The following is a 72,089-nucleotide window of genomic DNA, read 5'->3' on the forward strand; positions in this document are numbered from 1 at the left end:
GCATCTATCAATCTGTCACTGAGATGAAATATCAGTGCATGAGTGTTCACAGATGTTATTAATATAATATATAAAAAAGACGTGTTGCAAATGATGAAACGTGAACTGAAATTAACGTAAGAGTCGATAAAAAAACATTCTTTACCAATTCATAGATTAATAATGTTCCATTACTATATATTATTGACCTCTATTAAACTGTCACATGGTGTTGGGTTAATGCACTGCAACACACACACACACACACACACACACACATTCTTATACACGCTCCAATCAATACAGCTTCAAGGCCACAAGAAAGAAAAAGGATTATTTTCTTTTAAGAATCGCAGATAAAATGGAGAAGGAAATGAGAGACTTCCTCAGAAACACACCCAAACAACACACACAGTCACAAACATGAACATGTATACAAGCCTGCATATATACATACTAACACACACACACACACAAACTTTACAGTTTGGGTGGAGGAGTCAATGTCCTTAAAAACCCACATTCACTCACTCCAGCCCTGATCTGTAGAGAAAGATAAAAGTGTGCAGTCATTTCGGGAGCATTAGTGCTGCTTTGGTTGAGTTTCTGCCGGCTCACTGATAAAGCCAGAACACTTACAACAACATCCTCCCCTCCCTCCACCTCCTGGTCCCCAGCTCCAAACACTCTATTTATTCCTGCCATTCTTCTTCGTCCAGTAGTAATAAATACCCACGCCTCGCTGAAGAACCACTCCGTAACCACAGACAGATATGTCTGTAGTTACGGAGTGGTTATGTAGGAAGAAATTGGAAAGAAAAGATGATTTGAAATTGTGAATGATGGGGAATTATTAGAGGAGATTGTAAGAACACACAGGTCTACACCCCCCAGAAGAAGAGAATGGAGAATTACATCGACCGGCCAGGGCAATAAGACCTATTGATTTGTCTTAAATAGAAGTAAAAGAATCGATTCAGGTGAAGGTTCTCCTGGGATCGACCCTGTTATGGAGTTCAATTGAATGTAACAGGGCTAGAGACAGCCTTGAGCAAGCGCTTAATCGCTACAGGGGGCTGGACTTCACGGAAAAATTTTCCCTCCCAATATCAGTAATGACCAGTCATTAAATGCTTCCAAAAAGGCTTATCTTTTTGCAATATTCAGTGTTAAACCGACCCACTGGACGGTCACTGAACTCATCCCTTTTCATGTTGTGTTCATGTCAGTGGAGACAACAGCTGTGCATGCGGCTCGCGAGTGTGTGCCAAAGTTTTTGGCTGTTTGTTTCCTCCGTGCACCAAGCAGAGATGATCGCTCACACACTGCAAAAAAGCCAACTTGTATTTTTTTGGCTTAAAACAGTGATTTAAGTTGGTAAAACTTGGAAATATAAATTATTGACATTTAGGGCAATAATGTAAGTTAGCACAACAAAGGAAGCCAGTTGTCTGCTCAAAAACAAGTTGGAGAGTTGTTGTTACTTATATCTTTAAGTTGGGGTTCACAACAAGGGACAATAGTTCTGCTAACTCTTATTTCTTTGTTGTGAAATGCGGGAAAGGGGTGAAATTCGGTCATTAGCGAAAGCTAGCGGCTAACTGATGCTAGCGGCTAACTGATGCTAGCGGTTAACTGATGGTAGCAGCTAACTGATGCTAGCGGCTAACTGATGCTAGCGGCGCTCCTTGTTACAGCTACAAGAGTAGCCATTAGCGTATCAATGCTAACTCAAAATTGTGGTCACAACATTAGCTGACATTTCATAGCGGCGTTACAATCGTGCCAATTCAGCACATTGTAGATGTAAGGATTAAAAGTTATTGAAATGTAAAATTATAAGTTCAAAAATCTGAATTCAGAGTTGAGCAAACTCAAAAACAAAACTTAAAATATTTAGTTTAATTGTCCAACTTAAAATTTTATCGAAGTTTGTTGCCTTGAAATTTTGAGTTCACCCAGCTTTTCTTTTTTTTGCAGTGCAGGTCTACCGCTCAGGTAGAACACAGCGTGTTTAAACCATGTTAAAAATAAACCAGTGTGCTACTTCTGCTGAGCAAAATTTGGTCGGGTGTTTGTCAATGTAGCAGACGAGAGGAAGACCTGGGTCGCTTGTCTTAGCCAGTTACCCAACTCAGTGTCTGAATGAAGAGCTTGCCCTTGGCTTCCAGGCGCTATGTTGAGAGCACGACGCCCACGGAGAGAAAAGCATAAGTCTGCAGATCACCCTGAACATACATCAGCAAAACAATCATTTCGAAACAACAACAACAATCCCAGCAATGAGTGGGATTCCTTTTGTAAGGGTATTTCATAAAAACACAAAAGCAGGACTTGAGAAACAATAGCTTGTGTTCGTGGTTGAGTGTTTGTGTCCAAAACAACACTTTTCACTTGACAAAAGCACCAACACCTACACAGCTGCGAACCAACTCTCATCCCGCTCTTGATCCACTCTGCAAACACGGCGTTGCGATTTAAAGTGCCGCTTCACGGCCTCTTATGTTGTCACACATAATCACACACATGCACATCAGCCTCCCGGTCTCATTCAGTCTCGTGCAACCCAAAACTCTTCGTTTATTCCAACACACTTCAGTTATGCTAACAAGAGGGCTTCTATCTGAAGTGGGATAATAGCTTGTAGCCATTCAGAACCTGTTTATTAAATCAAAAATACATATACATGTATATAATATTCTGACAATATAAAATGCATTTAAGCATTTTGATTATTACAGTTCATTATGAAAAGAAATTTTAAGGTACAGTTCATCTCTGTTGATCAATCTAGATAGTGTTGGTGTGAGTTGCTGAGTGCTGGAGACACCACACATAAAGACCTCGTTGTGAGCAGATTCAAGTAGGAACTATTTATTTTCCTTCATGAGAAGCTTCACAACAAGGTCTGTGGATTATGTTGAGTACCCAGGTCAGGATTTCTGGAAAGTTGAGTTTTTCAAATGTATTTTTTGTCAAGCGAAGTGCCATCTAGATCCATTATATTCAAGAGGAGGCAACATCTATCTCATATCTCCAACTCTGTAACTCACAGCACTACTACACTACAGCAGCTATTCTCAACCTTGGGGTCGGGACCCCAAATGGGGTCGCGAGATGATTTCTGGGGGTCGCCAAATCATTTTGTAAGTCAGCTCTGTCTCCACTGTGTTAAAGTGTTCATGTGTTAATGTGTTTTACTCTTTTTGGTCACTTAATGTCTTTTTTTTTGTCATTTTGTGTGTGTTTTTGTGTCTTTTTTTGATAATTTTGTGGTCAATTTGTGTCTTTTTTGATCATTTTGTTTCCTTTTTTGGTAATTTTGTGTCTTTTTTTAGTCATTTGTGTCTTTTTTTTTGTCATTCTGTTTCTTCTTTTGGGTCATTTTGTGTCTTTTTTGGTCATTTTGTGTCTTTTTTTTATCATTTTGTGGTCAATTTGTCTTTTTTGGTCATTTTGTTTCCTTTTTTGGTCATTTTGTGTCTTTTTTTAGTCATTTGTGTCTTTTTTTGGTCATTTTGTTTCTTCTTTTTGGTCATTTTGTGTCTTATTTTATCATTTTGTGGTCAATTTGTGTCTTTTTTGGTAATTTTGTTTCCTTTTTTTGGTAATTTTGTGTCTTTTTTTGGGTGATCTGAACTGTGCGTGTGAGATTCTGTTCAGTGAGCGGGGGTCGCGGGCAACATGCATGTTAAATTGGGGGTTGCGACTCAAAAAGGTTGAGAACTACTGCACTACAGGACTACAGGTAAATGTGTGTTTCTGATTTTGGGGTGACTGCCAGAGAGAAGCACCAGTGGAATGAGGTAAGGGAGGAAGGTTTTGAGTGAAAGGCCTGAATAAAATAATTAATGTGCTATGCTAGAATTTTTAAGATGACATGTATAATTCAAAACACTCATGTTTGCACTAAAGTTCTCCTCAATGTTTGCAGAACTATCATTTTCTTTTGTCTGATTTTTCTGTTTGTGCTGGCTGTTGCAACTCATGTTTGTTCACTATGTTGAGAAAAACATCACACTTATTATTATTATTATTATTATTATTATTATTATTATTATTAAACAATAAATATGTCTATATCTTAGCTAAGCATAAAGACTGGAAACAGAGCTGGCCAAAAAATTGTTTAGTTCATTACCAGCCTATAAAATATCTCATTTTAATTAGTTATTAGTTATTATTTAAAAGTTTTTTGTATTTTGGATTGAACAAAGCAGATGTAATGTGTTCATTAGTTCGCTTTAGAAGTGCTCCTAAGCTGATTTTTCTTCCTTTAAACAGAGCCAGGCCAGCGGTTTCTCCTGGTTTTCAGCCTGTATGCTAAGCTAACAGTCTCTGGGCTCAAGTTTCCAGTTAGACCAAAAATATTTTTATTTTTTTGGACTGATGTAGTTTTGGTTGTGTTTTAGCCACATGCTAAACAAGCCCAACTGCAGAAACTAGAAGATGTTACATTTTAAATTAAGTCTCATACACATTTTGGATAGAGTTTTCCTATTAACTTGGGCTAAAACAATTTTTTTGTCTAATCCTAACCCTAAATTTATCCCTAATCCTGTCTGAACAGGTGGGCTTTGAGAGGTTAAAATTTAAAACTTAAAAAAAAAAAAAAAAAAGAACTATGAATTCTGAATTTGTTGCATATTTTATTTACATTTTATAGTGCCTCAACTTTTGAAATTGTACCATGTTCTTTTTTAAAATTAATTTAAAAAAAACAACCTCCTGCCGCCTCTTTATTATATACAAATTAAAGTACACTATACACTGTTTTCTGGATGGACTTACCCACATCTCTAAAGACCTGTCTAAACACTTACCTTTGCACACACACACACACACACACACACACTCACCAGTCCTGAAGCAAAGAACACTGCCAGCAGTGCGAGGCAGGTTCCCATGACGATCAGCAGCAGGAACACGATCAGCGGATGCTGCTGGCTCATTCTGTAGTAGGACTCGTACAGCCAGTCCTGGGGCTTCTCAACCTCCACACACACCTCTGTACCCTGGAACCCCGGGCAGCCGTCTCCCAGGCTCTCGGGCAACTCGGCACCTTCGCCGCCATCGTTCTTCTCCAGCAGGTAGCGTCCGCGGGTCCACAGAGCCTCCTGCCACATGGGTAGCTGCCTCTGGAAGCTTTGGTCCTGCTTTCCTGCTGACCAAAACACAAAAACGGCAAAAATAGCTGGAGTAAGGGGTGCTTTCGCTCCCCTTCCTCCTCCCCCCTCAAAAGTCCACCTCCTCCTCCTCTTTGTTTAAAAAAGTTTGGTCAGCTGTGAGGAATGGATGGACAGCTGAGTGAAACCAAGCCAACTTTTCAGCTCTGCTTTCCCTTCTTGCATCCCTTGCCGCTCCTTCTGCTTGAGGTGACAAACTGAGTCAGGACAGTGTGAAAGCCAATCTTCCTTCTTTCTTTCTTCCACCTCCTCTTCTTCCTCTCAGAGAAGGTTGTCGGACACCGAAGGCAAGAGATGAGACTGCAGCTCCCTTTTGCTCCTGCTTCTCCTTCTTGTTGTCTGGTCAGTCAGATAGAGAGCCAGCAGCCTCTGCTCAGTGCACGGCGCTGCAGCTCAGACGAGGCAACATGTTACTCTGCTGAGGTGCAGATGAGGAATGAGGGAGAGAGAGAGAGAGAGAGAGAGAGAGAGAAAGACAAGGGAGGGAGAGAGAGAATGTGTATAACTGGGAGGGAAGAAAAGAGAGTGAAAGGACAGAGGGTGTGTACCAGTGTGTGTGTGTGTGTGTGTGGTGGGGAGAGCTAGTGGGTAAAAGTGTGTGTGTGCTGTACCTATCATAGCGGATGCAAAAGTGAGAATGGTGATGTGTGAGATTGGCTAATGTGGAGAGAACTGGTATATGACTCAAGACTGTGGTTTGTGTGTGTGTGTGTCTGTGTCTGTGTCTGTGTGTGTGTGTGTGTGTGTGTGTGTGTGTGTGTGTGTGTGTGTGTGTGTGTTTGCAAGGTACAGAAAAAAGAAGAGACTCAGAAATTTACATAAGAGAGAAACAGAAGTTGGCAGAAGAGAAGAGAGGAAGAAGAAGAACTGTGTGTTTGCCAGTATGTGTGTGTGTGTGTGTGTGTGTGTGTGTGTGAGTGAAAAGCAGAGCAAAAGTGAGTGAGCGAGAAGGGTTCTAACAGCTGTGCTAAACCAAGAAAAGCAGCGGAGTGTGGAGGGAAAAGTGACGAAAATGCCATCCAGCAGCCGGCGACGAGATAAAAAGACAGGCAGGAAAAACACACGGGGAAGGGGGGAAGGACGGGGAGGAAGAGGAAGAAGAAACAAAGTCAGGAAGGAAAGACCTCGGGAGACAGAGAGAGTGTGGGAGGAAGAGAGATCGGCGCATCAAACGAGGGGGAAGGAGAGGGAAGAGAGGGCTGGTAATGAGTGAAAGTTTGAGAGCGACACTGACTGTGTGTGTCGGCGGTTGAAGTAAAATAAGATCTGATGAAGCACACTCCCAGTATTCCTCTCCTCCTCCTCCTCCTCCCAGCTTTCATTTCTCTCTCTTTCTTTCTCCACTCCTGCTCCGCCACAGCGAGCTCCCTCTCACCCCTCTTGCCATGCTACATGTGATGCTCTGTCAAGTGTGAAAATGGCCGTGCCACTTGAATGTGTTAAATCCACATAGTCCTTTTAGCACCAGACAGAGAGAAACTGTATGCATGCAGCATACCTAATAATGATAATAACTGTGCAAAGAACTGAAGGTCATTTTAGAAAGTATAGCTGTACATCTTCAGCTAGCTATGTGTTGGCTTTACCCAAACAGTATGAGGCTCTGTCCCAGAGCACCAAAACTAACAAGCAGCTATAAGCAAAGTGACAAACACACATATCCCCAGTGGTATACACCCACCCTGTGGGCAATCTGGTAACAACCTATACAAATTGAACAGACTGTACAGACTGTCAGTGCTGGCGGCTCTGTGAAGCTGTACAAAAGACAAATTGATCCTCTGAGATAAATTCTCACATCAGCATGCTAAAATGCTCAGTGCTAAGAGATCAAATGTTCCTAGTTTAGTGTGTTAGCATGCTAATGTTTGACAATAAGCACTAAACACAAAGTCGAGCTGATGGGAGTGTCATGACTATTGCTGGGATTTGGTTATAAAGCAGAAATTGGAAAACATTTTAAGATGGCTTTAAGAGGGTTTGTATTTCCCCAACGGGTAGTGATAATTTGTAAGCTATTTTTTATTGCCTTAGCCAAGGAGGATATGTTTACAGTGTTATTTGTCTGTTTGTTTGTTTGTTTGTTTGTCTGCAGGATTATAGAAAAAGCACTGGATGAAGGATCATAAAACTTAGTGGAGGAGTCCAGGAAGAACCTATTATTTTTTTTGAGTGGATCCAAATCATGGGACAGATATACAGTTGAAACCAGAACTTTACATACACTATATAAAATGACACATATGCTATTTTTCTCACTGTCTGACATGAAATCAGACAATCACTTTTCCTGTTTTAGGTCTGTTAGTATTTCCAAAATTATTTCTATTTGTTTCAAGGCATAGTAATGTTAGTGTATGTAAACTTCTGACTTTGAAGAAAGAAAAAAAAAAATGTCTGAAAAAAATCCTTTACTCTTTATTTTAATCCCTTTAATCTCTCATTATTCTGGCATTTAGCAAATAGAAATAATTTTGGTAATCCTAATGGACCTAAAACAGGAAAAATGATATGTGAATGTGAGAAAAAAAAGCTTATGTGTCTTTTTATATAGTGTATGTAAACTTCTAGTTTCAACTGTATGAATATATTTTTTCTCATTAAATTTGTGAGATAAGACATTTGTGGTGCATTCATGTGCTGTTGGAATAATCTGAAAAATGAGTTCCTGGCTGGGAAAATTCACACAAACACCACTCTAGTTTAGTGATAATCCCCTGTCAAATGTAAAAAAAATCGTGCTAGTTTTTATTGTATTCAGTTAAGCTCATCCTGTTTATATAGTGAAGTTGTTTTCACTAAAAGTCTGGGAATTTTAGTCTGATCTTTAGAATAATTTTATAATTGGTAACATTTAGGTCCTGATAAATCAGTCACAGTCGAGTCTTGCCAAAGACACAAAACATGTAATAAATTATTAAAATTGCAGTTTTGAAGGAATGCTGGTGCTGCAGTGGTCTGATTGTATGAATTAAAGGAATATATCCAGACATGGGAGACGTTCTTATTTGCGTATCTATTTTTAACCAACACAATTAATTGGCCACAGAGCTTTCCTTCTGATAAAGCAATGCGTCTGGGGTTTTCCCAGCCTCGTTGTAACAACAATGGGCCCAAATATTTACTCCTTTCCTTCTACCAAGCCTCGTTGTTGTAATTGTTAATGTCTACTTGAAAAATACTTCATCCACAAATCATAATTTTATCAATGTTTCATTTGTTATGCTTAATTCTTGAAGAGAAAATTGAAGCTCCCAAAAAAGAATTTAAAATATCAGAGAAAAACATTCTTAATGAATTGAATGTGTTCATCCATTAACAAACTCATGCAGTATGATCCAAGCCAATCCAATTTTTGTTTTCACATAACACTTCCACATAAAAATGCGGTAACACTTTACAATAACCATCTAAGTAATGTTTATAGATGGTTTATAAACCAGTTATTAACCATTTACAAAGTGCTATACATATTTAATCTTTAAATGGTTTCAACCAATTTCTTAAAGGTATATGAATCATTTCAAAATCATTAACATACTAAAGTGTAATAATGAGTGAAACTAAAACTATTAATTATAATTTAATTATTTGTTAATTGTAAATTAATTATACATTTACATTAATATACCATCTATTAGCCATTTATACATTATTTACTTAGTTAAACAGTAATAAATTATCTATTTACCATTCTAAATGGCCTATAAACTGTTTATAAATGATGATTAAACATTAATAAACTATCTGTTTACCATTTATAAATGATGGTTATTGTAAAGTGTTACCAAAAATGCTTCTCTTCCAGACTTACAAGTATATAAACAGATGTTTTGATATAGTTTTGCTGTTGTGAGAACACAACCCCCATTTTCTTGAGTTCATGTAAGGAAAATAGCAATACTGTATTGTTTGTTTGTTCTTTTCCTCAGGGCAAACAATTTGACATGCCGAAGCAGGAAATACACAGCTAGGGGTCCAACTTTATTTATTTTCATTTAGTTGTCTGACTCAGTTAACTAGTTACACCTGTAAATGCATGCTATGTGTGCTGTTGTCCCACAAACACTCTACATAGAAATATAAGCAGCTAACAGGTGTAAGTTATTAGAACTAATTGTTACCTTTTTGTTTTTATTAGTAGTAATGTTAGCATGCTTCTGTCATTATTATTTACAACCTTCTGTTCAAGTTTTGTATTTGTATGCTAGCTAGGTGTACTTCCAAAGCCAGTATAACATAAAAGATATTTATAGAGAGATACAGAGCTAACATGTTTGCTAACATGCTAGCAGTTGGCTGTACTTATAAACCCAATTAACACAAAGCAATATTAGCATTCAGCATTAGCATTAGCTGAGAAAAGCAACACACACCTCTCAACTCTCTGTGTTCGTCTGAATCAATTCCTCAGAGAAATATCTGACTTGATGGGTTTCCAACATTATTCGCCACATTTCAAGTTGTTATCTATTTTATCATCTGTTTTGGAAGGTAGTTTAGAAGGAGTAGTAGAAGGAAGTTTTTCAGGAAGGTGAGCTTGTTTGAAAAAAAGGTGAGAGCCGCAACACTCAGGTGTGCAACTGTTATTTTTCCATGGTTTATATATCTATCTATCTATCTATCTATCTATCTATCTATATATATATATATATATATATATATATATATATATATATATATATATAAAAATATACACACACACATGGTTTTAAGGTATATATATATATATATATATATATATATATATATATATATATATATATATATATACACACCTTAAAACCATGTGTGTGTATATATCTTTTTCTTTCATTAATTTTCTGAAGTTCAGTTTCAGTTAGATTGAATATAGTAGGCCTATATGTGTGTGTGTGTGTGTGTATATATATATATATATATATATATATATATATATATATATATATATATATCCATCATTCTTAGAAAATCCATCATTCTTAGAAAGAAGGGATGTGAACTTTTTTGAAGTTATGCTATGTTATATTTGTAGTCACTCTGGACTGTAGGTTCTTTGAATAACCGTTAAACACGTCTAACTTTGCTATCTTGGGATAAACAAAATACTCTCTGTTACAGTAACAACCCCATTAAATTTAAGGCATGAGCAAAATAGGCAAATTAAGTGTTACACCGCTACTTTGATAATAATCAGTCAGTGGCTCTTTTGAATGTGTTTTTTGTAAGATGTCCCCAAAAAGCCCTGTGGTTAAACAACCAAAACCATAACCATTGTGTAGTCCATTTGAAAACTAACATTAGCTTTTAAATAATGATGATTGCATCTACGCTTTATATATCATCAAAGTGGTATTCATTTTTTAAGTATCATATAACTTTTGTTTGCCACCGGGTACATTTTCTGAAAAGTACATACAATCACATAAAATACATGTAAGTAATAGAGTAAATGTTCAAAAGGTACTGTTAGGTTTCAGCTAATCCGCTTAACACCGTTTACTGTACTATCAAAAAAATGAGATTTGAACAGTGGGGCCAGCTGTTCCAGTGATTGGTCCGAAGAGGATCAAGTTCTCAGTGTCAGTAACCTCCTGAATGTTAAGCAGGCCGCTGCTGTAAGAGATGAGACCTTCTGGAACAGCAGAAGCCCAAATATTTATTTTAGTAACAGGAAAGACGGCAGAGAGATAGGAGGGATGACTGACGCCAGGAGTCACGCATCGCAATAACCCAGATTCCCCCTGACAAGCCGATAGCTTTATGACATGAAGTGTGATGTATTTACAGCCGTTCACTGCTGCTCATTCTGCCTCCTGTGAGTCCGCGCCGCCCCGGAGGCTTTCTGACCCCGTGGAAAAGAGTGTGAATCTGTGTTTCATTGTCACATCAAATCTTCTCTTCTGGTGGCAACAGAGGCATTTGACAAACACATGATGTGGTCTTTATCTGCAGTCTATGGTGTCTGTGTCTATGTTTTTCCCCTGTCAGTCTGTCTGTCTGTCTGTCTGTGCGTGCATATGTGTGTCTGTGTGTGTGTGTGTGTGTGTGTGTGTGTGTGTGTGTGTCTGTGTGTGTGTGCTAATACCATATTGCAACACATTATATGCTTCCTGCTTGGTTGCCTTGAATAAGCGTGTGTATTGTAATCTAATTAGGTCTGCCTTGACACAACAAAGACAAAATTAATGAACTGTGCTGAGCTTCTTGCACGCAAACACACACACACACACACACACACACACAACCCCTATAACAGCTTAGGAGTGCATGTGTATGTGTGTGTGTTTGTGCTTGTAATTGTGCAAGTGAGAGACAGCTTGAACTGTGAGCTGTTATCCTTCATTAAAGTTCTCCTTCTCTCAGCGTGATAAATGTTGTTTTTTTATGAGCCCTTGAGCAATGTTATCCAAATTAGGGGAATCCCATTTTTTACCACCAAAACAGAGAGAGAGAGAGAGAGAGAGAGAGAGAGAGAGAGACACACACACACACACTCCCCCAAGTGGCAGAAGCATCATTGTGGAACTAATCTGTGAAGTGTAATTTAGACTGTGAGAGGAGAAAGAGGAGGTTGGGAGAGATAAAACTTTTTGTGACACAACCCCAAAATTAACTCCAACACACACACACACACACACACACACGCACACACACTTACACTGACTGAGTGTGAGACACACACACACACCTACAATATACTATAACGCCTGTTTTTGACATGTTGTCAGACCACATCCCATCCATCTATATGTGTGTGTTCATTGTGATATAAATGGGGCATTCTATATAAGCTCTTGTACTCGCTCACATTGACAACAGGTGCGGTTGTGTTGACCACCTGCTACCCACCCCTCTAACACACACACACACACACACACACACACACACACACACACACACACAGAGCGATAAAGGGGGTGACAGAATGAGAGCACACTGAGGAAGAGCGGCCTTACGCACTAATTTTTGCATCAACACCCTCCCACCTCCAGCGTCAGGATGGAGGACGAGGCAATAAGCAGATGGAGAGAGGACGACGGCGCCATGCTGCCTTCAGGGGCTGTGGGAAATACTGCAACTATGACAGAAAGCATAAATAACCCCTAATAAATTGATAAATGCTAATGTAAAAGCTCATGTCTGTTTCATCTGTATTATTATTATTATTATTGTTGTTGTTGTGTTTTGATTCATTATTTCTTTCTATTATAATTGCTATTGTTTTCAAGTATTTATTTATTGATTGTATCTATTGTTTTTTTATTTAGTTGATGTGTGTTCTTCCCACATCTTTTTGACATTATGTTTGTTTATATGAAAAAGAAGCAACATCATGTTTTGTCATCTTTTAAAATAAATTCTGTTGCTACTTTTACTATTTCTACTATTTCTGAGGATTACTCACCTTGACAGGAATGCATATCTATGCATAAACTTTTCTCTTTTTTAAAACAATTGGGACAGTTGAAGAAACTGATTCATAAAACACGGGTGATGGTAGATTGGTTGATGTTGAGAGTGGGAGCTGACAGAAGAGATGTAAATTTAGCTACAGGTGTGTCCCATGCCCAATCATTCATATTTCCTAGTTGTTAAAATGGAAAACATAATCTGGCATATTATAACATTACACAGTTTTGTACTTAGAAATTCAAACAAATAAGTTGTGAAATCTTCAGACAGTTTCCAGACTGTAATGATTGTAACATTTTACTATTTCCCGTTAACAGTAAAGAACATATTTCCTGTTTGCAAGCTGTAAACTGTCGGAACAAAATACTATACATAATTGAGGGAGGGTATTTCCCCGAGGGAGACATATGACCTTTAGCTGCTAAATGGTCCACAATGTTCACCAGTGAGCTCAGAGCAGGTAGTGTACAGTACACACACACACACACACACACACACACTGTCACGTCCCAAATTGAGGTTGGGAAGTAACCATTGATGTTTTATATTAAAAAAAAACAAGGGAAAACCAGGCAAGCTGAGTTATAGGAAAATATTATATCCAAGGGACAGCGACAATAACCTAAATAACACTCTGAGGACACAAACCAAAAATACAAGGACCAACTGGGCCTGGAAACACAGCAACTGCACTGCAAAAAAGCCAACTTGTATTTTTTGGCTTAAAACAGTGATTTAAGTTGGTAAAACTTGGAAATATAAATTATTGACATTTAGGGCAATAATGTAAGTTAGCACAACAAAGGAAGCCAGTTGTCTGCTCAAAAACAAGTTGGTGAGTTGTTGTTACTTATATCTTTAAGTTGGGGTTCACAACAAGGGACAATAGTTCTGATAACTCTTATTTATTTGTTGTGAAATGCAGGAAAGCGGTGAAATTCGGTAATTAACGAAAGCTAGCGGCTAACAGATGCTAGTGGCTAACTGATGCTAGCGGCGCTGCTTGTTACAGCTACAAGAGTAGCCATTAGCGTATCAATGCTAACTCAAATTTGTGGTCGCAACATTAGCTGACATTTCATAGCGGCGTTTCAATCGTGCCAATTCAGCACATTGCAGAAGTTAGCAGAAGTAAGGATTAAAAGTTATTACAATGTAAAATTATAAATTAGTACAACTTACAGTTGAGTTGACAAAAATCTGAATTCAGAGTTGAGAAAACTCAAAAATAAAACTTAAAATATTTAGTTTAATTGTCCAACTTAAAATTTTATCGAAGTTTGCTGCCTTGAAATTTTGAGTTCACCCAACTTTTCTTTTTTTGCAAGAAAACAAAAGAAAAAACAAACACAACACACCTCCAACCGTAACACACACACACACACACACACACACACACACACACACACTCTCAGAAAAACACTTGTCTCCTGCTGCTTGAAATCAGACTTGAATGACTTGACTTGACTTTTTCCTCGCTCCCATACATGTGGGTTCAACTTTAAAGTAAAGGAAATAAAAACCACCACCAAAGATAAAAAGATTGACTGCAACAGGGTCTTTTTTTAAACAACACGGTCTATTGGTCATGCTCCTTTTGAGGCTCAAAGTGAGGGCAACATGACCCGCACAGAGGCTCTGTGGAGATAAAGGCTCTTTGTGTGTTCTGCTATAACACACGTGTGCAGTTATAATGTGTGGCTCCAAGACTTCTCCACTGTTTAAGAATCAGGTTTTTTTTTCCTTAGCTTGTCTTGGGTAATCAAATGAATAATTATAATGCATGATGCTGGCAGGCCTGCTGAGAAAAATCTGCAGCTTGTCACTTTTTAAAAGAGATAGCAGCATGAGCTCAGGAGGAACAGAGAGAATTACAATTTGATTCCAGCATGGTTTCCTCCATGTCTACTAGTTAGAGCAAAACACAGTCATATACTCACCAGGATCGTCAGCAATCAGTGTAAAGACTGTAGCGCTTGTACATGCTGATTGTCACACAATTACTTTACTCACATGGGAAATCGACAGTGAGGGGGATCCATCCTGTCATATTGATTCAAAGTTCAAAACAGATCCTGCTCTATTATATCGGTAACATGTTTGAGGATATTGAGGGCAAAAGATGATCTGGGTTTAAAAGCACCTTGTGAATATTGAATAATTGACACAATTGGATTTGATCCCAGCTGCAGCTGAGCACGAACAATGATTATAACGCTAGGACCAAGCTAGAATTTAAGCTGATTTCCCACCTTGATGAGAGAAAAGAGGGCTTCATCACCTAACTGGGTCTCTTTCAACCCAGCGGTGATTAAAACCCACCAAGATGACCTAGATAAGCAGCAATCAAGGTGGGAAGGTGGGAAACAGCGAGAGAGTGAGAGAGAGAGAGAGTGATGGAGAGAGAGAGAGATATACCACCCACACTGAGAACTCCTGATACCTCATTAAGATGAACACCGTGGGATTCATTAAGTACAAGGCGCAATGTTTTTCTCAATCAAATGTAGTGATTTAACCGTGCCGTACACTCAGTCTGTTTTGCATCTGATCCCTTGACAAAAATGCCTTATTTGCAAGATACACAAAGTATCTGGGAACTGACAAAATGCTGAACTAATCAGGCTTTTAATTGCCTTTGATTGCTTTTGTTCAGGGGATCTTTACAAGGCTTGTTAAAATGCTGTTTGGCTTCGTTTCCTGCGGCGTAAAGTCTTGAAAAGTGGATGATTGTTGAGTTGGAAGACTCCCTGGAGCTTTACAACATCATTAAATACTCAAAAGATCAATCTGAGAGGTGTAAGATAATTCACTCTAGAGTAAGATAGAAAAATATCTCCTCCAAACTCTCCTTTTTTAAACTCATTCATTAGCTGGTTTTTTTGGCCACTAGGTGGCAGCAGAAACAAGCTGGAGACACAACGCTGATATTTTATCAGATTTAAGTTGATTTAGTGAACTTGATAGCAGAAAGTGAACACATGGAGCAGACATCAAGCAACATCAACTTTCATTTGGAGTTTCTAGTCCCCCAGCCAAAGTCCAGTTAACTTTTCTTTTAGCTAAAAAAAAAACCCCAATCCATCTCTGTAGTTGCTAAAAGTTCTGTTATGTCCCCGAGCTGATTGCTGTCTGGTGCTGGGCAATTAATGTACAGGGAGTTTTAAAGTAGGTTGAAATGGGTAACCAAAAATATTAACGCTGCAGAACCTAAAAACCAAAACAATAATTCCATTAATGGTGAAATGCTTCATAGAGCTGCAGGGAGCTGTTACTATAAAGGATACCTTTCACATTCACATATTGATCCATGGTTTGTATATAAATACTGTTCATAGAAGCTTTAAACTTCTCACAGCTTGTTTTGCAAACTGTGGAGATGGTTGTCATAAGTACAAATACACTATTTTTAAAAGGTCCCATAGAAGTGTCGTTTTTCATTATAAGCAGGTTGAGGTGGTATATATATACATATATATACATATATATGTATATACACACACATATATATACACATATATATACACACACATATATATACATATATATACACACACACATATATATACACATATATACACACATATATATACACATATATATACACACACATATATATATACACACATATATATACATATATACACACACATATATATACATATATATACACACATATACATATATACACACATATACATATATATACACATATATACAAATATATACATACATATACATACATACATACATATACATATATATACACACACACACACACACACACACACACACACATATATACATATATATATATATATATATATACACACACACATATATATATACATATATACTGTTACAATCATTCCCTAGCTGCAATGATGGTGCAGAAAATCAGAAACACAGTCCAATCAGAGCAGACAGCTTTTTATATGAGGGGGCCTTAAAGAGACAGGCGCTAAAATGAAGAGGGGAATACAGGCATGAAAATTAGCATAACATGCCCCCTTTAAATTTCATAACCCAAAAGATTGTGATTTACATTAACAAAATGTAGTATTCTTGCCAAAATTCAGTATAAACCTGCCTCTTTTTACAAGCAGAATTATGGTGAGACCGGAGAAGTCTGTCTCTGTGCACCAATCTAACTAAGCGAGGATGCAGCTCATCACAGACTTGTGAGAGAGAGACTTGATCATTCAGCCGAGGCATCAGGCCTTTCCACTCACAGTTATTTAATTCAGCTTTGGCTGAGGACAGACTGCCGGCCTGGGTCATCAGGTTGTACTGCTGGCACTGCTCAGACAAACCCAAGCCAGCAATCTGTTTGCTGGACAGATTCTTGGGTTATTCATTTCACACATTGCACATAGTCTTCATACTGTGTATACTTCTATAGTCAATATTTTGCCCATTCCACCATCTCTCATTTAAAGACTGTACATATCAGTTAATTTTAAACAGATGTACAGTACAGGCCAAAAGTTTGGACACACCTTCTCATTCAATGCGTTTCCTTTATTTTCATGACTATTTACATTGTAGATTCATCAAAACTATTAATGAACACATGTGGAATTATGTACTTAACAAAAAAGTGTGAAATAACTGAAAACATGTCTTATATTCTAGTAAGCAAAGGGTGGTTACTTTGAGGAATCTAAAATACAAGACATTTCAGTTATTTCACACTTTTTTTGTTAAGTACATAATTCCATATGTGTTCATTCATAGTTTTGATGCCTTCAGTGAGAATCTACAATGTAAATAGTCATGAAAATAAAGAAAATGCATTGAATGAGATGGTGTGCGTCCAAACTTTTGGCCTGTACTGTACATATTTTCTATTGTTGCTATTTCATATTTTGTCTCTTTGCTGTGAAAGTAGAGCACAGATTCAATATGTTGATACAGAGATAGGCTTGTCACTTGTCCCTGTTTTCAACTTTCTTATTGGAGTTTGTCACCTGAGAGCAGCCAGACTCCTCTGAGAAACCTTTGATTCTCATCTCTTCATCTGCTTCCTGTCATCCCTCTCTATGTCGTTCAGCCTCTCTTGCTCTGAACACTAATCCATATGTCTCACCTCTGAACAGGTAGCTGCTTTATAATTCGAATGCACTCACTTTTTGGGCACTTTCACCTCATTCAACCAAAGCTTTAGGCCTAATCTTCTTAAGCTTCCTCTGCAGTTCAGATTTATTACTGTTCAGAGGTCACATCAGCCAGGTTAAGACAAGTGGATCAGGATTGTCCTCAATATACCGGGGCAGGTGCTTCAGAGTTGATGCTTTCCTCCTATGAGAAACACGACTGCCAGCTCAGACAGTACACATAATCCTGAACAAAACCAAACATATACAAACACCTGACATCCACTGCTGCCTGGGACTGAATGTGAAGCTAGGGAACAAAGTCTGGCAATGTGGAGTTAACACTTCTATATTTGGTTTAGGGTTTAAGCTACTGAAGACACCAGAGAGCTCAGCAACCTTGTGTTGGAGAGGTTCTCCTAATTCAGCACCAACAGCAGTACATGTGCACCACCCAGTGTTGGTGGGAGGAATCACATGTTGACTGAAGTTGATATCATCCCCTGAGTAGATTGTTATCAGCAAAACAAGACCAACGGTATGGTGTCTAAGTTATACATGTTTATTTTAGGATCCTCATACCCTGACTTACCTTTAGACAGATTATGGAGACAAGACTATCCTGCTCTTGACCCAGAATTTGACTGGGAAGATGTGTGGGATAGTATAAAGCAGGCATCACGTAACCCTAATCATCAACAGATTCATTTTAACCCTATAAAGCCAAGTGTATCATATTAGATACAGTAATTTTTGAGACCTCTACATCATCAAAAACCTGATGTATACATGTGTTGAAGATAAACAAACTGAGCAACAAATTGCACAAAAATACCGGATGTAGCAAAAATGATATGCAGGTTCCACGAGTGGATCAGTCATTGCTGCATTAAAAAACTTCATATCAGCAGATGTATGATGTTGTGTTATATGGAAAAAAATATGTATTTTGCATGTTTGAGGAAAAAGGAAAAGTTAAAAATGTTGTTGTTTGATGTTTTTGTTAGTTCAAGAAAAACAAACTGTGAGCAACAAATTGCACAAAAAGACCTGATGTATCAAATATGATACAAATTAGAATTCATATATGCAATTTATTTATTTTTAAAAATTCGTCAGCAAGTTAATAAGCACTCGGTTTTTAAAAAAATTGAATTTTCTGGCAATTATTTCATGGTTCAGGCTTTATAGGGTTAATTTCATACATAGAACTTATCTAACCCCTCGCAAACTTTTTTGCATGAAACTGATAGACTCTCCCCGGTTTTCCTCTTGTACTCTAAAGTCCAGGATCCTTTTTAAAGATTTTTTTTTTTGGCATTTTTATGCTTTATTGAAAGTGATAGAGTGAAAGGGGGTGATAGAGGGGAAGACATGCGGCAAAGGGAGCTCAGGCCGGATTATTTTTACCTTCTTGTGTTGTATACTTGGAATTATCAACGGCCCGTATCCATGGAGCTACTGAAAAAACTCCCATCTTATATCCTTGTGGCAGACAACAGCTGAAACTTTGAAAGGCTTATTGAGGTAACCCTATGACCTTGATTATCATCACCCCTTAAACAACTTAATCTCATAATATTTTTGATGTGGTCTGAAATGAATTAACCCTTAATAGGGCACTCATTGAAATACTTGCAAATTCCAAATTTCAACCCTAGAGAATATTGGAGGATATTACATACTGCCAGAATGTGGACTGTGGAATGTGTAGAGGGGGGTAATATTTTGAGCAAAAAGTTTACGAGATTGAAGTGGCAAATCTACGAGAAAAAATGCGCAGATTTATGAGATTTAATGTGGTAAATCTGCGAGAAAAAAGTATCTTTTTCCCCCCACTTTTTTCTCGTAAATCTCACTTTTTTTGTGCAGATTTGCCACTTTAATCTAGTAAATTTGCAACTTTTTTCTCGAAATATTACCATTTTGGATAGCCACTGAAGTTACCAAATATGGTTCTTCGCCTGATAAAGGGTTAATGCAGCTTTAAAGGTCCAGTGTGTAGGATTTAGTGGCATCTATTGGTGAGTCAACAAAGTGAATACCTTTCCAAGCATGTAGAGGAATCTTCAGGCGTGGCTTCCAGGTGACGTAACAATGTGAAGGACCTTCTCTAGAGCCAGCGCGTTGTTTGTCCGTTCTGGGCTTCTGTAGAAACACTGCAGACTCTGTGGAAAAGGTCCCACTCCCTATGTAGATATGCAGGGCTCATTATAAGCATAAATAAGTACATTTACTCAAGTACTGTACTTAAGTAAAAAATTTTGAGGTATTTATACTTTACTTGAGTATTTCCATTTTATGTAAGTTTATACTTCTACTCCACTACATTTTGAGGGAAATATTGTACTTTTCACTCCACTACATTTAGCTGACAGCTCTAGTTACTTTTGACATGAAAATCATGATAAATTTAAAGTGATTTTTTACCTTTTAATTCAACATCGTAACAGTATATTAAGTAGTAAAAATGACCCCTATCTTGAGAAAATTAAAAGTCTGCTTACATAAATGCTCCAACAATAATAACCTAATAATATATTTAGAATATATAAAACAATCTGAATGGTTCCATTTTGCATTAGGAGTACTTTTACTTTTGATACTTTAAGTACATGTTGATACTGATGTTTGTGTACTTTTACTTAAGTAAGTTTTAAATACAGGATTTTTACTTGTAGTGGAGTATCTCTGCAGTGTGGTATTAGTACTTTTACTTAAGTAATGGACCTGAATACTTCTTCCACCACTGATTATAAGCCAACAAAACAACCAATCCTTGTTTTCTGGTAGTGAAAACATACTAATGAATACTATATTGAATTTCTGCCAAACTTAACTTTAACATACATCAGCTTTCTTTAGCAGATATCTATGACAGACACGTTTTGCGGAGGGCATGGCCCACCCACTCTTGGAGGAATTTGTTGTTCTCCCTTCTGGGTGGAGATACAGGCCCCCCAGGGTAAAAACCAATAGGTTTAAATTTTCCTTTGTTCCAAGTGCAATAAATGCATTTAAGTTGCACTCTAGATTGCACTGCTCATCAGCACTTTACTTTACTGTGACTACTATTTCAATGGCTTGATACGTTTACTTTTAATTTTTTGGTTGGTTGTTTGCTGTAACTGTGATTTATGTCCCATGTCCTCTTTATGTTGTGTTTTTCTTCTTGCTCTCGACTGTAAATCAAATTTCCCCTCAAGGGACAATAAAGACCTGAACCTGAACCTGTCCATCTCATTTGACAGTTACTACAAACACACACACGCACACACTGAGTGGCAGTTTTAAAATGTTTATTAAAAAATAAAATAGAAAAAAATATATTTACATAAAAATGTCAAAAAAAAAAAAAAAAAAACAACCGAAAAAGTACAACCAAAGGCTGGGCAGTGGTTCCCTCTGGCCACTGGTTGCTCAGTGTCCATTTAGAGGGCCTCTGCTCACATGAATCAGCCAGGAGGGGCTGCCACTTTTCTCTAAACAGCAGCCGCCAGTTTAAAATCCCTCATTGTATTGCAATGTAGGGGGTAATTGCATCTACATGTACATGTGTACGCCAAAATCTCAGCGGTCCTGGCCACTCTCTCCTCTTGCTTCCCTTTTCCCGCAAATTACACCAACCTGGAAAAATGAAAGCGGAGCGCGAGCTGCATCGGGCCGCTGAGATTCAAATCCATACAGACTTCCTAAGATACTGCATGTCAAGTCTTTGCTGTGAAGATGCAGGCAACTCTAACCCAGTCAACAACCATCCATTACCAATTCCATTTTCAGCCTCTCATCAATGCTGGTTCTGATCTCTAAAAGCAGACATGGCTGACAGGGACGCAGTTAGAAACTACATCCACCTTGTGATCCAATTTATAACGGGGCTAGGATTGCATGTAACTGAGTATTTCATGCACCGATGTGATCACATCCCTATGTCAAGAACAAATAGGGAAGAATAGGGTGAAAGGGAATGAAGACTGTGGCGTCCATAATGATTTTTTTTTGTCAAATCATTGAAAGTGATTTCTTTAGCTGGAGATGATGCTTAGCTCATAATCTGCTTTGCCCGTGAGCCACTGGTCAAAACAGAAACCCTTCATCTGAGGTTGAATTGATGCCAGGTGCAGTTGTTTTGACTGAGGGATCGGAGTTGCCATGGTTTAAAAGAAAAAAGTAAACACAAGTAGCATTACAGTTCTGAACAGAGTCTCAGTAAAAGGTAAAGAATTGTTTGTGGACACGTTGGCCCCTTTTGAAGTGCACCTGCAGAGTGCAAGTCGCGCTCTGGGTGCACCTGCTCATGAACCGTTGGGCGTCTGATTAAAAACATCTGTGGTGGCAAGTCATGAGTCTCAATTACTTTCTCACACACGTTTCACTATGTCACACACTACACAGACCCAAGCATTGACATTAACATCCCCCATTCCTTTACGTTTGATAGATGTAGAAAACTAGACTTTGAAACATATCAGGACCTTCATACAAATACAAGAGTCAGGGGCTTGTAGTTCACCAGTTGGCTTGACAGTCAGTAACGTTACTCTAATCCAACAAGCAGTGTTTGTCCTCTGAAACAAAAATAACAACAACAAAAAAACAAAAAAAAAAAGACAGGAGAGTTGACACAATAATTAGAATAATCCACTTGCATAGTAATAACACCAGCGTGTGTAGTGTTTTGGGCGAGTCACAGCCTTTGACAGTCCTGTCTGAGTGTGTGTGTATTTGTGTGACACGGTGTGCTCGCGGAAAACGACGTACACACACTCCAAGTAAACAGGAAAGAAAGGCATTGCAAACAATTAGCGGAAGTACCTGGCGATCAAATATACACAAGATTCCTGAATGGAATCAAAATATAATTCCCTTTCACTAGGGTCCTTGGTTCAGGAAGACCCCCCTCTCCCTCCCTCGTTCTCCTTTGTCCAGGACCATAAAGGAGAGAACCCTTATCGCTGAGCATCTTAGTGTCGGTCTGCACTGATTTACAGCTGCGGGTATGAGTTGACCTCAGCTCTGAGATCAGATTTCCACAAACACGTCCCTCGACTACAGAGACAGACGAGTTCTCTGAACCTGGGATCAGTCAGTGGCTTTCTGCCCTCCAATCTTGATCTTTCAATTCAAGTCAGATAAGCTGTTGCCGTCTTGGCCCCAACCCTCCTGCAACATGTAATAAAAAGAGACGGGCACGAAAATGAAAAAACACTAGCATATATGTTTAACAGAACCGGCTCTTTCAGGCCAACATTCTGCACTGTCTGGAGGCTTTTCTTTTAAAAAACGCCTCCAGTGGAGAGAAAGATGGCCAAGACAAAACTAGCAGGCCACTGCCAGCCTTCCCCTGACTGACGAAATATGGCAACAGCACAGTCCCATAAGGGACACACACATACGGAGATCTACAAACACACACAATCTCGAGGTGGCACTGCTAAAGCTCTATCTGCTCTTGTCTCTCAGGATATCCCAGGGTGCAATTTCTATCCCTCCACTTCCCTGCAGGATGCCTTGGACTAACTGGAGCGAGGAAACAGACTACCATAAAGGAATTCCGTGTTAATCTCGTCCATTTTCACAAGACACGTGAAGAAAAAAATGGAAGGAATATCAAGATAAGAGCTGTATTCTATTCCCGCTTCTCTTTATCAGACAGAACAACAAATAAAGATGGGAGAGAAGAAGAGAAATAGGGGAGTGGGGGGCCTTTGAACTGGGGTCCTTAATGACAAACAGGCACGCACACACACTCCTGCACACGCACAGAAACAACAACCGAGGTACACACACACACACTCCAGAGATGCTGCCCGGGGAAGGTTATCGTAAACAAAATTTAAAACTCTACAAAAATAAAACAACTGTATAAAAATGCCTTTACATATACACACAAAATTAAATAAGCATTTACTTTAGTTCCAAAAAGAAAAATAACATTATTGCACAAAATGAAAAAATGGTTTGTTTAAGTGTATAAACTGTAAACGAAAAATGCTCAAAATGAAAAACTGTTCTTAAGTGTAAAACTGTAAACAAAAAAAAAAATGAAAATTTGTTCTGAAGTGTAAAAACTGTAAACAAAAAAAAGGAACACTGAACCACAGGCAGCTTGGCTGCAAGGGTCAAGACGAGGTCAAGTGGACTTTGCAATGTAATCACCACCAAGTCCAACAAAATAAAGAAAAGGACAGGAGCAGACCTGAATTAAGGATGAGGAAAACAAAATACTGAAAGTAACATAATACTGAAACTACCAAACTGTGAACAGAAGTCATGCAGAAATGGAAAGGTAGAGATAGTAGGAAGAAGATGCAGAGCTGAGGGCTGTTGTTCCGTGTGGCGACAGCCCCAGAGTGAAAACTGCTGGTCTCTGGTCCTCTGTCTGCCTGCCTGTCCATCCTCCTTCGAGACGAAGAAGAACCAGGGTTTTGCAGCCAGAGTGGACAGGGAGCGAAAAGTAGGGGGTGGAAGAGGAGTGGTTTCTATCTGCTGAGGCTAACTGGTAGGCTGTCCCTCTTTCTGCGTCGCCAAGTGTTGCGGTGATACTGTGTGTGTGTGTGAGTGTGTCCGCGGTTAGGCAGAACAGGGTTGTTGACCAGTGGCGGGTTGTGGAAGCCCTTCACGTTGAACTTGACTCCGTTCTGAGGAGGTGTGGAGAGAACAGAAAGAGAAAATATGTAAATACATCTTTATCTTCTTTATCGATTATGCACCAAAAAGGAAATGTTTTGGTGCATTTAACCCTATAGATCAGGGGTGTCAAACTCAAATACACAATGGGCCAAAAATTAAAACTTGAATAAAATCGCGGGCCAACATTGAACAAATAAACCTTTTAATATATACCAAACATGTTTTGCTTTAACATTAAATATGGAACCAGCAACGCTTATAAACATACAATATATAACTAAATAGTGCAGACATGCAAAATCAAATTTCAAATAAAAAACACATCAATGTCATTAATTTATTAAATAAAAATTAAATAAAAATCGTATGCCTCTTTTCTATTTGCATCCTTCTGATTTAAATATCAAAATAAAGTTTTTCAACAGGTTAATAAATTTAAAAATAAAATAATAATAATAAATCTAGTATTAGCGGTAAATGCGCCGTATAATACCGGCGGGTCAGCTTTTATAGTACAATAATATAATAATTTGGTATTGCCTCGCGGGCCAAATAAAATTACACTGTGGGCCAAATTTGGCCCGTGGGCCAGAGTTTGACACCCCTGCTATAGATTGACTTCTAGACCCTTCTAGACCAACCAAGCACTGTGTACCAAAACAAGCAGGGCCGTCCAATAAAAAGCAATAAAATTTGACTTTTTTACTTTCTATGTCAAATCCATGAAAGTTCACATTCAGATTTTTCAATATTTGCACAGCTATTTGCGGAATAGTTTAACATTTTGGTAAATATGTGTATTCTCTTCCTTTCTGAGAGTAAGAAGAGAAGATTGCTACCACTCTCCATACCATGGGGAAACTATGGATCCTAAAAGTCTGGAAGTGCCTTAAAATTGCATTCTTTCTAATGGCCAGCAGGGGGCGACTCCACTGGCTGCAAAAAGAAGCCCAATTGTACAGAATTCTATGACAAAATTACTGTAGTGTCTTCAAACCACCACGTGGTAAATATGATGCACGGGTTGACCCGTAACCTGCAGGTCGGACCGGTTCAGGTAAGCGTTACAGAAAATGTAACTGGTTCAGGTGGGCGGGATCTCTGTGGTCTGAAGTTTAGTTTCTCTCCTTAGTCCCTGTTTGCACTTTCAGTGATCTGCTGTATTTTACTGTTCCATGTTCACTTGTAGCTGTATCAGAATCATGTTAACCCATAAGAACCCAGAGCCAGTAATCCTTAAAAAGGAAAATTATGGGGGATATACCATAGACCAAGTGGACCTTATGATACATCTTATTTTTAAATGAATAAACTAGACACTGTTTCTGCTTACAGAAACATAAATTTGCCTTTTTCTTTGCATCTCCACCACATATATCAAAATTGTGACTTTAATAGTGCTGTTAGATAACAAATTCAATTTCAGATTTGTTTTTAAGTAACAAAATAATAATAAATCGAGAATAAATAAATATAAATAACACTGCCTTATTGGACGGCTTCTCAACAAGCTACTGTAGCTGTAGAACACTAAAAAACACACTTATGTACCTGAGAAAACATACATGAACATTACTAGAACATTTAAAATGTTTGTGACACCCATGTCACCGTGGGTTCTTATGGGTTAAGTTACTGCTGATGAAAACACAACAATTCCTGACTTTGCTGCTTCATAATTAAAGCTTGTATTGTGAAAAGTGGAAAGGTTTGTTAGCAACTATTCTTTAGTAAAAACAAGTACACTGAGGGATGTATAAAGTTGGTAGTTTATAGAGTTCGGGTGTCGATTAACATGTATTTTTGTGGGCTGGGCGAGGCATATTGCTTCTCATAACAGGTCAGGTGGTTATTGATGTTAAAAACAATCCTGACCCACACATAATTTAACCTTTATTCATTAAAATGTCATCAAAAACATTGATTGTGGTTACAGATAACTATATGTCAGATTATAAGCTGGTAAACAGGTTTTATTTGACCTTCAGACAGAGTCAAGCTGCTTTCAGTGTGTCTACTCAGCCAAACTAGGGAGTGGCATCAATCTTCTCATCAGACTCTTGGCAAGAAAGTGAACATGTTCATTTCCCACAAAGTTAAACTATTCCTTTTAAAGGTCATTAGGCAGTAAGAAATAAAAATTGTATGAAACCCACAGCAACAGGTACTCCAGATGGTGGAACATCAGGCCACAGAGCAGCAGTGATAGTATTATTGTTTACTGATCAGTTATGGACCACAGATGGCAATTTCAGTTTTTGAGAGTGCGACAGTGAGAGATAAATCACACACTTGACAGAGAATGGAGATTGTGGAAGAAAACAGCAAGTATGAGATGGAGAGAGTGTGAACTAGAGTGTGTGAGACAAGTTTGCCTTGACAAGTGCGTTTGAGTGTGTTTGTGGCATCCGGCGCCTACCTTGTGTGTGTGGCTGGAGTGGGGGCTGGGCTGAGGCTGGGGGCTGGAGGGGGCAGGGGCATGAGCATGGGCTGGGGGGGGCATGTGGAAGAAGGGGGGGAGCCCGGTGTCTATACACACCTGTCTGCCAGGTATGGAGTGCATTGCTAGACCACCGGGCAGTGAGACGCGAGCCTGGAGGACGAGAGGGAGGAAAATTAATGAGAGGTAAGAGCTGATCTTCATCTTAATGCTGTAAATGTTACAGAACACCTTTACTTTTACTGAAATGTTATATATAGTTATCTTTAGAAACATATGGGAGCCCATTTTTTAGTCCAGTCAAGGCCATTATTTCAAATACTCTATAAGTCTTTACTTTGAGATACTAAGTAGGTACCAAGGTTATTATAGTTAACGAAAACTAACGAAATAACGAAAACTAGAATTGAAAAAACATTTTCGTTAACTGAAATAAAAATAAAAACTAGAGTTTTTAAAAAACTGAACTGTAACTAACTGAAACTTTATTGTGTGGTTACAAAACTAACTAAAACTAACTAAAATTATAGTGAAAATGTCCTTAGTTTTTGTTTTTGTCAACTTTTTTCATTCATAATTCAGTGTTTCTATTTGAACATGCAACACATGGTAAATATGTTTACTGAGACTGGGATGTCTACACTCGAACCAAAATTCAAAACAGTTAATAACCTTATTGGGGCTGAGATGATAAACCAAAGGAAATAAAGGAAACATTTATTATGAACTCTTTGAATCTGGCACCCAACACATAGCCCATTACAAAAAAACTAAAACTAACACTAAAACTAATAAAAACTAAACTAAAACTAAGCATTTTCAAAAACTAAAAACTAAAAACTAAACTAAAACTAGAAAACTCACTCTAAAAACTAACTAAAACTAACTGAATTTGAAAACAAAAATTCACAACGAAATTAAAACTAAAACTAATGAAAAATATAAAACTATTATAACCTTGGTAGGTACAGGAAAGTTTTTTCATCAATGACCTGCATTTTTTTTCCTTCCCAAGGCTAAGTTTTCATCCTCAAAATCAATCCAAAATTTCTGCTCCAAATATTAACTACTACACAACTTTTTTGTTCCTAATTTCCCCTTCATGATCTAATTAAATCCGTCATGCCTGCAGCTCCTGCTGTGTTCCTACCTGTGAGCCTGGAGGCAGGAGGAGGTGGTGGTGTCCTCCCATGCCCGGCTTGCCGGTGGCCATGTTGAGGCCTGGTGGCAGAGCGAGCCCCAGAGGCGGGAACGACGGGTAATGTGGCAGGGCTGGCGGGGGGATGGGACACGGCAGCGTGGAATCAGAATCCTGTCAAATGACACAAAAAGGAAGAAACAGGGGGCAAGGTTGAGTATGCCACTCAAATCTAATTCATGTTTCCATTGAAACACAACAAAAAAACAAGTTGCAAATTGGTTGTACTTCCATCAGATCGGCTGAAAAGAATCATACAGATGATGCTGCATGTAGTTATACCAAGTGGGTGACAGTATTACTTCATTATGTTGGACGTCAATTGCAGAATTGCAACAAATTGTAGCATTTTTATTTATATATTATTATTATTATTATTACTATTATTATTATTATTATACATCATATTATTTTACTTATTACTTTATTTATATTTTTCATTTTATTTTTATATTGTTATCTATTATTACATATTATATTATATATATTATATACTGTACTATTATTATTATTATTATATACCGTCTAGTCACTATAGCATTGTTGCATCATATCACCAGTTTAATTATTACCATCATCTGCCAACCATCCTACCAACTGATGTTCTTCTTTTTAACTTATTAAGTGTCCTTGTTCTTGTTTTATTCTGTGTTTTTTTCTATTGTTGTTTTTATTTATGCTACCTCAGTATTTTATTCTATTGTATTTTATTGTACTTGAACTGCTGTGACAACCGAATTTCCCTTCGGGGATGAATAAAGTAAAGTCTATCTATCTATCTATCTATCCATCTATCCATCTATCCATCTCTCTATCTCTCTATCTATTTCCAGCAGTCTGCAGACTGCTTTGTGGGTATATGCAGGATTTCAACAGAGAAGCGGTGATGTTAATCGAACCTTTACCTGACAAATAGTGCACCTTATTATCTGCTGAGTAAAAAACTTTACCTACAAAGTCAGAAACCAGTGCTTTTATTGTGTGCATGTGTGAGTGATTTCTTACGTTGTCTGATCCAGACAGTGAGGAGACAGAGGAAGCTGAGGAGTGCTGCTGGGGGCTGGAGATGGACATGGGGGAGTCTGCGCTGTGGGGCGACACCGAGTCCCTTTGCTGCTCACAGGGCTCCTGCTCCGACGCTGGCTCCTTGGGAGGTGGAACTACAAAACACAGATGAAAGGACGACTGAACTCTCAATTTTCTTGAATAAAATCCTTTACCCCGTACCCCTTATACTGTCTAGGCCTCAACACATGATCACAAAAAGACTCTGCGAGAAGAAAAATTGCAGAATTACGAGATTTAAAGTGGCAAATCTGCAAGAAAAAAGTTGCAGATTTACGAGATTAAAAGTGTCAAATCTGCGAGAAAAAATGTTGCAGATTTACGAGATTAAAAGTGTCAAATCTGCAAGAAAAAATGTTGCAGATTTATGAGATTTAAAGTGTCAAATCTGCAAGAAAAAAAGTTGCAGATTTTCGAGATTTAAAGTGGCAAATCTGCAAGAAAAAATGTTGCAGATTTACGAGATTTAAAGTGGCAAATCTGCAAGAAAAAAGTTGCAGATTAACGAGATTCAAAAACTCTGTAGAAGTGCATAATAAAGTCTGCAAAGTCGTACCTCTGTTGTCCGTTCGTGCCAGATCCCTGCCCCCCCACTTCTTAATGATCCAGTCCCTGTAGTCGATCACTTCCTGGGTCAACCTGATTATCCTGCCCAAGGTGCTGCAGGGAAGAGAGAGAAGGGATTTTCAGAGAGCCCTACTTCCAAACCAGGGTATTTTTAATGCTGTTGAATGGATTGAACACTGACCTTTCAGAGTCTTTGTTGGGATACGACCGTGCCAGCGGGGACACAGCGTGACTCAGGACCGTGTAGGCGTAGTCGAACACCTGCTTGACATGTATGGCACCATAGGAACCCCTCCCCACGTCATTACCTGCATGCAGCAAAGACAAACACAACAGCACAGTAGTAAATATTAAAGGGTAAAGACAAATAAGAAGGTCCAGTGAGCTTGATAATATTAAACTTTATTCATTTTATCTTTTACTTTCTTTTTAACTTTCTCAAAACTCTTCACACAGCAAGGGGGATTAGCATATCACTATGTATGCAAATTCTGTTGGCACCACTACTTTGTTTCCAATATCATACCATATGGTTGAATAGTGTTGCTATATGCCGAGGTAAAACATCTAAAATTGTGCCAAACTACGGAACTTAAAGCCGTTATGTGCAGATTTTTACGTAATTATAGCATCTTTCAAATTATAGCGATGGACATTTTTAATGACCAGCAGGGGGCGACTCCACTGGTTGCAGAAAGAAGTCTGATTGTGTGCAAGTCAACAGGAAAATGACTCTACTTCTGACTTGATTTATTACCTCAGTAAACATTCTCATAATGACTTTATGGTCTCAGTTGCTAGTTTCAAGTCTTTTCCACTACAGTATTATGTTCATTTTGTAAATAACGATCCTATTGAGAGTAAAATGGCAGGGCTGCCTTATGATTGACAGGTTGCTACCACTGTGGACTGTTTGTTTTCGTCTTAAAACTTTTAACGTTTTAACAAGTTATATATAAGATATATATATATATATATATATATATATATATATATATATATATATATATACACACACACATACATTTCCCTCTTCTGAGAAATGTTTTGTCCCAACAACTCTTTTAAATTGTGATGAGAAAAGTGGAGTGCAGCTGCTAAAAACATCATTTTAAGCCTCATTTCACAAGTTAACCAGTTGACTAACAACCTCATCCTGACTTCTAGGATAAATGCATTTCTATTCGAACATTTTCAATCACTGTAATCATTGTAAACTTAGCGCACACACACCTGGGAGGAGTGGGTCCTCTATGCAGAGCATGGATGGTCTGTATCCATTTGTCATGGACTTCATGATCTCCTCTTTGGCTATGTATGCGCCTCCATTTTTGATGCGAATCCCTGTTTTCAAGTAGTTGAAATGGCGGCCGTACAATTCAAAGAACTCGATCAGCAACACGCCCAAATTCTCATTGGGGTTTCTGGCATCGATACGAGGATGGAGCTGAAGAGTGAGCACGGGAAGACTGGATTAGTATGGATTTAAAACAAGCATAACTATGCATTAGTAAAGATGACTATTGATTGGATATGTGGTAAGCCATTTACTAATCCTACTGTGAACACCGTTATTGCTACTACTATTCTTATTGGTATTATTGCTACCTTAACCCTTTGGTGCACAACATATTGACACCCCTTGTAATGCACAACATGGGTCACATCCATTTCCCGCATTCATTCCCCATGTTATTTAATGCTGCTGTGTGTTTCTGTGCTCTATCTTTTGATATCAACTTATTTTATGATTGAATATTCCAAGTATTCTTTAAATATCTTGTTCCTGATAAAAACAGATCATTATTTCCATTTTGCCGATCATACTTTATGAAGAATTTTTATTTTTGTATTATTACAAAGCTAACTACTTAGCCAAGAAGTTAGCTAAGTAGTTAGCTTAGCAAGCTACTTAGCTAAAAAATGGATATGGGTCATTTTCACCCATGTTGTGCATTAGAAGAGTAGTGACACAAAAAGGAATTTTATTAAAAAATGAATAAAGGAAAACATAAAATTAGGATGTATGATGATCAAAAACAAACTAATTGAGGAAAACCTGGAATACTGAATGATGAAAATAATTTATTGCAAAGATATAGAATGTAAAACCTTACATATCGGGTCATTTTAGACCCATGTTGTGCATCAAAGGGTTAAGACACACTTAGGCTAATACTACAATATTGCTACTACTTTCGAGAGCTACTTTCTGTTCATATGCCAACATGATTTTCGGTGTGTGTGTGTGTGTGTCAGCATCTTACTGTACCTGTAGGAAGCTGATGACCATGAGGATGAGGCTGTAAGAGCTGATTCCCCCAGTGAAGACTTCATTTAGATCTCTCTGCAGCAGAAACTGCTTCAGTACAAAGATCAGGTAAGGCAGCACTGGATACATCTGAAAGAGGAAGATGAAACAGATGTGAGAACAGTTGATTCAGTCAAATTCTGGATGAACGGGAAAAAAGGTGAAGAGGAGAATCCTAAGAAGAAGATTTATATTTGACTCAGGTTCCATTCGTATGAGTCACTGAAAAGAAGTGGGGGTTTCTGGTGATACGTATAGAATTCAATGAGCTGGAGATTCATAGTGAAGACAGCAAATTATCTAAATGATATAATACATCACATATCAGCAGGGTTGTGAATTTTTGGCTAAATATTTGATCCATTTGATCTGCTTTGATTTGTGATTCAGTGCTTCTGGATTTTACTCAAATTCAATTACAGTTTACTTTTGAATTTGAGTCAATTTAATTATGTAAATCATGTTTTTCATTCAGAAATTAAACCGATTAAACTCTGTGCAAATAAATCTTGCATTAGCTTTTGTGAGTTTCTGGTCAAATTACCACGCTAACTGCAAACTCTGTGGAAATGCTGTGGCGTCTGGGTAGATTTATACATTAGTCATGTTTCCGCAGTAACTGTGACTAATGCATACTGTGTTTATACTATTTGATCAAGCTGTCCCAGTTTGTTTTAGGAAGCTAAACTGCTGCCAAACCAGTGAAAACCCCTGCTGAAGTCAGGGTTATTGCTGAAACCGCATTGATTTCATTTGGTTTTTAGCAAGTCCAGACACTTGACTAATGATAGTTAATAATGGGTGCTGTGTATGAATTGTAACACTCCTACTTTCCAATAAATGTTGCTCTTGTTTTGTGCTCAGCGGTGTGTGTTTTCGCCAGTTACTGGGTTACTGACAGCCATATGTTGAATATACTTTACTAAAATGATGAATATATTTATGTTTAAGTTTTCAGAAGGTTTGTGTTGATGTAATTTATTTTCATTTATTTTTTTTATATTTAATATATATTTTTCATAGTAATCAGTGGGTTAGGGGAGCGCGCTAAAGTTATAACATCCTTACTGTTATTTTTATATAATTTATTTAAATGTGTATTTATTATAGTTATTATTCTATTTTTCTTTTACATTTTTTTTTACTTGTTTTCAGTTCAATTATAATCAAAATTCAAGACCACTATTAAAAAGAGTAAATAAATGATGATAAATAAATGTTTCCAAATTCTATAAGTAACCATGTTAAATAATCTTGATCTCAATATAGACCAAAATAATTTGGATATGAATTTTTGCTTTATTTAAGTCACAATACCAGAATTTTAAACTTCAATACTAGTATTTAAAAAAAACATACTCGATACCTCCTTTAATACCACAGCTTTCTTGCCATTATTAACAACCTGCACACAGTTCTGGTGCAGAAAAAAAATCATACATCATACATAGCAACATACTGCTGATTTCATCTGTGCAGCCTCGGGTTGAACATCTGATTGTAGATCTACTTATGGATCTTACTAATGTGCTAAAGTGCTATAAAACATTTTTAACACATGATATTGGAAAAGTATCCAAGTATCTCACTCTTGACAGCCTTACCTAATACTTGATGAACTTCCAACTGGGTCAAACATTGAAAAAAAGGTGTAATGAGGCTTCCTTGAGCCTGTGATAATGTGCTGAAACCCCAGAGGGACTTAAAATGGGAATTACAAATATGTTCATTTTCCAATTGAAAAGGAAGCGTAACCTTCTGGCAGTCAGTGTGTGTGTATCATAACTGTGCCAGTGGAGCAGCGGGGCTCAGTTGACTTTTCAAATATGCTTTTAAGAAGCAAAAACAAGAACTGTGAAGTAACGCTGCTCCAACTGGCTGCATGGGAATCTGACATATGGAGATTAACTCTGAAGTGACCTCTGAATGACAAGACTGCACTGGAGTCTGTCACACCCACACGTTAACAACATCAACTATCACTGGATTGAATGGTTTCACACTGGGCGGCACCATTTCAAAATAAAAGCACCACAACATTGTAAAACACCTACAAAATGTACAAACATGAAATACAAGCTATATAATACAAAAACACCAATAGGAACCTTGCTAACGGTGATTTACAGTTGTGTTTAAAATAAATGGAAAAGTGATAAAGTGATTGGAGTATTTACTACTTTTTACTTGATTTACTCCACATTAACAGTCTGTGAAGTAACGCTGCTCCAACTGGCTGCATGGGAATCTGACATATGGAGATTAACTCTGAAGTGACCTCTGAATGACAAGACTGCACTGGAGTCTGTCACACCCACACGTTAACAACATCAACTATCACTGGATTGATACAGAGTGTGGTTGCTGACAGTGGCCTTTCAAGCCCAGACATGTCTTCCCAAAGAAGCAGAATAAAAGCAACAACAACAACACGGGGGAAAAAAAAAAGCATAAGCTGACAGCTCGCTGGAACGTCAGCACCTGGAATTCCTCTCCTGCATTAGCTACTACAACCGTGACTAAAGCAGGCAGAGATCCACCTTCAGCAGGAATTTTTGTCAGAGCCACGGGGTGGATTTCACCTCCGCTGAGAAGATTTGGCAACGAGGTTTTCAGCAGCACACAGACCCAGTTTGAGTAAAGTGCAGATTATTGTGAGCATGTTGTTTGGGTCTGCTCCAGTTTTACTTTAGAATGAGATGAGCCAATATAAGATTGGAGTGAATTAAAGTGTAATGCTTTAAACTGCTGGCTTGCCTGATTCACAGAGGGAATTTCCAAAGTTCTGGATTTAGACCCTACTGTAAAATGGTAATTATGTGACTCCCTGGTGGTTTCGATTTAAATATGTCTGCATGACCTTTTCCTGCTCTTTTCCTCCATATCTATGTATTGCTTTTAATGACCGTTTCAGTGCGGATTTCATTTAGTCCGTGAAGACTTCAATTCACAATCCCCATCTGGCTTTAAAAGCACAGAAGCAAAATCTGCCAGTGGGTTTGAAAAGCATGTTTTCTAATTTAAAGAAAAAAAGGCAACATTACATAATTTATCATAGATGTAAAGTGAGAAAACAGGATTCGTCGTCAGGTTCTCAACTTTCTAACAGTTCTTGAATGGATCATGTGTCACTTGAATCAGTAAAAATACCAAATATAAGCTTAAAATAGTGATATTTCATTACAAACACTTTATTCGAAGTGTCTCGTTTACAATTAAACCAAAAAGTCACTGTTTGCATCAACCAGATCGTTTAAAAAAAATTAAATTCTGCACTCCTCGGTGCAACTGGGAGGTCACAAATGACTCGGCTGTGACCAACAGTCACGTGACAACAACAAAAAAGTCCATGATATCAGACTAAACTGAAGACTTTTTACACAGAGAAGAGAGTAAGTAGAGGTTGTGAAAATTATAATATGTATAGCATGTAGATCCGCTCCTTCTGTGGTACAAGAAGATTGCATGTTTTTTAATTTTTGTGAAATGTATTATCAAAGAAATTCAACTTGCATTTTTTCTTTTACTACACAGTTTTACTGCACAACGGAAATTTTTGAGTTCGCTCTATTTCTAGCCATTATTGTGCTGTTTCATTAGAGATGCACAACTTAAATATTGCAGTGAAAAACAAGGCCAAAATGAGTAAAATATAACTGAAACAAAAAAACGCCCTGAAAAAACTTGCGGTTCAGGGGTTTAAATGAAATAACACCATGCTAAAAAAAGTGCATCTGTAAGCTGTAAATGCTGACAGCAGTAGCACCAAAGCAATAGGTGTACCTCACCTTAACATAATCTTTAATGAAGCTTGCCGCCTTGACGCCAGTCTCCACATTGAAACTGATGTCCACCTTCACCTCAGTCTCCTGGTCTGTCAGCTTGATGATTGGCACCTGAGGGGAGAAAAAGTGACGTTTATTAGCAAACATTACAGTCAAGTCATCAGCTAAGGTTACGTTCACAGTGTGAGGGAAGAAAAGAGCCATCGGTCCCAGCTGACAGCCTTTTAGACGGAATCCAAAAAATGAAAACTCAGCCATTAGCTACTTATATTCATGTCAGTCAAGAGCCTTGTTGTGTGCACCGCCCACAGGATGATGCTACAAAGCTACGATACTACTGTGGGACTGTAGCTATAAACACAGGGTTTCTACAGCGTTTTAAGAGGAACATTCAAACACTTTCAGGGCATCTAAACCAAAAATATGCACACTGTTTAAGTCAGGGGTGTCAAACTCAAATACACAGTGGGCCAAAATGTAAAAACTTGGACAAAGTCACGGGCCAACATTGATATTTATTGACAAAATTGACCTAAAGCTTGACATAACTTAATATTGCAAACATGCAAAATCGAATATCAAATAAAACAAACAAACACATCAATGGCATTCATTTCTTAAATAAAATTTAAATAAAAATCGTATGTCCCTTTATTTTATATGCGGCCTTCTTTAAATTTAAATTTAACAGTAATCTTTTTCCACAGGCTAAAAATAAATGTGAGAATAAAATAATAATAAACCAAATGACTAATAATAATATCCTTCAATGAATGTGCAGCCATTCAAGCCTTGGACTAGCAAGAAAAAGTGCATAAAGACAACTTTAATTGTTGCTCAGTTTGCTACACACTGATCTACTGTGTTCAAGCCAAAACACCAGCAGAGCATTCTGGGATTTGTAGTATTATTTGCGCTGTATAATAATAATTTGGTATTGCCTTGCGGGCCAAATATAATTATACTGCGGGCCAAATTTGGCCCGCGGGCCAGAGTTTGACACCTCTGGTTTAAGTCATTGCATTTAAATTGTTACTATAAGTGCTATTGCAAAAAATTGTGAAAATAAAAACAGATGGTGACCCTCATGAAGCCATTATGAAAACAAAACATAATAAACGCAGAACAAATTAAACATAACATAATTCATAGTAACAATAAAGCGATTTTAAAAGTCCAACATGTACCAGGCTTTAGTGCCTCAATTGGTCTAGTTGTAGGCTGAATTCTGTATAAAAACACAATAAATTGGCTTTGACATTCATACAGTCTGCAGAGTTCTAACCGCACAATTCTGTGGCTGGGTATCCACATTACATGGCCTTGAGGCATTATATGAATTTTTAATGCAAAATAATGTTTGAAGATTGTCATGTAAAATAAATGTCTGCTGAGTTGAGGCGGCGACCTCCCGGTCCGAGCAGTGAAGCAATCACGGAAGTCCCTTAAGTCTGCCATCTTTCAAAAAACTCCAACAGGGGTCACCACCAACGGTTACAAACAAACTCCGGTCCTATCTATCTCAATACACCATGAGACGACTTCTCACTTGATTTACTACCTCAGAAAAAAATGCTTGTTGCAAGATTATGGGCTCAATCGCTAGTTTCAAGTCTTCTACAATACAATATGATATTAATTGTGTAAATAATCACAGCCTTGTGATTGATAGCACCCATAGATCCAACCCCTCGCTCATCCCCAGTCCAGATACGTTCTCTCCAAGTTTCAAAAAACAAAGATGGCAACGGCTGTAACGCCGAACTAAATGCTTCAAGCGGACAGTCCACAAGCTAATGGGTGATGTCACGGTGACTACGTCCAATTATTCATGTACATTCTACGGTTGAGTCATTAATATCTCTGAGTGAATCGACACAGTGGTGACAGAGCCTTTGACCCACAGAGGAAGCCTTTACGATTGCAATTTTAGGAACTGGGTGTCAGCAGCGATGTTTCCAAGAAAAAACACCAGCTGCGCAAAGTTAGTTACTGTTTTTGCATCACTCAGCTGTAGTTGGGCCACCAAAGGCGGTAGTCAAGTCAAGTAAAGTCAAGTCAAGTCAAGTCAAAGTTTATTTATAGAGCACATTTAAAAACAACCTCAGTTGACCAAAGTGCTGTACAGTTATTAAAATAGAATAAATCATACACAACTGGGTATAAATAAAAACAATAAAAAGAATAAAATACTAAAAACAGTAAAACAATAAAATAAAATAGTAATAAAAACTCATTCCAAAACAGAGTTAGAGATAAAAAAGACAAATAAAAGGGTAAAAAAGTAAAAAGAAAGCCAAGGATTCTTGCCTAGCTGGGACTGAACGCCAAGGAGAATAAATAGGTTTTTAATAATGTTTTTAAAGTAAGTGGAGCTAAAGCAACAGAGTCACTACGCTCTGCTTGATTAAAATATGAGGGAAAAACAACAACAAAAAGGCTAGGAGTAAACACGGAGTATCACTGACCTGACTGTGAGTAATTGATAACCAGCTTTAATTTAGAAAAACTAGAACTAGGAAATAGTAGTTTCCATTACTATTGTAATATTACAGAGGACATGTACTGTACATGTACAATTCAACAGGAAAATGCTGACACAGCTGGCAGTGTGTGCCACCTATCACGCAAACAGATGGAAGATACTAATTGAGTCTTCTTTTCTCCTCATATTTCCACGGAGTTAAAAGAGACAATGAGCCGAAGCTTTAAACATCTAACTGAGCGTCTGATGTCTAGAGGAACTTTTCTGGGGACGTAATAAGTGCTGCCAATATTTCATTTGGCTGGGTTTGTTACAGTTGCTTCCCTATTTCCTAGGGCTGTAATATTCTATGACTTACTGTGAAGAATAAAACCTTTAGGAGGATTGGAATTAACAGTCAAACTACTCTACTGTGCCAGATCCTTAATCACTGCATCAGTGTACATGGAATATTAAATCACCATTTTTATCAAATTTGGTGGCGTGTTTGATGGACATCATCCAGTGTGGTTTTATTTAGAGCAGGGGTGGGCAATTAATTTTCCCAAGGGGCCACATGACCAATACCACGAAGGTTGCAGGGGCCGGACCAAAACTCGGAACTAAATTCTGCTCAATATTAATGTAATCGCTTTATAAAATATAGTAAATGATCTGGTTTTGAGCTGCTACTGATAAGAATACATATTATGATAAGACTGTTAATGTGGAGTAAATCAAGTATAGCAGTAAAAAGTAGTAAATACTCCAATCACTATATCACTTTTCCGTTTATTTTAAACACAACTGTAAATGACCTTTAGCAAGGTTCCTATTTATGTTTTTTTATTATATAGATTGTTTTTTCATGTTTGTACATTTTCAAGGTGTTTTACAATGTTGTGATGCTTTTATTTTGAAAAGGTGTCGTCCAGTGTAAAACGGGTGCTTTAATTTTGAAAGGTAGTGACAGGAAATAACCGGTAGGACGGTGAAATGAAAAAACGAACGGTAAATAATAACGAGTGCGTAGTAATTCATATAAAGTTGATATAAAGTATGAAAAAGGCTTCTATAGTGGCTGACTGACAGGACACAAGGTTTGTTAAAGTTTATTTTATTCTGTCATATATATTAGTGGCTATATTTGTTGTCTTAACTATAGTAAAAGTGCTTGTTAGCTCTAGTGCTAATGATAATGTTTGCTATTTTTTTTCAAAATAAAAGCACTGCGGTTATATTGATTTCTAATTTCTGGGTAACCTCATGTGGGCCGGACAAGGACAGCCAACGGGCCGAATGTGCCAGGTCTGATTTAGAGACTCAATGTGAACAAAGAAACATGCCCTGGTTACTCACTGTAGCTTTGTCCAGCACTTTAATGGAGAAAGGTTCGGCCACGTTATGCTTGCGGAGAGCTTGTTCCAGCTCTTGCAGCGGGGGGCGCTCCCACTTCCCAAACACCACCAGGTCAATGTCACTGAGGGCAGAAACAGTTAGAACGTCAGCAAAAACACATCAGTATAAAACATTTTTTTAATTTTTATTTTTTTTTATTTTGTGAGAGCATTATCATACAGTGCTTACTTTCAGACAATATACAACAGTATTTCTGCCACTCACATTCAAGGTTTTTTGTTTACAAAACAAGAAGCAAGATACAGAAAGTTAAACCTATTATTACATTTGAGAACTTCGAACAAACTGGGAAAGGTAGACATATGTAAAAGAGCAAATAGAAAAAAGAAAAAAGAAATTATCCACCATGGAGTTTCAAAATGAAATATAAGTAATATAAACTAATCATTAGACCCAATAAAACATAGTACAATGTTACAGTACAAAACAGCATTACAGGGTCATCCTTACAGTACTTCTGTCCGTTCCAGATTAACATATTCAACCCACTTGGACCACAGTTTAACACATTTATCTTTCTGAAGGCGAAGGGAGAAGGTAATCCTCTCCATAAGATAAATGTCATAGTATAAAACATTTTTAATTTTATTTCAAATATTACAAGCTTACCTTGTTGGAAGGTACAGGCCCGTGCTGAAGCTGCCAAATATTTGTACCTAGACAAACATAGTAAAGAAATATGAAAACCATGACCAAAATCAGTGTTGTTCAGCTGAGACTACATACTTTTGACAGTAGAGATCCTGTAGTGTAAAACCCCTAAAGTAGGGCTGGGCGATATGGCCCTAAAAGAATATCACGATATTTCAGGCTATTTTTGCAATAACGATATTCTTGACGATATAACCAAATACTTAAAAAGATATAGATAATATGATTTTTTAGTCTGTATAAATAAATAAAAATCTAAAATGTAGTGTGAAGTGCAAATCTCAACAGTTGCCAAATACTAAAAAATTTACTCTTGACTCTTGAGTATGAGAAAATAATGAAAATAACCATTTAGGGGTTCCGGGGGCATATTTTAATGACATTTTGTAAAGGAGAATAAAGGTTCTTGTATGTTTTATTTAAGGCATCTTATTTTGACAGTCTTCTTGTAAGTTCTGTGGTTGATTCTCTTAACACACTGCGCTCTTATTTTGAAAGCTGCATGTGTTTAGCGACAGGGAGTAAGTAGCTTTTTGTGATCAAAACAACTTTAACCACTACATCAAGAAGTAAGAACGTTGCCAATATCATGATATGCATTTTTTTAACCACAAAAAAAATATACTGATATTATCGTGAACGATACGATATGGCACACCCCTACCCTATAGTATACCCAATTCAAATGTTTAAAAACTATAAGGAAGTAGGCATTTCCACAATCCACTCCAGAGACAGTAAATGCTGACAACTTGAGTAAGCTGCCAAATTAAGCGTACAATAGCTAGAAAATAATGCAGTGTGGTGGGATCCCAAGTGAAAGCTCTTCAAAGGAAGCAGAGTGGAGTTCTTTCCCTTTCCGTCTGCTAAAAACGACAAGGCAATAGCACAAAGACGGAGCCAGGATTAATAGGCTGAAATGAAAAGGGAGGCTGGTACAAATCAGGGGCTTGATCCATTTACCTGACAGTAAGGCTCACAGTGGAAGAGGGAAAGACTGGCAGCCAACAAATCACCACTGCGCATGTTTTACATGATTAAGTAATGAGAGGGGCATTACATCAACCCTACATCTCTGCACTACTCAACCAGCTGGAGGTCCACTGGTTCTGGACAAACAATGTGAGGGCACTTTAAAACCACACCAACTTATGATTACTTTTGATGAAGTTACTTTTAGTAACCAGATGAATAAGAATCAATTTTGCACCTTGAGAAACTATTGAAGTTTTTCCGTTGTTGTTGATTTTTTACTTTTCTGTATTTTTTTAGTTACCATTCAGAATCTACCAAACAATTGCACTTTTAATGTGCATATATTTTCAGTATTTTCAGTACTTTTAGTAACTTCAACTCTGTGAGCTGTTAATTTTGTCTGTACACAACATTTAGAACAACAAAAAAGCAGCAAACGCTGATATGGGATTTTTTTTTGCCGATGCCAATACTGATTTTGAAATGAATCAATAACTGATATGGCGGCCGATATCGTAGTTTATTGAGCTGGAATGAAAATAGACTTTTTCATGTGGATATTTGTGCTGATTTTATACCACGTAATAGGTGGTATAAATATCGAAGACTATTTTCTCAAACATAAAACTTTATTAAATAATATGTAACATTGTCATAAATCACACAAACAATGTATTACATTGTCAGCCAATTCTGTAAATGAAAACGGACAAAATATTAGGAATAAACTGGAGTAAAATATATAGCTAAATAAACATTTTTGTTCAGTGTCAGTCAATTGCTGACTATTTAAAAAAACAAAATCAAACCAAGCAACATTTTTTGCACAATATATTGTGGAAAAAAAAGTTTTCATAACTGCACATATGTGGCAGCATATACACCAATACGCCTTTGATAAGCCAATACCTGCTGATAATATCTGTCAATTGATATATCTGTCTAACTACTATTTACTATGTAAAGATGTAGTGAAGTAATGGCGATAATTAAGCCACGCCCCTTCCGTTTGTGTTTGTCCTAGCTGACGGCTGGACTACTCTCTTAGCAAACTAAAGTTTACTCATTACAATATTTAATTTTTAACTTGCAGATCAATTACTAATAGACATTTTTACTGAATTTAGTGAATCGATATCTACTAAAACGCTGCCTGTATTCCATCTTTTTTGTACGATCAGCAAGCAACCTCCAATTGAATGTTATGTATGACCTCAGCAGTTATAACCTATACAGTTGGTGGTGTGGTGACATCAAATGCAGTGGATTTGATGTAGTTGGCTGTTCAACGTCTAATGCACCTGTTCCCAAACTTTTTAAGCCGCGCACCCCCTTCTATGTCCCAACAGGGTTAACGCACCCCCAATCCCCCACACCTTCAAAAAAACTAAATGCAATAAGCTTTTTTATAGCCATATTAAAGGCAGCATGTTTAATCATGCTCAAATGAGAACACACATATAATAAAATAATCACCATCACAACAATGCGGTCTCACATTTGAATTCATCTGAAAAACTGAAACACAGTTTCAATATAATGCAACAAAGTTATGCGCTAGCTTCCACTTTTAAGAGCAAAGAGGATGATGACAGGCTCAGGATCAGAGGCAGAAAGCAGATCAGTTGGGAAAATGTTATAATATTTTGAGCCGCGTTGAACAAAAATTGCAGCAAGTTTAAATGAGCGTGGAGCTAAACAACCCGTCATCATAACACAGGTTGGAAACATGGAAGAAGATAACTTCTTCTATGATTCATTTTAAGATGAAGTGCATTTTGAATAAACTGCATTTATTTATTAATTAATAATACAGTTTTTGATTTTACATTTTACAAAGGAAATGTTTATTTACACGTCTTTATTGTGTGGGGGGAAAAAATGTAATTGTGTAATTATCAGACCGCCATTACATTTTTCATCTCGCGCACCCCCAGGGGTCCACGCACCACACTTTGGGAATCCCTGTTCTAATGTATTCATGGAAAAATCATTTTTATATCGAGGAGTGGTCAGGCAACTAGGAGAGACTGTGAACTACTGATTCAGACAAAGAAATAGTGTGATGCCTGACATAAAAGCACAAATAGTTGTCTTAACGCCTCAGAGCTTCCAGTCTTTGTGCTTAGCTAAATTAGCCGGCTGCTGGCAGAATCTTTATACTTAGCATACAGATGTGTGAATGGTATCAAACTTCTAATCCAACTCTTGGCAAGAAAGCCAATAAGCATATTTCCTAGAATGCCAAAATTTTCCTCTATGTCTGACAGGAATTTAGCAGCGATAGAAAAGGGAAAGTGTCTCACTCCAGACAGACTAACCTAACCTAACATAGACTTTTTCGGCTCAGCTGCCTAAACTCATGTGAAGCAGATGAATTGAAAACAGTATATAAATATACCATAAGATTTTTTTTGTAAGTGTAAAAACAGCATCTCAAAGATTTAAGAGCAATCTGAGATCAGAGTTTGTCTGTGTGCCAATAATCCCTCCGCCTAAGAGTGGACTGGTTGATTAAGGACATTACTCTCTAACACAGGGGTGGGCAATTCATTTTCCCAAGGGGCCACATGACCAATACCACGAAGGTTGCAGGGGCCGGACCAAAACTCGGAACTAAATTCTGCTCAATATTAATGTAATCGCTTTATAAAGCGATATATAAAGCTTTTTTATCTATCTATCTATCTATTCTATCTATCTATCTATCTATCTATCTAAAATATAGTAAATTATCTGGTTTTGAGCTGCTACTGATAGGAATACATGTTATGATAAGACTGTTAATGTGGAGTAAATCAAATACAGCAGTAAAAAGTAATAAATACTCCAATCACTATATCACTTTTCCATTTATTTTAAACACAACTCTAAATGACCTTTAGCAAGGTTCCTATTTATGTTTTTGTATTATATAGCTTGTTTTTTCATGTTTGTACATTTTCAAGGTGTTTTACAATGTTGTGATGCTTTTATTATGAAAAGTTGTCGTCCAGTGTAAAACGGGTGCTTTAATTTTGAAAGGTAGTGACAGGAAATAACCGGTAGAACGGTTAAATGAAAAAATGAACGGTAAATAATAACGAGTGCGTAGTAATTCATATAAAGTTGATATAAAGTATGAAAAAGGCTTCTATAGTGGCTGACTGACAGGACACAAGGTTTGTTAGAGTTTATTTTATTCTGTCATATATATTAGTGGATATATTTGTTGTCTTAACTATAGTAAAAGTGCTTGTAAGCTCTAGTGCTAATGATAATGTTTGCTATTTTTTTCAAAATAAAAGCACTGCGGTTGTATCGATTTCTAATTTCTTGGTAACCTCACGCGGGCCGGACGAGGACAGCCAACGGGCCGGATGTGGCCCGTGGGCCGCCCAATGCCCAGGTCTGCTCTAACATATTGAGAACCTGAACAGCATGTGTGTGATTCTTACATCTGCAGTGGGCCACAGCTCCTTGATGATCATCTCTATCCGGTTCACCACCTCCTTCCTCATAGCTGCTTCCTCTGGCCGAGGAGACATGAAGTTGTAGAAGTCCATCACCTCCTCGTGGAGTCTGGACAGGACAGATGGTGGCAGATAAGTTATTCTCACTACAGCAACAGATGCGCTACACATAGACCGCTATGAAATCTGGATTGAGAGAAGGAACTGTGGGTGATGTGAAATATATCTTGTTTTGGAGCATTTCATATTTCTTATTGTGAAGTTATAGACAACAGTCAAGTGAGGATAGACTTACACATGCACCATTTTTGGCTTACAGTTTTGGAAAAAAAAGGAAAAACGCTCTCCAGATGGCCAAGATATGCTTCCTTCTTATCACTGTGCTGGTTAACCCCTATCATGCCAGAGGCAGGGAAAGCAAAGAAACTGAATTCTACTGAATATATCATGCCGTTTCTCAAGCTATTTCATTTTGTCTGCTTCTGAATATTATAAGTAGTATATTATCATCATAGTATATTATTATCAGTAGGAGATGTTTTAGGTAAAAACATCTCCTACTGACATTGTCTGAACAAAAGAAACTAAGAAATATCATGCCGTTTCTGTTTAGCAATACACTGGATATGCATTGGTACTGATGCTTTGCTTGTTAAATGGACCAAGTATCACAACCAATCCACATCAAATTGTATTTAAGTAACTGCAAAGTAAAAAATATCCATTAAAAAAATATCTTTGTGTAGACTGACTACATTGTAGCTACAAACTACATTTACTTTTGCTGAATGTAATTAGAGGGATGCACCAATACACTTATACTGGATATCAGGCTGATAATAGCTGGACCGGGCATTGTGGCAATGGGGCTGATCTATTTAATTAAATTCTGTTTATGTACTATATTATATACTGAAATTGTAATTCCTGTTTTGACAAATTGGTTGTGACATTTATAAATGTTAACAGTTTAATTGTAATTCCTTTTAATTTCAAGTTTTTTGTTTTTTTTACCAAGTTGCCTGTGTACGATCCATTTTTTGTATAATAAATAACATTCCATAAAAGCCACATCTATGTCTTTATTTCATACAATTTGTCTTACAAAGTTAGGAAAGCAATGTGTAGTTCAAGTCTGATGTTGCCATACACATGAAAGAATCCCAGTCAGCACCACAGTGAAATAAATAAATTCAACGCTGGTTTCAGATCAGTATCATCCAATACCCAAAGCCAAAGTATCGAGATTGTGTGTCCCTAGTTATTTTACAAACCAGCTGTGTGAAACCATGAGCAGTATTTTACTTGAGTAAAAATCAAACAGTGTGACAAAACACATGCACTTACTATTGTATTTTTTGGATCACATATAACTTGAGTTAAAGCCTATTTTCTGCAAAACTTAGTCCTATTCAGATCAGAAACTGTAACCATAGTCGTTAACATGAGCACTAGCCCATAAATGGGACAAATCAAAAGTGGAGGGAGACTTTGTAAAAGTCTTATCTTATCCATGATGACATCTGTTCCTCACCAAGAAACAGGTACAACAACACACCTTTGAGGTTTTGAGAGGAATGAGATGGGGGTTTAGTAAAACTCAGAGGGCCATATCAGCCAATTGTGCCTGAAGTCCAAGGCTTTATTGTTCCTTCTATAGCTGATATGGTTTTGTGTTTTGCAACAAGGGATGCATGTAATGTAAAGATTTCCAACCAGTCAAATGCCTCAGAACAGTGGAACTCTGTTCCACCCTGTGGCCATTCATTTTTCGAGGAATGCATGCCATGATGTCAGTGTGAAATACAGAACAGGGAGACTGTCACAATCAATTACCAGGGCGCTGGAGGAAATGCAGTCAGCCCATGTGCCGACTCTTTGGTGAAAACTCTCTGCCAACAAGCCAGTCAGGCCAGGGTGTAATCATGCCAATAGCCCACCACTGACAGAGGGCATGCTTATTGTTGGGCCCCCCCACAGTCAAAATAAGAAGGGCTACTACAGCGACCCCTGACAGATTACTTTAGATCCAAACAACACCTCTGTAACAACTTTAGGCCCTGGTGTTAAAGTAATCAATGGTGTTCACTGGTGCAGTCCATGTCCACACAACCAGTTTTCTATTAACCCAAACGTAATAATGATCATCCAAATATCGATGCAGCATTACTACTCAATTACTTGCGTTTTCAATTTGAAGTGCAAATCTCTCTATGTGGGACTTCAAAGGCTGCCCCTGAAGGCAGACTACAGCAGGACTCGTCAGTGCACAAGCCAAAACTTGCATCTGAAAACTTGTACAAACACAAATACCCAGAGAACTTTACATATGTTTTTCCTTTACTATTTCACAGGACTTAATATTAATGAACAACTTATTTTTTTTAATTTAACTTAGGGTTTTGGTTATTCATTAAGCATGGGGGGGGTGCTTTCATGACAAACACGGATTCCTTGTACAGAAAAATCCCAGATGGGTGCAAGCAGCCATTACAAATATCACAAGGTCCTGCAAAACATCTGGAAGATCCTTGGACATTTCTTTTTGATGAAAAGCTTCTGTCAGAGCAAAATAGCAACCATTATAACATAATAATCAGAATATATTTAGCTACACTGCTCTTATGCACACACACCAAATAGAAAAAAGTTTGATTTAAATAAAAATATTCTCCATTTAAGCTGTACTGAAACTGTGTATGAATAAATAGTTATTATTACTTTTGTCAATTTTAGCAACAGTAAATATGATATGTACATCAAGTCCCCAAGTCCCCAAGGGTTTATGTCACCCTGAGAAAGAGGTCTCCATGAAAAGTAACCTGGAAAAAGAGTTAACTGCACACAGAATAATTTGGGCATAAAGGTTAATTTCCCTAACTAAACGAGCTGATAAACAGCTTTACTTCACTTTTATTAAGTGTAAAGACAATGGAAACTACTGAAACATACAATATCACTGCTTCTCCTTTATATATATTGTTTTATCACACTTTCGCTTTAAGCAGGCGGATTACTTTTATGACCAAGCATTTAACCCATAATAACCCAGACCCAAATATCCTTAAAGGAAAATTATAGGGGATATACCACAGACCAAGTGGACCACATAGAACACATTTATGATGTTTAAAAAAAAAAAAAAAAAATACTACCCCTAAATGTCAAAGATCTATGATGTGACATAAACGCTACATTGGGCATTTATGCTATTTGTGTTCATAATATTTCTTATTTTAAAATAAATAAACTAGAGACATTTTCTGCTTACAGAAACACAAATTTGACTTTTTCTTTGCATCTCCACAACATATCAAAATTGTGACATGAATAGTGCTGTTTAACAACAAATGATTTTTCCGATTTGTTTTAAAGTAACAAATTAATAATAAATAAAAACAAATAAACATTTGCCTTTTTATCAGTGGTGGAAAGTAACTAAGTACATTTACTCAAGTACTGTACTTAAGTACAATTTTGAGGTACTTGTACTTTACTTGAGTATTTCCATTTTATGTCACTTTATACTTCTACTTCACTACATTTTGAGGCAAATATTGTACTTTTTACACTCCACTACATTTAGCTGACAGCTTTAGTTACTTTTCAGGTCAAGATTCAACATAAAACATATGATCAATTTAAGGTGATTTGACTTTTTTTATTTTATCAAATCTTATAACAGTATATTAAGTACTTAAATGAGCCATATCTTTACAAAATTAAAACCCTGCTTACATAAAATCATCAATACAAATAATGTAATAAGATATTTAGAATATATAAAACAATCTGAGTGGGTCCATTCGGCACAACAAGTACTTTTACTTTTGATACTTTAAGTACATTTTGATGCTGATACTTTTGTACTTTCACTTAAGTACATTTTGAATGCAGGACTTTTACTTGTAGTGGAGTAATTTCATAGTGCTGTATTAGTACTTTTACTTAAGTAAGAGATCTGAATACTTCTTCCACCTCTGCTTTTTATTTGCTTCTCCATAACATATATCAAAATTGTGACAGGAAATATGGTCAGAAGAAGTGAAATGCAATACAGGACACCTTATTAATGGGTTAGACTTGTTAACCCTATAAAGCCAAGTGTATCATATTAGATACAGTAATTTTTGAGACCTCTACATCATCAAAAACCTGATGTATACATGTGTTGAAGATAAACAAACTGAGCAAATAAATTTCACAAAAATACCGGATGTAGCAAAAATGATATGCAGGTTCCACGAGTGGATCAGTCATTGCTGCATTAAAAAACTTCATATCAGCAGATGTATGATGTTGTGTTATATGGAAAAAATATGTATTTTGCATGTTTGAGGAAAAAGGAAAAGTTAAAAATGTTGTTGTTTGATGTTTTTGTTAGTTCAAGAAAAACAAACTGTGAGCAACAAATTGCACAAAAAGACCTGATGTATCAAATATGATACAAATTAGAATTCATATATGCAATTTATTTATTTTTTAAAATTCGTCAGCAAGTTAATAAGCACTCGGTTTTAAAAAAAATGGAATTTTCTGGCAATTATTTTATGGTTCAGGCTTTATAGGGTTAAATGGGTTTAATGTTAGATTCTAGAAGATCTAAAGTGTTTGTTACAAGGATTGTTATGGGTTAAACAGTTCAGGCACATTGAGACTGCCCGAGGTGAATGAACAAGTCAGATAACTTCACCCAACATTACACAAGTTAAGTGTTATCAAACACCCGTTAGCTAACACCTGGGCATGTTATTTCACTTCGGCATTTTGAGTTTCAACTCCACTTCCTGGCGAATTCCGCCAAATGTATTTGGTTGACGGGTAAAGTTTATTAATTTTGTTTTGAAAAGCTAGTTTCCGGAAACGAAAGGGGCGAAAGGGAAAACCGTTAGCTAAGTGAGCTAGCCTCATCAGGCTAACAACGGACTACATTTAAAAACAACATATCCGGTCGAAACCTTCTAACTAAAACACTCATTTTAAACACTTTAATAAAATCAATGGGTATAAACATGTACAACATGTACAGTAGTACATTTTGTCCCACGATGCGTGTCTTTTTATCGTACCTCTTAACATTTTTTTATGTAAATTTGTATTTTTTTAACGGCCCAGTTCAAACTTCAGCTGACAAAATCAGAGCACTTCCGGTGTTGTACTGGCCGACCATCACTGTCTTTATCTAACGGGAGCTCTCTGGCTATTATAAAAATATATATATATATTTTAAAAAACTCTCTAGCTATTATAAAAAAAAAAAATTAAAAAAAAGGTCTCTAGCCATTATTTAAAAAAAGCTCTCTAGCTATTATAAAAAAATTAATTTAAAAAAGCTCTCTGGCTATTATAAAAATAAAAAAATAAAATAAAAAAAAGCTCTGTAGCTATTATAAAAATAAATTAAAAAATGCTCTCTAGCTATTATAAAAATAAAAAAATAAAATAAAAAAAAAGCTCTGTAGCTATTATAAAAAAAAAAAAAAAAAAAAAGCTCTGTAGCTATTATAAAAATAAATTTAAAAATGCTCTCTAGCTATTATAAAAATAAAAAATAAAATAAAAAAAGCTCTCTAGCCATTATTAAAAAAAGCTCTCTAGCTATTATAAAAAATAAATTAAAAAAAGCTCTCTAGCTATTGTAAAAATAAAAAAATAAAATAAAAAAAAGCTCTGTAGCTATTATAAAAAATAAATTAAAAAATGCTCTCTAGCTATTATAAAAATAAAAAAATAAAATAAAAAAAGCTCTCTAGCTATTATAAAAATAAAAAAATAAAATAAAAAAAGCTCTGTAGCTATATAAAAATAAATTAAAAAAAAGCTCTCTAGCTATTATAAAAATAAAAAAATAAAATAAAAAAAAGCTCTCTAGCTATTATAAAAATAAAAAAATAAAATAAAAAAAGCTCTGTAGCTATCCAGCAGACTCCAGTTCACACTGCAATGCTGGGTACACTGTCCTACATGGCGTTTACTGCGTTGAGAAAAGCCACATCACGTTGTATGCACCTACCACACATAATAACGCACTAATATACAACCGAAAAATGATTTTTACCATCAATACCAGCAGCATTTTGCTCCTAAAGCAGCCATAGTATCCACTCACCCGAGGACCCCAGGGTTGTACTTCCTCGTCTTCCATGGCGTCCAAGTGCTCGCATAATTGCCATTAGTGCAGTTTGAAAGCAAGTAATTCATCCCATAAGTGCTTGCTTTGTTGTCACTTTTCCTTCGACCCGGGTGGTGATTGTGTGTGTGGTTTACAGGTACAGAGGGGTGAACCTGAACCTGGTGGCGATTCACGCAAATCTGCTGTAAATTGAACGCCGGGTGCTCCTGCTGTGGGTGACGGTGGTGATGGTGGTAAAGGTTGACATTATTGTCCATGCTTTCCCTCACGTTGAAGAGCAGATTGGCACCCCCGACGTTTTTATTCATGTTGCCTATTACATTTGCACCTATAGTCCTCTCCAGCGAGCAGCTGGACGGGGGGCTCTGCGTCCGGGACTCCTGCAAGGAGGATCCGGAGCCCGTCTTCTGGTTCTTCTGGGCTTTCCCCTCACCTGGTTCAGCGGCGTGTGTCGTGTTGAAGGAGTTATGTAGGTTCCCAGTGGCGTTATTAATGCTCGTAGTGCCGTTCATGATGCTGTGATGGCTGCTGCTGCAGATGCTCTTGCTCGATGCCACATTTTTTAAAACATCCAATTGAGCGTAATTCACACACTGGTTGTTGTTTTGATTGTGCAGCTGGTGGTGCTGAGCGGAGAGTGTCCGTATTCCCTGAGAGGTCTCCCAGACGTGCATCCATAAGGCGTTCGCAGGTCCTTTCTGTTCGGGCTGAATCCAAGCGACCCTCGGATCCATTCAACTTCTCTCTCTGCTAACCCTCCTAACAACTATCTAACTAGCGCTACCGGGCCCGTCGTCAATCTGCGCCGCTCCTTGGACCTCCTAAAGGCCGCTGCTCCGTCCGGGGGTACGAAAGGAGAAGTATTTAAACATTAAACCGGATTAGGACCATTGATAAAGTGGCCCCTTTACACCGCTAGCTGGGAAAAAAATGCTAGCCGTTTCCTACGGGAATTCAATATGGCGTATTCTCTTCAAATCCATGCGCATGCGCACTTGGAGGGGTTTCTTTAAACGATGACTGCGCCCCCCATCCGCCCACTCCTTCATCACTCCGGTCGGTTGATGAATTGCACGGAATGCATATTTGAATTTTATTTGATAAATATTTAATTAAACAACAAGTAATGAAGTCCACGGCGAATCGTCAATAATAAATAAGGGTCCTGTGGTCCAGTGGGTCTCGAAGCAGCCTGTGAACCCCGTCAGTCGGTGCTTGCTCACTCTTATCTCCACCTCCCGGCCGTCACCGATGGGTGGGTGGGTTCATAGGGCATCCCCCATCACTGTGATGCTGTGCAGTGGCTGAATCTTGCAGAAATCACAGATAACTGTAGCCTTAGATCTGGCACATATTTCAATTTGAATGAGAAAAATATAACTGTTCATGTGGATTTTAGGTCCATTAAGACTCAGGAAATCTGGGATCCACTGCTTCACATACCTCTGTTTACACACACTATAAACACTCAAAATCCTTGAACATAGAAAACAAACAATTTACATAAACATCAGACCTAGAGGGAGACCACATTGTGTTGTCAGCTGGCATCCCCCCATACTGCTGGGGGCCATAATCACAACCTCTGGCCCCTTAAAATGCTACTCACATACATACAAACATCAGAAAACTCTGCATTCCACACACTAACACTTTTTTTTCCAACTATATGCGCAAATGGAGCTCCTCCTTTTTTCCCCCTTTCTGTTTATTATTTCAGATGTACTGTGCAGCTTGTGAATCCAAAGGCTCATTTTCAAGGGGCAACGCACAGCAGGTGGTGATGATCATCCCAGACTCTGTATGCCACCCAGCCCCAGTAACAGCCATCTCGCAGCCCATTAAGCTCGATGATGGAGCGGAGGCAGGCATAACCACAGCACCTTCTGGGATGTGTATGCATGTAAAAGAGAGAGTGAGGGAGAGTGTCTTGCATAATGCCCGCCCCCTATCCCTGCTACTCACGTGCAGCATGTGACAGAGTCAAGGAAAACCCCCCAGAGCAAACTATGTGCCAGCTAGGATATGTAGCTCTGTGTATAACACACTCAGGCACACACACAGCTGCTCACTCCCACTGTACGCCTGTAGAAATCCATGCTCATCCTTCTATCTCCCTCTATCTTACACTGTGTGAAACACACGCGTTTGAGTGAAACAGCAGATTGAATAGGTTATTCCTCTCATCTCTCATGTCACAGTCTCGGCCCAAGCCAAACGCAGACTGTGTGCCAGTGTGTGTGTGTGCGATTTCAAGGCTGGTTTGCCTCATTGTCAGCTTTTATGGGATTACCACATTGGTGACGACTGGACCATAGATGACAGATGCCTAACACACACACACACACACACACACACTGACACACACATATACACACAGAGACAGGGCTGGAGAAGTCAACAGTATGCTCTCAGGCATAACAGTAATAGCAGATAATATTAAGGCAGGCAGCAGTCTGAGACTGCATGTGGCTTGAATGGTAATGAGGCCGCAGCATGTTCCAGATATTTAACCCACATTAGTGTAAGGCTGCATTTACACTGTAATATCAACAGCTATTTCACATTTCTGCACATGAACATATTGCCTGTGGTGTGCCAGATGCACGGTGGGGTTTTATACAGCATAACAAGGACAGAATTACAATGGCACCAGCAAATATCATCCAACTGCAGAACTGCAGCTCCTGCAATTTGAGAACTACAAATCTGGAACATCAGTTCCAGTCAACCTGTGACCACGTATGGGCAAGTAAAGCAACACTTACACCTCCTGCAGGAGCAGGCAGTGATTGAGGCTTTACGTCTGCTTTAATGCATTTCTTTTTACACTATATCATGTTTATCACACATTTAAACTAAAAAAATATGCATGTTATGACAACAGGAGCGTATTTTCTGATATTCTTGTGTACTTAACCCTATAAAGCCAAGTGTATCATATTAGATACAGTAATTTTTGAGACCTCTACATCATCAAAAACCTGATGTATACATGTGTTGAAGATAAACAAACTGAGCAACAAATTGCACAAAAATACCGGATGTAGCAAAAATGATATGCAGGTTCCACGAGTGGATCAGTCATTGCTGCATTAAAAAACTTCATATCAGCAGATGTATGATGTTGTGTTATATGGAAAAAATATGTATTTTGCATGTTTGAGGAAAAAGGAAAAGTTAAAAATGTTGTTGTTTGATGTTTTTGTTAGTTCAAGAAAAACAAACTGTGAGCAACAAATTGCACAAAAAGACCTGATGTATCAAATATGATACAAATTAGAATTCACATATGCAATTTATTTATTTTTTAAAATTCGTCAGCAAGTTAATAAGCACTCGGTTTTAAATTTTTTTTAAATTTTCTGGCAATTATTTCATGGTTCAGGCTTTATAGGGTTAATATTAATCTGTATTTTTCCCCCTTTATTAAATAAATTTACTTCTTGTGGTCGGAGTAGCAAGCTCAGCAGACTATTTCTCCAGTCACTTGCCTAGTTTTCAATAAAAATTAGCATTTGCATACATACGTTAAGACAGGATATATATAATCTTCTTAAGATTAACATTTGGTGTTTTATATACACAACTTGAATGCTCAAACCCTCATGAACACACATATAAATGAAAGTCCAATTCAGCCTATGTGATGAAAAAAAAAAGATCCTGGAAGTCATAATTTGGAGAAAGTTTCTCAAAATAGTCTGATCTAATAAATATCTGAAAATAATGAGTTAATATCTGAAAATAGATTTCTCATAATATTGACTGCATATCTAAAATGAGTTACTATTTTTTGTGAAAGCTTCTCATTATTTTCAGATATTAAGTTATTATTTTATTATAAGGCATTATATTGAGTTTTTTTATTTAGCGAAAAGAATAATTTTGAGGTAAAGTCATTGGGATAAGTCATATTTTTTATATTTTCTCATAAGTTCGAGATATTAAGCTTTTTATGAGATAATACATTATTTTGTGTTTCTTATTTTTAAGATTCTAATTATGTTGAGATATGTAACAATTGTTTTCAGGATAAGCCATTACTTTTTAGGCTTCTCACTGAGATATTCAGTCATTATTTCGAGGAATTTTCTCACAACGACTTGCAGTAAAGCAGGTGCAGTATTGAAATTTAGAAAACTATTTCCATCTTTGTCGCTGAATATCTTTGCAATAATTCATCATTCAGTATTCCAGGTTTTACTCAATTAGTTTGTTTTTGATCATCATACATCCTAACTTTTATGTTTTCCTTTATTTATTTTGAATAGAATCCCTTTTTCTGTCACTACTCTTCTAATACACAACATGGGTGAAAAATGAGCCATATCCATTTTTTAGCTAACTTCTTGGCTAAGTATTTAGCTAAGTAGCTTGCTAAGCTAACTACTTAGCTAACTTCTTGGCTAAGTAGTTAGCTTAGCAAGCTACTTAGCCAAGTAGTTAGCTATGTAATAATACAAAAACTTTTTTTCTTCATAAATTATTAGAAGCAAAATGAAAATAATGCTTTTATCAAAAACAAGATATTTAAAGAATACTTAGAATATTCAATCATAAAATAAGTTGATATCAAAACAGATAGCACAGAAACACACAGCCATCATTAAATAACAGGGGAAATAAATGCGGGTCCTTTTTTACCCATGTTGTGCATCAAAGGGTTAACTAAAGGTGGCGCTGGTTGGCATAATGTAAATGTAATATTTTCAGAACTGCTGCAGATTGCATGAATACATATGTTTGGGAGTTAAAAGACAGTCTATTGAGATGCTTTGCATATAAAAAGAAAATCCATCGGTGCCTGCCCGAAGATGAATGGTATCACAGTCAGATGGCAGGCTCAGTAAATACTGGCTGTGTAATATAGTGATGCAATTACAAGAAGCCTGGTACAAATAGGATACACAGAGGAAAAAGCCCGGGAGGGAAAGACAGAGACAGTGGGGACCTCGAACATGAAGGATGTCACTCTGCATGGCCTTCAGCCACTCACACCGCCTTCATTTTTCATCACACTCAGACACGGATGTCCTCTTATTTATTGATGAGCCCATGTGTAAAAACCATGACAAAATACATTTTTTTCAAATACAACACATTAATAAAATTAGAAATGACGTGACCTTGGCTGTGGCTGGTGTCAGGAGTGATAAGCAGCTGGCACTTTTTGGGACAAGTACACAGTGGAATACTTCAGTATAAAGCATGCTTCAATGCAATTAATGTCATTTTCACTTTAATATGAATTAATTTTGTAGAAATTGTATAGTAAAGTGTGATCACATAATTGCATTTATTTGCTATGTAACTTTATTTTGAAAAACCCTTATAAAGCATGCTTCAATGCAATTAATGTCATTTTCACTTTAATATGAATTAAGTTTGTAGAGATTGTATCAATAAGTGTGATCACATAATTGCATTCATTTGCTATGTAACTTTATTTTGAAAAACCCTAAGAATAAGGCAATGGCACTTTTTGGGACAAGTACACAGTGGAATACTTCAGTATAAAGCATGCTTCAATGCAATTAATGTAATTTTCACTTTAATATGAATTAAGTTTGTAGAAATTGCATCAAAAGTGTGATCACATAATTGCATTTATTTGCTATGTAACTTTATTTTGAAAAACCATAAGAATAAGGCAATGTTTCTTTATTATATATAAAAAAAGCTTCTCATTAAGTTGAGCTATAAAGCTTTTTTTGAGATAAAACATTATTTTATGTTACTTATTATTTTGGAGAAAAAATATTTTGAAAAATTCAGGTCATTATTCTGAGATAAGTCAATATTACCAGAAATTTTCTCACAATGACTTGCCGTATCTTTTTTCCCCCTCACAAGACAACATTTCTCATTCAAACGAGATATTAATTTGAATATGAATGCAATTTGTAGAAATTGTATAGAAAAGTGTGATCACATAATTGCATTTATTTGCTATGTAACTTTATTTTGAAAAACCCTAAGAATAACGCAATGTTTCTTTATTATAAAAACAAGCTTCTCATTAAGTTGAGCTATAAAGCTTTTTTTTTTTAGATAAAACATTATTTTATGTTACTTATTATTTTGGAGAAAAAAATATTTTGAAAAAAATCAGTCATTATTCTGAGATAAGTCAATATTTCCAGAAGTTTTCTCACAATGACTTGCCATATCTTTTTTTCCCGACACAAAACAACATTTCTCATTCAAACGAGATATTAATTTGAATATGAATGCAATTTGTAGAAATTGTATCAAAGTGATGACATAACTGCATGTTTTTCCCCTATGTAACTTTATTTTGAAAAACCCTAAGAATAAGGCAATGTTTCTTTATTATAAAAAAAGCTTCTTATTAAGTTGAGCTATAAGGCTTTTTTTTAGATAAAATATTATTTTGTGTTACTTATTATTTTGGAGAAAAAATATTTTGAAAAAATCAGTCATTATTCTGAGATAAGTCAATATTTTCACAAGACAACATTTCTCATTCAAACGAGATATTAATTTGAATATGAATGCAATTTGTAGAAATTATATCAAATTGATGAGATAATTGCATTTTTTCCCCCTGTAACTTTATTTTGAAAAAAACAACAACCTGAGAATAAGGCAGATTACATTAGTAGCATCTATGATAGAAGACAAGATTCCAGAAAACTCCCGCTGATAAGATCATTTGGCTCACAGTAACAGTGATTGTGAACAGAAAAGAAGACATGCTAAAATCAATTCCAATGTTTCCTTTCCTTATCTCTTCTCCCAGGATCCCTCTGTACATTCAGTCACACACAGGCTCATCCATTCACTGTTGTTTATGTGCTCCTGCTTTCACACACTCATTCATTTCTTCACCAGTTCTTCTTCTCTTTCTCCCTGTCAGGAGTGATGTGTTGAGGCAACGCTCCCTTCGTCTAATTTCAGGCATGGGTGAGTTATTGAGGGTCACGCTTGGCCTCCATTATATTTCCCTGCAGCTGAGTAGCTGTGGACAGGCCTGCTACAGTCTCAGTCTTTACAGGACAGAGATGCAGTTACCTTTTGTCCCAAAAAAAGCGGCTTCTCTTCCAGCCAGGAGTTTGAGATGATGATGTAGATCAGCGGTTCCCAAACTTTTTCAGCCGTGCACCCCCTTCTATGTCCCAACTGGGTTGACGCACCCCCAAATCCCCCACACCTTCAAAATAAAAAAAATGCAATAAGAGTTTTTATAGCCATATTAAAGGTGGAGGATGATGAAAGGCTCAGGATCAGAGGCAGAAAGCAGATCAGTTGGGAAAATGTTATAATATTTTGAGCTGCGTTGAACAAAAATTGCAGCAAATTTAAATGAGCGTGGAGTGAACACAACCCCGTCATCATAACACAGGTTGGAAAAATGATACAAGAACAAGAAGACAACTTCTTCTACGCTTCATTATAAGATCAAAAACAAGCAAAAATAGATGCAAAAATGACCAAAGATGACACAAAATTATCAAAATAGACACAAATTGACCAAAAATACATGTAAAAATTACCAAACAACCAAAAATTAGATGCAAAAATGACCAAAATAGATGCAAAAATGAACAAAAAATGACACAAAATTGAATAGCCTGTATTTATTAATTAATTAATAACGCCTCTTTTTTGTGTGGGGGGAAAAAATTTAATTGTGTCATTATCAGACCGCCATTACATTTTTCATCTCGCGCACCCCCTAGCAGCAGCTCACGCACCCCCAGGGGTCCATGCACCACACTTTGGGAATCCCTGATGTAGATAGTAAGCAGAAGACGCGGAAAAGAAGAAGAAGAAGAAGAAGAATTTGAGATCCTTCGTCTTTCATCTGTTAGAAATGCATGTTAAAAAGAAACACTTGCAACAGATGACTCTTGAAAATGAATGAAAACTTTAAGTGTCTGCTTTGCATTTCCAAGTTTATGTCCCATCTGGGAGAAAATGTAGATCAGCGGAGAGTCTTAAAAGTGTTTATTGCTGGTGCGGAGTGTTATAAATCCACTGTATTACTGTTGAAGAATGCTCCATTCGCTATCTTATTTCCTCCGGAGAACGCTAAGTGTTGCCTCTCCAGCAAACACAGCACTTCCACTGCATCCACTTCATGGTTGTTGAGGTGATTTTGTGCTTTATGGACATTATTAATAAAGTAATAAGCAGAGGTAACAATAAAAATACATTTTTGAGGTGTTGCTGTTGTTTGACAGAGCTGTGCAAAGTCATAAGAAAAGGCTTGAGTGTGATTTTCTTCTCAGCAGTTGTATGGAGCGGTACCTTTTCAGGCTTCCAGTACCCATTGTGGCTTTAGAACAGAAAGGGAATCAGCGCCTTCCTACTTTTAGGATAATCTTCAAACTTAGCGAGGTACCATCTGTACAGAGAGAAAGAGGGAAAAGAGCCATTTTCTTCCGTTAATACCATAGACTGTATAAATAGGTTAACCCTACAAAGCCAAGTGTATCATATTTGATACATACGTTTTTGAGACCTCTACATCATCAGTGTGATATTTTTTTTCCTGAAAAACCTGATGAATACATGAATTGACGATTAAAAAAACTCAGCAACAAATTTCACAAAAATACCAGATGTAACAAAAATGATTTGCTGGTTCCACTGGTGGATCTGTGATTGCTGCGTGAAAACTTCATATCAGCAGATGTATGATGTTGTTTTATATGGAAAAAAATATTTTGTATGTTTGAGGAAAATGTTAAAAGGAAAGTCAAAGTTTTATTTGGTTAAAAATATTAGGTTTTATGTGATTATGTGAGTTCAAGAAAAGCAAATTGTGAGCAACAAATTGCACAAAAAGACCTGATGTATCAAATATGATCCAAATTAAATTCATATATGAAAATTGATATTGAATTAAAAAAAATGTTAGCTGGATCAACAAACACTCCAGTTTTGAAAATTTCGAATTTTCTGGCAATTATTTCACTGTTCAGGCTTTATAGGGTTAATACAAGTATTTGCAAGTATTTGTGTGTGTGTGTGTGTGTGTTATTCGTACTTGTGGTGGGCCACAGCCCTGCTGGCGAGGACCACTGTGGTGAAAATGGCAAAAGCTGAACTGTGAACAGAGCGGCCAGCCAGAGCGAAGCCTGCCCACTCTGTTATCTCTCCTAAGAAGTTGGCTCCAGACACATATTCAAACATTCCTCCTGTGGGTGGAAGACGCAGGAATTAGGACAGGTATGCTCATCCTTTTAATACCTTCACTGAAGCAAACACAACACAAATATTTCACCCTGTGTGATGGATGTTGAGTATAGTTTTAAAATACTAATTCGGGTTGCGAAAGGGCAGAAAAGTTTGGCACAATTTCAATATAAAAATCTTGATAACACTTTACAATAACCAACTAAGTGATGTTTATAGACCAATTAATAACCATTTACAAAGTGTTATACATGTTTAATCTTTAAATGTTTTCAACCAATTTCTTAAAGGTATATGGATCCTTTTAAAATCATTAACATACTTAATATTGTGTTGAAAACGTTATAATGAGTGCAACTAAAACTATTAATAAACTATTAATTATAATTTATTGGTTTGTTAATGGTAAAGTAACTATACACTTACATTAATATACCATCTATTTGCCATTTATAAATTATTTAGTTAGTTAAACATTAATAAAAATATGTATTTACCATTCTAAATGGCCTATATATGGTTTATAAATGATGATTAAACATCTGTTTACCATTTATAAATGATGGTTATTGTAAAGTGTTACCAAAATCTTTTATTAGTGAACTGATTTGGGAATAAAACATACTTTAAAAAGCTATGATAGGTCTTATTATATTAACCGAATTGTAACCTGCATAGCATTTAGGGAATTCAGTAAAATTACAGCCCTCTTCATAGTTTTGCCAACTTGGCGACTTTGTTGTCATATTTATCGCCTTGCAGACCCTCTTAGTGACTTTATTTCTAGCAACTGGCAAAAATGTAGCAACTTGTTCACACCACCACAGCATCATGGAAAAGCAAGATATATACAGTACAGGCCAAAAGTTTGGACACACCTTCTCATTCAATGCGTTTTCTTTATTTTCATGACTATTTACATTGTAGATTCTCACTGAAGGCATCAAAACTATGAATGAACACATATGGAATTATGTACTTAACAAAAAAAAGTGTGAAATAACTGAAAACATGTCTTGTATTTTAGATTCCTCAAAGTAACCACCCTTTGCTTACTAGAATATAAGACATGTTTTCAGTTATTTCACACTTTTTTGTTAAGTACATAATTCCACACGTGTTCATTAATAGTTTTGATGAATCTACAATGTAAATAGTCATGAAAATAAAGGAAATGCATTGAATGAGAAGTTGTGTCCAAACTTTTGGCCTGTACTGTATATTACAGTAAAATTCAAGCACTTTCAAGTAGGGCTGGGCGATATGGCCCTAAAAGAATATCACGATATTTCAGGCTATTTTTGCGATAACGATATTCTTGATGATATTAGGAAATACTTAACAAGAAAGTAGAAAATATGATTTTTTTAGTCTGTATAAATAAATAAAAATCTAACATGTAGTTTGAAGTGCAAATCTCAACAGTTGCCAAATACAAAAAATTACTTTTGACTCTTGATATATATTTTATTTAAGGCATCTTATTTTGACAGTCTTCTTGTAAATTCTGTGGTGGATTCTCTTAACACACTGTGCTTTTATTTTGAAAGCTGCATGTGTTTAGCGAGAGGGAGTAAGTAGCTTTTTGTGATTAAAACAACTTTAACCACTACATCAAGAAGTAGGAACGTTGCCAATATCATGATATGCATTTTTTTTAACCATAAAAAAAATATACAGATATTATCGTGAACGATACGATATGGCACACCCCTACTTTCAAGGTTCCTAAACCAAAAACTTCCCCTTAAGGCCTTTATTATCACATCATAGTCGTTTTAGAATTGCAAAACAAACAAAAATGTATACCACTGTTCATTTCTGGAGTACGAGCTCAACAGAGGACGGATCTTGCTTTGAACTGTATTTGAATTCATTAATTCCCCATAAATTCCCGTTATTTCCCATGCAAAGTTTGTACCTGGAATATTCCAGGACTTTTGCAGATCTGGAACTGTGATTTAATCAATCTCTCGATGTAATTTGGAGTTTGCATGCTGCTAAAAGCTCAAAGGGCGCTGACCATAGCCGGCTGAGTGCTCACACTCTGCCTGCAGGCTGTGTGTCGTGTTGCTCCCCTCTATGTGAAAATGGCATTCTTGGCTGAGGGGATTCCAGACGTGCCTGGAAGTTCATTTGGAGCGGCTCACAGCTTCCTCCCGCCTCGCCTTTCTGCGCTTTTATTTTCCTTGAGGGTCCAGGAGTGGATTGTTTCAACCGGTTCACCGCAAGTTCAGGCTGAAGGTGCTATTGTTGTGACTATGTTCTGAGTCAGGGGAGCCACTCTCTTTGTGAATGTGTTATGATGATTGATTCAGTTAGGAGAGAAAAATTCCAACTTCCTGTTTGAATTTGCCCATAATATGATCTGAAAAAGCAGTAATGTTGATTTTATTTTTGCTTTTCCAACACCATCCGCCCTCAAGACTGTTTGTCAAAAGAATTTGGAGGTTGGCCAAAATCTTGTTTACCCACCCCGCCCCTGTGCTTGTCACTTCTCGTAGAATGTGCATCCGTTTTCACATAGTAAAGGTCATACACTCTGTCCACCATAAAACCATAAAACCATCTTTTAACGTTAGTGAGTTAATCAGAAATATTAATTTTCTTGATAGTTGTTAACCCTCCTGTTATGTTTGTTTCTCAGGAACAGCAAAATTGTTCCTGGGTCAATTTGACCTGGGGCATGTTTAATTATCCAAAAGTGTCAGAAACTAAAAAAAAACCAATAAACATTGGTTATATTTCTTTAATAACTCCATAACTAACTTATTATTTTAATCCATATTTAGTGCAATGGTGTTCTTTTCCTCTCATAGATCATAGTTCAATGTTTTCAGTAAAAAAAAACATGTTAAAACGTTTTACATTTTAAATGTTTTCCTTTTCATGAAAAAATACTTAACTTTTTTTTTTTTTTTTAGATTTTTAAACTTTGAAATGGGTCAATTTGACCCACAACATAACAGAAGGGTTAAAAGAAAACTTCCAAAATTTGAAAAATACATTGCTTGTTATTTTGATGAGAGCATATGTGTGTATATATATATATATATATATTCACTTCTTCCTACGGGCACTGCACTAGTAATATAAAATGCAGAAAATGTTGCTTGCCGTTTTTTTATATTCTTTTTTCTAATAGTCAGCAATTGAATTACACTGAAGAGTAATGATGTTTATTTAGCTATTTATTTTATTCCTATTTATTCTTTATTTTCTCGGTTATTATTTATATAATTGGCTGACAATGTAATACATTGTTTGTGTAATGTACAACAATGTTAAATATTATTTAATAAAGTTTTTGGTTTGAGAAAGTAACTCTCTGGGTACAATCCACATAAAAAAGGTCTATTTTCATTCCAGCTCAAAAAATTACTATATCGACCATCATATTAGTTCAGTGAATTTCCCCCCTTTAACCCTTTATCAGGCAAAGAACTATATTTGGTAACTTCAGGTAATATTTCGAGAAAAAAAGTTGAAAATTTACTAGATTAAAGTGGCAAATCTACAAGAAAAAAAGTCGCTGATTTAAGAGATTTTAAGTGGAAAATCTGTGAGAAAAAAGTTGCTTTTCCCCCCACTTTTTTCCCATAAATCTGCGATTTTTTTCGCACAGATTTGCCACTTTAATCTAGTCAATTTGCAACTTTTTTCTCAAAATATTACCTGAAGTTACCAAATGTAGTTATTTGCCTGATAAAGGGTTAAAATCAATATCGGCATTGTTCTCAAAAATCCCATATCGGTGGGTCTCTAGTTTTTATGTACTAAAAAACAAGTTATAACACATAAATGAGCGAGCTTTTGTTACCTTTGTTTGTGGACAGTAAACCAGGCCAGCTGTTTCCAGTGTTCATGCTAAGCTAAGCTAATGGCTGCTAGCTGTAGCTTTATATTTACAGTGCACAATGTGCAAAAGACTGACTGCTTTATTTAGCACGTATCTTGATTCAGTCTGGTAGAGACATATAATGTCCATGTTTCAGTGTGGGGCTGGCTTGCTGTCTAACATGATTACTATAAACACTGTGCGGTTCAGAACATTTCTCTTTCTGTGTCAAGTACAGCAAAACTACACACACACACACAAACACTACACAAACTGTGAGTCACTGACTTGTGTGTGCCAAAGCAGCAGCAACCTTTTTAAACACTAATGTGAGGGTTCACAGAGGGTAAGGCAGAGAGGAAAAGATAACTATTGACAACCTGTGATTCTGCTTACACTGTGATCCTGTATAATCATGCGACCACACTGGAAAATTAGCATCCAGCGCTGTGTTCAAGGACCACACGGCTCTGTGCCATGATGTGATTACTGCTTTCTTCACTTTCTTGTCACTCCATTGCAGTGGTAGAAAAGGATTCAAATTATAAACCTAAGAAGAAGTAGCGTCACCATGTAAAAAAGCGCCTTCAACAGTAAATGTCCACAACCACAAGGAGATTTTTAACTGGTTATGAAACGCTCTCAGTTTAATACTGATGCCACTTTATGTCCTACATAAGCAATCAAGACCATCAAAGACAACACTGGCTATTTCTATTTAAAATGTCATCCATCTGATTGCATGTGAGATCAGGCCAAATGGAAGCTATGTTTAATGTTTTTTTTATTAAAACCCTCGCCAGTGAAAAGGAAGCAAGAGGAGATTTTTCTTTATAGAATCTTACTTCTGATGTTATATTTTTTTGGTTATGGCTGATACTGGGGCAGGATCAGCAAAGAGGAAAAAGTTAAGTTGAGTTGACCGAAGAACAAAACAAAGCTAAAAGTGACTGAGCAGGTGAAAACATGTGCCAACCTCTGTTGCTCATTCAACAGATGGAGAGAATTGTGGGAGTTGAAAGGATTTTTTTTCTCTTCTTTCAATGAAGAAATAATCTCTATTTCTGATGTCACTGTTGCCCCAACAAATAGACAGGTACAGTTGAAACCAGAAGTTTACATACACTATATAAAAAGACGCATATGCTTTTTTTCTCACTGTCTGACATAAAATCAGACAATCATTTTTCCTGTTTTAGGTCCGTTAGGATTACCAAAATTATTTCTATTTGCTAAATGCCAGAATAATGAGAGAAGGATATGGAAGGAAGACAGGAAGTCAGTTTTTTTATTACTTTCTTCAAAGTCAGAAGTTTACATACACTAACATTATTATGCCTTGAAACAATTTGGGAAAGCCCAGATGATGCTGCCATGTCTTTGGAAGCTTCTGATTGGTTGATTGACAACATCTGAGTTAATTCGAGACACACCTGTGGATGTATTTTAAGGCACACCTGAAACACACTGCTTCTTTGTGTCTTCTTTGTTCTTCTTCTTTGTCACATCACCCTCGTACTACTGCATTTCCATACATTTATTTACTTTTTTAACTGTCTTTTATAATGCCTAACCAGGAGGGTTATTGCCCTAAACCCTAATGGTCAGTGGTTTTGTGGCCTAAATTCAACAAAACTGCAGCTTTTTTTTTACAACAGTGAACCGTACATTTATGCACAATAATGTGCGTGCTATTTTTAGAACACTCTGCTCTGTACTGTGAACCGCGAAGCCCTCATATGGGTGGTTTTGGGTGGTATTGAAGAACAACCTATTCTGTCGTTTAGGTTGGAGATCTTGTTGGCCAGGCTGTTACCATCAGAAGTGCAGCATGGTGAAATCTGTGCAGCAGAGCAAAATCTGTGCCTGCTCACCTGTGTGCAACCCTTTCATATCCATACTGTCATGTTTGAAACTGCTTCCTCTACCAGCTCGCCCTCACTGAAATGACTGGAGGCGGTGAGTTCCTGCAGGGTGAAATGGGCCCCTTTAAATAGCTACAAATAGGTACATTACCTCACCTCTATGCATCCTGCAAACAGATGGGTTTAAAAAAGGAAAATTGTTTTCAAAATAAGTTGCATCTTTTTTTCACTTGCCTATAGGAACAAATGTACGCACTAGCCAGATCAAATAGACAGGTATGTAATATTAGTTATGTAAATGTTTTTTTGGAACAATTTGCAAAAGGAGTTGAAAAAGTTTTTTTTTTTTCCCTCCGGCAAGTGCTCGGGAATAGTGTCCCCTAGTAATCCCACAGTGTTTTTAAAAAATATCCCATCTTCTTTTAATTTATTTTAAATTAAATTTTGTTTTGTTTTTTGTTTTCTTTGTTACCTTTGTCAATTTTGTCAATTCTGTATTTTATTGCACTTTTTTGCACTTTTATGTGAAGCACTTTGGTGCGGCTCAGCCGTCTGTAAATGTGCTAAATAAATAAATTTGACTTGACTTGACTTGACTTTTAACTGTCTGAACTGATCACAATCGGTGAATTTAAATCGATTCTAAGAGGACAAAGAAATAACTTCCCTTGGTCAGTGTGTCTGCTCCTTATAAGTGGCTACTGAGGCTCCTTCAGTGTTTTAATCTTTAATCTTTCATTTTTTTAAGATCTCAATGAGACCTTTACCTGGTCAAATAAAGGAGATATATATATACAGTACAGGCCAAAAGTTTGGACACACCTTCTCATTCAATGCGTTTCCTTTATTTTCATGACTATTTACATTCTAAATTCATCAAAACTATTAATGAACACATGTGGAATTATGTACTTAACAAAAAAGTGTGAAATAACTGAAAACATGTCTTATATTCTAGTAAGCAAAGGGTGGTTACTTTGAGGAATCTAAAATACAAGACATGTTTTCAGTTATTTCACACTTTTTTGTTAAGTACATAATTCCATATGTGTTCATTCATAGTTTTGATGCCTTCAGTGAGAATCTACAATGTAAATAGTCATGAAAATAAAGAAAAACGCATTGAATGAGAAGGTGTGTGTCCAAACTTTTGGCCTGTACTGTATATACACGGTGAAATGGGCCCCTTTAAATAGCTACAAATAGGTATTACCTCGCCTCTATGCATCCTGCAAACAGATGGGTTTAAAAAAGGATTACATCTTTTTTTCACTTGCCTATAGGAACAAATGTACGCACTAGCCAGATCAAGATCTTTATGACAGGAGGCGGTGGTGCCACTTTTATCCACCAAATTCAATATTATATGAAACAAAGGTTCCTTGTAGTTGCTTTGAATGACTATTTCACACTTATCATCAAGTTTTCCTCTTTGAAAGTCAGATGTTCTGCAACAGGAGTATGGGACTTGTTAGCTGTGGTGAGAGAAATCCTTTGGCCCAGTGTTTTCCTGACTGAAGCACTTACCTGTGGGAATCTTGTAGCCAGTCTCTCCGGGCTTCCTCAGGTTCCTCAGGATGTGGTCAGAGTGCATATTCACCAGCCAGCCCACCAACCACAGTACAGACCCTGGAGACAAACAAACCAAAAGCTGCTTTAACACGACATCTTACTGGTGTTTTCTGAAGAAATACTTTTTTTTTCTTTTCACATTTTTGGTATTATACTCCAGCTTCACACTTCATGCACAGACATGAGCCTGCCCTGATCTCTCATCTAACACTCAGAAAGAGAACTAATGAGTTTATTTTTAAAATTAAAAAATTAACATTTTTTATCAGCATACAGCATGTATACACAGTATACAATGTATCAGCATCGTTGCTGCTGTGAACTACATTCCTTAAAATAAATTTGTTTACATGCCACTGAATGAATACAGTGACATAATCATAGTATCTGTTCAGTAGAGATCACAGGACTAGTTTTGATCTCAAATCTATATCACGAGTTTGAAATTCACCTTGATAATGACAAATGTATCTAATCCGTGTAATAAATGTGTATCAACCTGATTCCAGACCTCTGATTTACCACCCACACTTTTCAAAACAACAACTCAGTCAGATTATAATATTATGATTACATGGATTTCAGCCAATACATTCGCTGAAAATTGGGACAATATATTAGGGTCAGTAAAAGATTCACACATAAATATATTACATATATCCCAAATTTTTCACTATTCTAGAAAATCAATAATGTAGTTACTGGGTATACATAGGGCTGAGCAATATAAGGACATATATCTTCAAAACAATTTAAAAATGTCTTTTATGTATTTTTTATATTGTTTCTATCATGATGTGGGATAATCAGACGTTATTACGACGATTTCTGTGCAATTTTTCCAATATGAACTATACAAAAATCGGCTTTACCATGTGGTTACTTCACATAGACTATTTATTTATTGAGAACATGCTTTGCCATGATATATAGACTTTTATTAGCGAGATATGAAATGACCTGTATTAGAATAATATTGCCCAGCCCTAGATATACATGTATATTCCATTATTTTCCACCTTGTCCTGTCAAAGGTTGGTAGTAAAATACTGGAAATGAATTAGTAAAAATGTCATGCCTTATTTCACATTTAAGAACAACTTTTCACATTTCTTCTTTAAAACTGTCATTCCGTTCTACTTGAATGTATTTTTCATATTGTGTTACACCTGTCATGATCTGCTGCAGAGGCAAAGTTTGACAGGAACTGTAAGGGGAGTGGAGGGACATTTAATCTGGAAAAACATATATTCTAAATTGACAGTTTCCTGTGTTAGCTTGAACAGCAAGGGGAGCCAAGAAAAACTGCTGAGCACTTTGAGGTTTAGAAAGCATAAAAAGCACCTGCAGTGGAGCAAAAGCCAAAAGGGGAAAATGACAAGACTGACAAAGGTGTCTGAATGACAGCTGTGTGTTTAAGCAAAGTCGTGCTCGTTTTTATTTAATTTCAAAAGGAAAAAGAAAATGGTAGGAGCGGAAGGCCTTAGGCCTAGTCCACACACACACACACACACACACCAGGATTTTTAAAAAGTGCCTTTTCTATGTTTCTGGCCTCTCGTTAGGGCTGGGCAATATATCGATAGAAAAAATATATCCATATATTTTTAAATCTGATATGGAATTAGACCATATCGCATTCATCTATATAGTTAAAAATGTTTTCTTTCTTTATATATAAATGCTGCCCTTACTAGGGTTTGTCATATTTAATTATTTTGTAATGTTCGTTATTCTTTTCTCATATAAATATATTTTTTCCAGAAAAAGATCGGCCTATTTTATTTCATAGGCAATTTTTATTTAACCCTTTATCAGGCAAATAACTATATTTGGTAACTTCAGGTAATATTTCGAGAAAAAAAAAGCAAATTTACTAGATTAAAGTGGCAGATCTGCGCGAAAAAAGTTGCTGATTTATGAGAAAAAAGTGGGGAAAAAGCTACTTTTTTCTCCCAGATTCACCACTTTAAATCTCATAAATCACGCATTTTTTTCTTGTCGATTTGCCCCTTTAATCTCGTAAACTTTTTTCTCAAAATATTACCCCCCTCCCCTGGGTCCGTATGTTTTTTTTTTTTTTTTTTTTTACACATTTCAGACATTCTGGCTGTATGTAATATCCTCCAATATTCTCTAGGGTTGAAATATGGAATTTGCAAGTATTTCAATGAGTGCCCTATTAAGGGTTAAGATATTTTTTTTATTTGAATGTGCACTTTATGGAGCTTTGATTAAAAAAAAAGGTACTCCTGTTGTTATTCACTATTTATGTTCACTTAAATAAACGGTTTCAATAAAACTACTTGTGACATGTCATATTTGGCTTTGACTGAACATTTGCTCTCACTTTACGATAAAAATATCGGGATATATATATCTTATATCGATATTCAGCCTAAATATATCGGGATATGACTTTTGGTCCATATCGGCCAGCACTACCTGTTGTCAACCGTGTTTCAGGTAACTGAGAGTTTCGAAAAAATGTAATTTATAATGTTAACATATTTTAAGGGGAAACAGATTTTTTGGTCCGAACAAGAATGTGCTCCTTTTCCTCCATTGTGAGGTGACACTTTGTGCTATGGTGAATACAGCCAGAGTAGTACTGGGTCTAACCTTGCTAACAGGACTTACTCATTATATGTTTACACAAAATGTACAATTATTCTTCCACTACAATGGGAAGCAGAGGTGTTAGGAAAAAAAACAAGAAAATAAAAATATAGAAAATATAATATATAAAACTTTCCTCAAGCTGAGAAAAGCAATTTCAAAATATGACGTCATCACAATGTGATGTCAATGGACTCAAACTAGCTTTGACGGCTTAGTGCAGGCATCGACAACCGGCTACGTTCAGACAGCAGGGCTTAATGCTCAATTCAGATTTTTTTGTGGAATCCGATATTTTTGCAAGGTCGTTCACATTTCCAATTAAATGCAACTTGTATGTGATCTCCAGTGTGAACTTTAAACGTACCAAAAGTGTCCCGCATGCGCAGTGGAGGACACTGAGCGTGCTCAGTGTTTACGGAAGTAGCGGAAAACATGGCCGCCAGCAGGAAGCCTATGTATGATGAATGCGACCTGGCCGTTCAGACTGGAGTCGCATGTCAAAAGATCAGATATGTGTCGGTTTTAGGAGCACATATCCAAGTGGCCTGGATCACATTTGAAAAAATCGGATCTGTGTCGTTCAGACTGTCATTAAAAGATCAGATGCAGGTCGCAGAGGGGCGAAAAAATCGGATTTGGGTCACTTCAGGCTGCAGTCTGACCGTAGCCTTAGACACACGTGCCAGTATTGGTAAACTGGCAATGAGCATTTCCCAGAGCGGCCCGTGGCTCAGATGCCGTAGCTGATGGCAACACCACTGGTTTTGTTTTTCAAAAAGGGTCGTGCTGTGTGCATTTTAATTTTTGAAAATCAAGCGTTAATTGGCAATTTGAGACAAAGCATGAGAAAACTTTCAAAGATAAGGCAGATAAGACGCAGTTCATGAACCACAGACCACTCCGAGGCATGTTTGCAACTTAAAATGACTAACTACAAACCCTAGATAATGGAGCTCAGCCAAGCAAAGCAGGGTCAAGGATCACACCCATCTGTTGTAGCCTCGGCCTACAGATGGTTTTAGTCTGGACTTATCGTTATTTGGCCATGTCTTAAAATGTTGACGTGGATGTTTCATGAAGATAGCGGATTCCTAAACAATTCTGATGTTTTTTGATGCACTTTACTCTCCATTTTTGACATTTTTTGTCAGTGCAATATTTCTTTAACAAGTTACTGAAAGCAGTGTTTTGAAATGGGATCCATGCATAATTTGTAAGCCCATGTTGTTAGAGAAAAAAAAGTACTAATACCACACTAAAAATAAATGTCCTGTATTCAAAACTTACTTCCGGAAAAGTACAAGTATCAGCATTAAAATATACCTAAAGTATCAAAGGTAGAAGTACTAGATATGCAGAAAGGACTGAGTCTGTTATGTATATTCTATATATATATATATATATATATATATATATATGTATATGTAGATTGTTTGTATTGATGCATTTATGTAAGCTGTGTTTTAATTTAGTAAAAATAGGGCTCACTTTAACTACTTAATATACTGTTATAAGGTTGAATCAAAAAAATTGTCTTATGTTAAATTTTGACCTGAAAAGTAATTAAAGCTTAATGTAATGGAGTAAAAAGTACAATATTTGCCTCTAAAATGTAGTGGAGTAGAAGTATAAAGTTAAAATGAAAATACTTATATATACTTATATTGTACTTCAGTACAGTACTTGAGTAATTGTACTTAGTTACATTCCACCAGTGGAGTTTACACAGCACCCCCATTCAATTGTTTATTGCCAATATTAAAAAAAATGATGGTTAACTTGACCTTTAATGTCCTGCCAGCTATTTAGTGACATTGAGGAGAATGTGTCTGAGACAGTGGATAATGTTGATGAGGGCCTTATTATTAGACATCCTCTGATGAGAATGAGAATCTTAGTGATGTGAGAGGTGTTATCTTGAAAAAATTGGAAAGTTATGGTCCTGCTCCCCACTTGAACGACTGCTAATGTCATGGAAATGTGTCCAGGCCCCAGAAAATATGCTCTCAGCCATTTCCAAGATATAAAATCAGCATTTTGAGCTCTTCATAAAAAACATCAATTTTCCAGGGTCAAATTGACCCAGAACATAATCCTTCATAATATAAAATATTTTTTTTACATGTTACAAATAACAGAAATGTCCACTTATGATAATAAAAAAATCATATACAGCACAAAAAGACTTCCCTCTTTCCAATTTTAGGTCAATCTGTGAGATTTAATGGTGATTTGCACATAATAGGGATTCTGAATGTATAAGGGGGTTGGTTCA

At 36.8% G+C, this 72,089-nt stretch overlaps 3 protein-coding genes across 5 annotated transcripts in view; all 3 read right to left on the reverse strand.

Annotated features, from left to right (window-relative positions):
• adcy2b (adenylate cyclase 2b (brain)) overlaps nt 1-5,622 on the reverse strand; it is an 85,315-nt gene extending 79,693 nt beyond the window's left edge. For all 3 annotated transcript variants that reach the window (XM_059349655.1, XM_059349654.1, XM_059349653.1), the window contains exon 1: nt 4,839-5,622. In XM_059349655.1, the coding sequence (XP_059205638.1) occupies nt 4,839-5,105 (267 nt within the window). In that variant the 5' untranslated portion in view covers nt 5,106-5,622. The remainder of the gene's footprint in view (nt 1-4,838) is intronic.
• A 15,704-nt stretch (nt 5,623-21,326) lies between these two features.
• tent4a (terminal nucleotidyltransferase 4A) lies at nt 21,327-52,007 on the reverse strand. The gene is made up of 13 exons (XM_059349659.1): nt 50,726-52,007; nt 44,602-44,725; nt 40,148-40,194; nt 39,479-39,599; nt 35,659-35,766; nt 31,832-31,960; nt 30,793-31,006; nt 29,741-29,867; nt 29,549-29,652; nt 28,933-29,087; nt 27,880-28,041; nt 26,709-26,882; nt 21,327-24,297 (listed from the first exon to the last, which is right to left on the reverse strand). The coding sequence occupies exons 1-13, from the start codon at nt 51,481-51,483 to the stop codon at nt 24,139-24,141; spliced, it is 2,382 nt and encodes a 793-aa protein (XP_059205642.1). The 5' UTR covers nt 51,484-52,007; the 3' UTR covers nt 21,327-24,138.
• A 5,339-nt stretch (nt 52,008-57,346) lies between these two features.
• The window catches only part of srd5a1 (steroid-5-alpha-reductase, alpha polypeptide 1 (3-oxo-5 alpha-steroid delta 4-dehydrogenase alpha 1)), a 16,518-nt gene continuing 1,775 nt past the window's right edge, over nt 57,347-72,089 (reverse strand). Inside the window, exons 3-5 of the mRNA XM_059349672.1 lie at nt 67,148-67,249; nt 59,769-59,919; nt 57,347-59,123 (exon numbers count right to left, since the gene is read on the reverse strand). Coding sequence (XP_059205655.1) covers nt 59,057-59,123; nt 59,769-59,919; nt 67,148-67,249 — 320 coding nt within the window. The 3' untranslated portion in view covers nt 57,347-59,056. The remainder of the gene's footprint in view (nt 59,124-59,768; nt 59,920-67,147; nt 67,250-72,089) is intronic.

The sequence above is a fragment of the Centropristis striata genome, chromosome 14 (assembly GCF_030273125.1).
Source record: "Centropristis striata isolate RG_2023a ecotype Rhode Island chromosome 14, C.striata_1.0, whole genome shotgun sequence".
In the NCBI taxonomy this organism is placed as follows: Eukaryota; Metazoa; Chordata; class Actinopteri; order Perciformes; family Serranidae; genus Centropristis; species Centropristis striata.

Bases quoted from the DNA above. Each gene is read 5' to 3' on its own strand.
- tent4a (XM_059349659.1), bottom strand. From the start codon at position 51,483: ATGGATCCGAGGGTCGCTTGGATTCAGCCCGAACAGAAAGGACCTGCG. The intron at 39,600-40,147 runs GTAAGCTTGTAA...TTCTGCCCTCAG, and splicing joins GGCCTGTACCTTCCAACAAG to TGACATTGACCTGGTGGTGT. The intron at 29,868-30,792 runs GTGTGTGTGCGC...TGCTGCATGCAG, and splicing joins AGAGGACCCACTCCTCCCAG to GTAATGACGTGGGGAGGGGT.